Source organism: Sminthopsis crassicaudata, chromosome 2 (genome assembly GCF_048593235.1).
Source record: "Sminthopsis crassicaudata isolate SCR6 chromosome 2, ASM4859323v1, whole genome shotgun sequence".
In the NCBI taxonomy this organism is placed as follows: Eukaryota; Metazoa; Chordata; class Mammalia; order Dasyuromorphia; family Dasyuridae; genus Sminthopsis; species Sminthopsis crassicaudata.
The window spans coordinates 665,029,209-665,101,297 of record NC_133618.1 but is presented as its reverse complement, the minus strand read 5'-3'; the positions used below and the strand labels follow the sequence as shown (position 1 = coordinate 665,101,297).

Genomic DNA, 72,089 nt, shown 5'->3' with positions numbered 1-72,089 from the left:
ATTTCTCCAATTAGTTCTATCTTTATTTGCAAAAGTACATTTTATGATTGTGTTCATATAGTTTCTGTGTATATCTTGGCAAGTAGACTCCCAAACATTTTGTACTATCTGCAGTTATTTAAGGAGCTTACTTTCTGGAAGGGAGAGATAACAGATATGAAAGGGGAGGGCTACAAGAGATGTTTTGGTTTAGGAAGTTTACAGGAATCATAATGAATTATACCCATAGGGATGTAGAATGGCATTCTTTTGGGGGGACATATTGATTCTGGAAATGAGAGGTTGGTTAAGGAGCATGCATGACAGCAAAGTACTTAGTGAGTACATGGCAACAGAAGCATTGCTGAAGCTGGCTTAGGTAGAGTGGGTTATATAGGTCCATCAGTCAGTCAATAAACATTTATTAAGCATCTGTCATATACCAAGGCTGTGCTAAGTACTTAGGAGACAAAAGAAAGGCAAAAGAGGTTCTGGCAATCATGAGGGTTAATGGTAAAGACAACATACAAACAGCTATAGATAAATATGATCTATACAGGGTAAAATGGATATAATCAACAGAAGGAAGGCATTAAGTGGGAATGGGAAATGCTTCTAGTAGAAGGGATTTTAGCTAGGACTTGAATGAATCTGGGGAAAACGAGGTGGAAATGGGGAGAGAAAAAATGAAGATAGCCAAGTAAAATGCATGCAGCTTTGAAATGGGAGTGTTTTGTTTGCAGAACAGTAAGACCAAGATCACTGTATCTAAGAGGAGGGGTGGAAGGTTTAATAAGTCTGGAAAGGTAGTTCTGAACAACACACAGAAAATTTGGAATTTGATCTTGGAATGATAGGGAGCCACTGAAGTTTATGAATAGAGAAATCACATGGGCAGATCTGCAATTTAGGAAGATCACTTTGATAGCTAAGTGAAGCTCATCAACCCAACAGTGAGATATCAGATCAGGAGTTCCAGAGGTAAGAATTAAGTCCTCAGGGCAGCTAGGTGGCACAGTGGATAGAACACCAGCCCTGAATTCAGGAGGACCTGAGTTCAAATCTGGTCTCAGACACTTAACACTTCCTAGCTGTGTGACCCTGGGCAAGTCACTTAACTCCGGCCCCAGGGGAAAAAAAAAAATTAAGTCCTCCAGAACATCATCTCTTGTAAAAAGATAGCCTGCTAGTAAAGTACCACATGTCACCCTTCTGCAGCTTAGATTCTCAGAAAGTTGACTGGAACTCTAAGAGGTTAAATGGTTTCCCTAAGGTCACACAGATAATATGAATCAGAATCCATCTCTAATTAAAAAAAAAAAAAAAAAAAAGAAAGAAATTATTTGGCTTTTCAAGTGCAGCAAGTACTCTGATCTCATGTTCCCAGATCAAAGCCAGCTATACTTTTCCATTCGTTTTTAAGATAGCACCAAAGGGGATGGCTTCTCTTTTTCTGGCAACACTATTGGTTCAAGCCCTATCTTTTTAGTTCCATGATCAATACTCCAGTTTAATTTAACCAATCAACATCAGTAAGCCTATATTTTTAATCAATAAGCATGTACTTTTACTTTGGAGGTTTAAGAACAAGAATGACAAATAGTTCCCTCTCCCAACACCACAAAAAGTACACTCTTCCCTATACTACCTTATACCTGTACCCTATACCATTCTCTGAGGGAGAATAAGATCAGATCTATTGAAGTTTCTACATAACATTGGTATCACCAAGTTCAAAGGTAACATGAATGGATAGATCCCTGTCACCACTGGCCTGCATCTTGAAGGTAACTCTTTGGAGCCTTAGATCTGGGACTCAGATCTCCGGTGGTTTGATCTTCTGATCTCTTGATACACACAAGGTTCTAGTCTCCTCCAATCTCCTTCCCTTAAAACAAAGAACAAATTCCAAAGTAAAGAAGTGTCTACATGGACCACGGGTTAGTCTCATAGAGGAAGCACCGAAGGCCTCTCAAGACCCTCATATGATTATCTCTCTTCTCTCATTGAAAGACATTAGACAAAAAGAAGACCCTAAGGATGGGAAGAGAAGAAAGCTGGCTTGTATCTTTTGAATGCACCATCAGTTCCAGTTATGTACCTAAAGTCAATCCAAAAGCTTCCTACTTATAATATAGTGATCTCATCAGTGCCCATGGATTTATTTACTCTCTTTATAATGATGATTCTCAAATCTACTATCCTTCTCCATCCTCTGCTGACCTCCAATTCTTGCCGACTCAGAATATGAGAGAGACAAGTCCTCCACTACATGAGCATCTAAGATCTTATGGACAAATGTACCCCATGAACCAATATTAATACAATCAGCAAAATGAGACAAAGGATTCAAGGGAAGAGGACAGTTTAAGGTTGATTTGGTTTGCCAAAGGGTCAAGGTAGGGAAGAAAGGAGACAATTGTAATGGGAGACAATGAAGGGGCCAAGGGATTATAGGTCATGATATGGGCTAAGAGTAAGAGAAGGCAGAAGGAGAGGTAAAAAGCCAAAAGTTTATGTTCAGATAAGGCAATTTCAGAATTCTTGACTATGGAGATGGAATGTTTCTGGGTAATGGCAAGTTCAAGGGAGTGGAATAGCTTCCAGGAGGTGAGTATAGTGAGAAACTGAGTGGCTAAGGGGTTTTAAGAGAAAGTTAACATGTATGTTGAATTCTTCTGGAATGAGGGCAGGAGTTGAGGATTAAAGAAAAAATTCGACCTAGAAGCTGAATTCATTGATGAAGGAAAGGGAATGACCTAGAGGTGTATAGACAATGAGGACCAGGATTTTGATTGGATGGAAGATGTGGATTGTATGGAGGAGAGGCTGTTCTTCCTATATAGTTAATTTATATGGTTTATACTACTCAGAATTGTCCCCTGAATTAAATGAAAGCAAGTGGTACAGTGGATAAAGCACCAGCCACACCCGCGGTCTTTGAGTTCCAATCTGGCCTTAGCCACTTACTAGCTGTGGGATCTTGGGCAAGTCTTTTAATCTCAATTGCCTCCAAAGATAGGGAAAAGAATGTAAACTTGCTTTTTAAAGGGCCACCAGGGTGACGACTGATCCTTCAACTTAATACTTCTCCTACTTCAAGGCCCCAACTGTCTCTGGTACTTGCCTCTTACTTTCTATAATTTTGTTAGCAGGACCGAAGGGTGATTACCTAGTTTTGGGTAACTGGATCCAGTCCCACCCACTACATTTACCTTCTACCACATTGCACTATGAATCTTTTCTTTAGTTAACACAGGTTCTTTACTGTCCCATTTTTGCCTTTCTCACCTCTAGTGCCATTTTGTTCATTTTGCTCTTCCCTCCACGCCACTCCCTTTCTCTCATCCTTGGTGCCAATCCAATCCTATCTAACATTCAAGGCCTTAAGAGACCTCCTCCTATGGCTTCAACCCCCTGGATTTAAGGCAAATCTACTACTATATGTCCACCAAAAAAAGTCACTCGGGCTCTCAAAAACTCAGTTTCTTCATCTGAAAAAAATGAGAATAATTTTACTACTGACCACAGAGAGTTGATATATGGACAAATATTTGTAACTCTTAAAGTGCTGTACAAATATTAGTTCTTCAGCTAGATTGTACAATGATCAACAATGATAGAGTTAGCTCTTCTCAGCAATATAGTGATCCAAGAAAATTCCAATAGAATTGGGATGGAAAATGCCATCTAATTCCAGAGAAAGAATCATGGAACCTCAATATGGATTCAAGCATTCTATTTTTACCTCTTTTTATTTGTTTGTTTCTTTGCTTTTTCTTTCTCATGGTTTCTCCTTTTTGTTCTAATCTTTCTTTCACAGCATGACTAGTGTGTAAATATGTTTAAAATAATTGCACTACATGTCCTATATTATAATGGTTTGTGTCTTGGGAAGGAAGAAGGTAAGGAAGGGAGGGAGAAAAGAATTTGGAACTCAAAAACCTTACACAAATGAATATTGAAAATGATCTTTATGTATTATTAGAAAAATAAAATACTATTGAGAAAAAAAAAGAAAGAAAAAATGTTACTGGGGGCAGCTAGGTGGCACAGTGGATAGAGCACCAGCCTTGAATTCAGGAGGACCCGAGTTCAAATCTGGTCTCAGACACTTAACACTTCCTAACTGTGTGACCCTGGGCAAGTAACTCAACCCCAAACTCAGGGAAAAAAAAAGAGGAAAAAAAAAAAAAGAAAAAATGTTACTGGGTTGTTAGTTGAAAATATTGTCAAGCATAAGATGAAGATACAGTGTTGAAATTATTAATAAAATTTTGTCTAAAGAATCACTTTTATTTAAAAGCAAATATAAAATAAGGATATTTGCTGAAAAATTTGTCAGTTCTTATGGATGTACCTTTTTGGATCAACACATACAATCAACAGATATTTATGACTTTGCACAGACCTCTCTTATTTGAATTCTATTCACTTGCATGTCACAGGATCACCTACCTGATGTCATGGTCCTTTTTAAGAATGAGGATAAATAACAACAATTTAGCACCTACTGTGTACCAATGCTATTCTAGGAGCTGAGAGTACAAAGAAAAAAAGGTATCTCAGCGATCATAGATCCTTAGACTTTCAGAATTGAAAGGAAGCCCATTAGTGATATAGGCCAATCCATTTCTACAAAAGAGCTACCAGTAGCCCACCACCTTCTGCTTGAAGAGCTCCAATTAGTTCCTAAGAGAACCCTTTCCACTTGTGTGACTCTCTAATCTATTACACAGCCCTAACCCTTCTCTCTTCCAGGTTAGACATCCCCAATTCCATTTACATCCCCCAAGACAGTAGGGTCACTCAAATAGAAATAAGGGCCACAAAGCCATGCACAGGCCTTTGACCATTATCTATTAAGGCCATTGACCTTATCTAAGTTCTACTGTATTTTTTATTTATTTTGCTAAATATTTTCCAATTGTATCTTAATCTGATTCAAGGGCACTTGAGAATATTGCAGGCTAATGAGTTATATGTTGTTTTTGATACCTCTTTCCCTAGACTACATGAACCGAAAAACCTTTGAGCATCCTGATTGCCTTTCTCCAGATCCTGTTCGGTTCAGGGATTTGTCAAAACTAGTTCCTGAAATTTCAGGAAAGCTCATTAAAGTTTTCTACAGAAGAACTTGAGAACCAGCAAAGTTACAAATCAGAACTTGATGGAGAAAATATCAAAAATGCTGATAAGCTTTAAAAACCGTATCAAGTACACCTTCCTCCCTTGTCCCTCCCTCCCAGGAGATTTGATTGTTAAACATTTATCAGCACTCCCTTGTCAACGTGCTTCTTGAATTGTGGTACCCAGAACTAAACAAGACTAAGGCAAAGCATAACTGGACCATTTCCTTTTTCCTAAGAGTTCTGCCTTTTAAAATTCAGTTGAAGAGTGAATCCTCTCCCTCTCCCATTCCTCCCCCTTTTTTGCTGCCACGCCATACTCTGTTCATATTGACCTTGCAGTCCACTTAAACTTCTAGAAATTTTTCAAATGAACTGCCAGCTAACCATGCATTCTCCCATCTTGCATTTATGAAGGTGATTTCTGGAGTCTGAGTGAGACTTTACATTATGTATATTGAATTTCATTTTTCTTAATTTCGCTAAATGTCTTGGGTTATTATGCTTATTGATGGATTCATTGATTTCTGATGCTGACGCTTGTCCTTCGGTATATTGTCTGTCCCTCCCAGCTTTGTGTCATCTGTGAATTGAAGGAACAGTCTTCATAGATGTCATTAATAAAAATATTCAACAGCACAAGACTAAGCCTGGTTTCCTGGAGTGTTTCACTGAAGACCTTCTAAGTATCTAGGATCAGAGATTGAGACTTGGAAAGGGATGTTCATGGTTCAAGATCAAACATCACAGAATCACAGAAGGTGAGAACGGGAAGCCACTTCAGCAGCTGTCAAATCCAGTTCCTCTCCATATTTTACAAGGGAGAAAGCTGAGACCCAGGAACTTGAAATGATTTGCTGAAGATCACATAGATAGTAACTCTTGTTCATATAATTCAATTCCTTCCTTTTACAGATTAGGAAACTGAGGCTCGGGGATATGGCTTGATCAAGGTCATAAATGGTGTAATAAATCACAATAACAAGTTCTCAAATTCCAAATTTAATGCTCTTTATACAAGACCACACTACTTCCAACTCTCAATTCCCAAAACATATATCTACATGTTTATTCTATTACTTCTTCATGTACATGTCTGGCTTTATATCATTACTTAATTCTTTCCTCTATGTATGTTGATTTCTCCCCACATTGTCTCCTTTCCCCACCTCCATTTGGATTGTATCCCACTTGGTACCACATAGTAAGCACTCTGTGAACATCTTCTAAATGCTTACCTTGGAGAAATCAAGATGGTGCAATGGATGGAATACTGGCCTTGGAATCAAGAGGACCTGAATGTTCAAATCTGGCCTCAGATATTTAAGTGTTTAGTTGTGTGTCCTTGGATAAGTCATTTGACTCCATTTGACACACACCACACACTGCATGCATTGATTGTTAGCAGAGGGCATCATCATCACAGAAACCTGGAATCATAGAATTTAAGACCTGGAAAAAACCCTGGAAAGGCATCTAGTCCAACTCATCCATGGAAAGAATTCTACCATAACATACTCATCACGTGGACAGGAGCATGGCTATGAATTGTTTTATAAAACAAGAGAAGTGGAAAGACTTCCACACAATGCGGAGGCTGTTACATCTTTAGACTTTTTGAGGCGGGTTGGTGTGTAGTAAAGTATCCAACCCTTGGAGTTGGGAAACCCTCCTGCCTTTGACGAGAGTTCTGTCTGCTCCTGCAGAATCCTGGGTAAATCACCTTCCTTTTTTGATACTTATTTCACTCATCTAGAAAATAACCATGTTTGTAACATGTCCCTGCAGGGTCTTTCCTGATCCCACTCCTCCTATGTCTTCTTGTTAAGTAACTTTGCATTGACATGTTTATATCACCTGAGAGGCAATGAAGAAGAATGGATTGAGGAGCTAATCTCAGAGTCTGGAAAACCTGAGTTCACACCCATCCTTCTACTGACACATCCTGACAGACTGTGTCATTATGGGCAAGTCGCCACACCCTCCCAGACATCTTTCTCAATTTTTAAGTTACAGATGAATCACATGTTGACATAGGTGGAGGGAGTTTCTACACTAGGAATTCCCTATGCTGGTGAATCAATGGTCCAGGTCATAGATTGAGAACTGGAAAGGGCCTTAGAGAGTATTCAAACTAATTCCTCATTTGGCAGATGAAAAGACTAAGGTCCAGAGAAGTTAAGCCACTTGTCTAAGGTTACCCAGACAGTAAGTAATAGAAGCAGGATCGAGGGTCTTTGTTTTTTGTTTTTTTTGTTTTTTTTTTTTTTGCTTGTTTTAATTTTTATTTTCCCCAGTTACACATAAAAACTTTTTTTGTTATACACGTATATGTATTTTTAACATACATTTATATTTTAATACATTTTTACATACATACTTTTTTTTTTTCCTTCCATATTTCCTTAGAAATCATTTTGGAAGAGAAAAATCAGAACAAAAAGGGGAAAAACAACAAGAGAAAAAAAAAAACAAAAGAAAAAGGGAAAAAAAGTGAACATAGTATGTGTTTATTTACATTCAGTCTCCATAGTCTCCATAGTTCTTTCTGTGAATGCAGCTAGCGGTTTCCAACCAAAGTTTATTGGGACTGCCTTGGATCACTGAACTGCTGAGAAGAACCAAGTCCATCATAGTTGATCGTTGCACAATCTTGCTGTGGTTGAGCATGATGTTTTCCTGATACCGCTTGTTTTGCTCAGCATCAGTTCATGTAATCTTTCCCAGCCTTTCTAAAATCAGGTTGTTCATCATTTTTATAGAACAATTATATTCCATTACTTCATCTACCACAGCTTATTCAGCCATTCACCAATTAATGAGCATCTACTCATTTTCCAATTCTTTGCCACTACAAAAAGAGCTGCTACAAACATTTTTGCCCATTTCTCTCTTTAATGACTCTTTTTTGGGATGTAGACCTAGCAGTAGCACTGCTGGATCAAAGGATGAGCAGTTTTATAGTCCTTTGAGCATAACAATGGAGTATCTTTGAACTCACATTTACTGACATCAAACTCAGGGCTCTTTTCAGTCTATTATGCTGCAATGCCCCTCTTCCCACTGTGTGTGTGTATGTGTGTGTGTGTGTGTGTGTGTGTGTGTGTGTGTGTGTGTGTGTGTATGCTTGAGGCAGGGATTATTATATTTTGATCTTGTTATATCCAACATTGAGCACAGTAATTAGCACATAGTAGGGACATAGGGAATTTTTATATAGTACCTACTATGTGCTTTTACTAATATCTTCTTATAAATAAATATTTGTTAAATTGATTGTAAGGACACCTTGTACAGATTTAAATTTCCATTCTTTTTCTATCCCTGGCATCTGGTATATAATAGACAATCAATCATTGCTAACAACATCCCTTTGATCAAAGGGAAAGCATTTATTAATCAAAGACTATGTACGGAATGAGGCATTTAGGTGCTGCTGCAGTGGTTAGAGTACCAGGCCTAGAGTGAGAAAGAGTTCAAAGCTAGTCTCAGATACCTACTAGCTGGGTGACCCTGAACAAGTCACTTAGTCCTATTTACCTCAGTTTCTTTATCTAGAAAAAATGAGCTGGAGAAGCAAATGCAAACCACTCTAGTATATTTGCCAAGAAAACTCCAAATGTGGGCATGAGTTAGACATGACTAAAACAACTGACTAAGATCAACAAGATATGCCAGTTACTATTTAAGGACTGGGAACTTGAATACAAAAGTGAGTCTGTTTTCTCCTTCAGGGATTCAGGATGTTCCCAGATAAAAAGTGGGAGTAGCATAGCAGAGAGAACAGTAGATCCTAAGTCAGGAAGTCCTGAGTTCCAAACTTGCCTTCATCTCTTTGTGTGACCGGAGACAAGCTATAACCTCTCTGAACTTTAGGTTATTAAGTATAAAATGAAGGGATTGGACTCCCTTCCAGTTTTGATGTATGATTCTATGAAATAATCACCATATAATCACCATAAAGATAAAGTAATTTGGGAGTGACTTGCCACACTGTTTTATACCTCTCCAATGCTCTCAGTCAGTGGAACTCAAACTTTTTAAATAGGGGGCCAGTTCAGTGTCCCTCAGACTGTGGGAGGGCTGGACAATAGTAAAAACAAAAACTCACACTCTGTCTCCATCCCTCAGCCCATTTGCCATAACCAGGCAGGCCACATCAACGTCCTTACTGGCCGCATCTGGCCCGTGGGCTGTAGTTTGAGAACCCTGCAGTAATTCTGGGCTGAATTCTGGCTTCCTCACTAGATTGGGAGCCAGCCCCTGGAGGGGAGGTACTCTGGAGGTTTCCATTTGTCTTTCCTTTAAAACATCAGGCACTAGTTGCCTATTGCACTATTATAATATTGCATTATAGATATCTGTTTTGTATCACATCTTCGGATGATAAGGTAAACTACTATAACACAGAGATTGTGTCTCATGGAAACTACATCCCCCTTGGGGCTTTTCACGTCCTAGGTGCCAGACAAAGTGTGTTTCATTTTAATGTAATAATATGGATGATGGTGTGCTGGGAACTCTAATTTGCAAGAGGAGGGGATGTTTTATCTATACTTTGGATATCACTCACTGTACCTAGGCCACAATGCTTAGCCGGTAGTAGTAGTCTACTTATTCAGTTGTGTCTGTCTTCATGACCCCATGGACCAGAAAAAAGGTTTTCTTGGCAAAGACAATGGAATGGAGTAGTTTGTCATTTCCTTCTGAGCCTGTATTTGGAACTCCGGTGTTCTTGATTCCATGACCAATGTTCTAACCGCTGAGCCATCTAGCTGCTAGCACATAGTAGTAGGGACTTAAAATGTTGGATGTGGATATATTGTAGGGTATTTCATTTGTTGGATGTGGATATATTGTAGGATATTTCATTGTGTGGGTTTGAATTGTATTAATGTTTAGAAGATATACGGCCATTTCTGGGCACATTAAAGAGAGTTCAAGAGTCCAGATGACTAAGGTAGCCTGGAGCTTCTAATGACAGGAATCAGAGGACTGGCCTTGGAATGTCATCTGACACTTACTAACTGCTGTGACTTGAGGCACATCACTTCCGGCTTGGGAACCTCTGAGTCATCCATCCTCTAGAATGGAACCATCTCCAAAGCCTTCCTCAGCTCTCTTCAATTCTACGAATTCTCCATCTCAAAGGTTTTAAGATTCCCGGGCCTTGAGGCTCATTCAGTCTGCTCAAGGTGATGAACAAGGGATTCTTGTCCAGCTTGGAGCCAGCCAGTCAATAAGCATTTATTAAGGACCTAATAACCCTAACCTGGTTCCATGCTTCTAACCAGAATTACATTCTACAAAGTTCCATGATCCTTAGGGATTCTCCGTAATAACTTCCTTCAAATATTCTGCTGGGTAGATTGATTAAGAGGCAGCCAGATGTTGCTAACCACATGCTTCAAAACTTGCCTCTGAATGAGTGACCTTAGAAAAGTCCCTTAACTTCCCACTGTGCTAGGCCAGAAGTACCAAGCATATCATCCTCGGGGCCCATATTGCCCACCACACTCCGGAATACAGCCTGAACCAGATTAAAATGTGAGTGGGATATATTTAATAAAATAAATAAAACACAGCTAACATTAGATTTTAAAACCGAGTTATATGTGGGCTACAGGAACCCTTCTGGACAGATTAATGGCTTCTGTTTCTGAGTTGGAGACCATTGCTCTAGGTGGTTCTCTAAGATTAAAAGTGCTGGGAAAGTGCCAACCTGAACCTGGGAGTTTCCTTACCTGGGAACTCCTTATAACAATGAAATCACAGATCTAATCATTTTCTCTCTCTGTCTGTTTGTCTGTCTTTCCCTGTCTTTCCTCCCTCGCCCCTTCTCTCTTCCTCCTTTCTTCTCTCTTTCTCTCCATCTTTTTTCTCTATCACTGTCTGTCTCTGTGTGTCTTTCTGTCTCTGTGTCAATCTCTGTATCTTGCCTCTGTGTATCTCTGTCTCTTTCTACCTCTGTCTCTGTGTCTTCTCTATCTCTCTGTCTCTCAGCTCTTTCCCAGTCTCTCTCTTAGGGCAGCGAGGCGGCCTACATGAGAAAGAGCAGGACTTGAAGCTTGGTATGGAAGACAAATTCAGGTTCTCCCTCAGATATTTACTTAACCCGGGGACAAACTCAGCCTCAGTTTCATCATCTATAAAATGGAGATAAAAATAGAATCTCCCTCCCAGGGTTGTCGGGAAGATGAACTGAGATAATTATGTAAAACCTTAAAGTGTCAGAGAAACGCTGCTATTCATCGGCAGCCTCAAGGTTGGCCAAGGTTGATGACTGCGATCTCCTTTTTCTCAGTATTTCTGAAAGGGAGGGAGGGAGACAAGTCGTTAGTGGTGAAAAACCGGCTCCCAAGGTTAGAATAAAACAGGGTAGGAGATCCTCACTGAGTGACGGCAGCGCTGGGGACAGGGAGGTGTCAGCGCAGGGATACGAAGTAGCCAAGTCACATCTAAAGGGTTGTGCTGTGCTTATTGAGCGCGCCACAGCCGACCCACTGCGGGGTCGAAGTCTGGCAGATTTATGTCCTTGAGTTCTAATCCCGCCTTGGACACTTTTTTTTTTTTTTTTTAATTATAGCTTTTTATTTACCATATATATGCATGGGTAATTTTTCAGCATTGACAATTGACACACCTTTTGTTCCAACTTTTCCCCTCCTCCCCACCCCCTCCCCCAGATGGCAGGTTGACCAATACATGTTAAATATGTTAAAGTATAAGTTAAATACAATCTATTCGACGCTTTGGGGGGAGGGGAAATATGACCCTGAACAAGTCACAGCTTTGGTTGCCTCGGTTTCCTCATCTGTAAAATGAACTGGAGAAGAAATGGCAAACCAGTCCACCCTCTTGGCCGAAGAAACCCCCAGTGGGTCAAGGCATCGGCCCGGCTGACAACGTCTACGCTTTCCCGAGCGTGACCCAACTTGGAATACTTTGTATCTCTTTCGGATCCACGGGGTACGAGTCTGCACGTGTGTTTAAACTTTGTATCTCCTCGGCGTAAGCATGGTTTCCTCCCATTCGGATGAGGACTGGGCCGAGGGTTTGATGACTCTTTGGAGCCCCAGCTGCCCACACGGGCACGAACGGGCAGGTGGATCTGCGCCCCCGAGGCACTATCCACACCCATCCGGGCCAAGGGAGTCAGAGGACCCGGGGGAATCCCAGCCCTGCCAATTACTACCTCGCCTGGCCTTGGAGAAGCCCTTTCGCTCTCTGAACCTCAGTTTCCACATCTGTAAAATGGAAGGGTGGGACTAGAGGGCCTCTAAGATCCCTCGCAGCGCTAAGTCGATTTGCTTGGGTGACTCTGGTTCTGAGCGTGCGGGGCCTGCTAGCGGTGGGGGTGCTCCGGCTGGGTGGGTGGCGGAGGGGTTGGACTACAACCCCCAGACGGCGCCGCGGCGTCACGGGGCGGGGCTCCCGGGGGGCGGGGCGAGGGCAGGAGGGCGCAGGCTCCTTCCCAGAAGCGGAAACAAAAGAGCCCCCACCCGCCCGTCGCACACTCGGCTCTCGCTCGCTCGCTCCCCATCCCTCCCCGGGCCGCCCGCTCGCTCACACGCACGCAGGACGCACGCACGCTCGCTTCTTTGCTCGCACACGCAGGCACGCAGGGCTCGCCCGGAGCCGCGGGGGAGTCCGTGTCCGTCGGGAGGAGAACGAACGAACGGCCGCTCGCGGGGGGGTGTGCGCGCGCGCCTCATACTCACGCTCGGCGCTTGCACACGCACGCTGCCCTAGCCCCGCAGCCCAGCGGCCGCCTGAGGCAGGAGGAGCCCAACGCCCCCCGGACCCATGGCGCTGAAGCGGATCCAGAAGGTGAGTGTTTCCCCCCCACCCCCCCAGGGCCGCGGCTCCCGAGAGCCGGGCATCCCTGGGAGGTGGGACGGAGAGGGGACCCCTCCCGGCGCCGGAGATGCGCCCGCAAAGAGCCCGAGCGGGGCTCCGGCTGTTTAGGGAGAGCTTTTATTGTTGTTTATCTCTTCCCTCCTCCGGGCTGGGTTTGAATTAATGATTAGACCTCCCGATCCCACAGGGTGGGGCTTAAAATCTGGCTGCTCTCCCCGATGTCCGGGCCGGGGAGGGGGGGCATGGTGGAGAGCGCAGGCCTCCGGTGTCGCGGGCTCGCCGGATTCCTTTCTTCGCGGCGCCCGGGCTCCTCGTGGGCAGGGAAGGAGCCCCTTTTCTGGGGTCGGGAGGCCTCGGGGAGCCCGTTCCCCCACCTCCCTCCTGCCCGTGCTCTTTAGGTGTCCTCCCCTCCTCCTCCTTCCTCCCCCTCATCCCCCTTCCCCCACCGCCTTGGGGTCACCTCGCCGGCTGCAGCCTGATCAGCCCATCCCGTTTTGACCCTGAGGCACGGGGGAGGGTAACTGAAGGGGAAGGGGGAGGGAGACACGCAGGCTGAGCAGGCTAGTTCCTCCTGGCTGGCCTGAGAACTTTGCTGCAAAGTTTGGGCCTCTGCTTTACGGAGCCCCCCACACCAGAGGTGGCCCGGTCAAGGAGGCGGCGTCGTGCGCCCTCTTGGAGCCCAAGGACTCCGAGCACGATCTTTTGAGAGCGGACCGGCTCGCCGGGCGGGCTGGGATTTGATTTGTTTATCTGTGTGACCTTGGGCAAGTCATTTGGCCAAACGATTTCCTGCAGTGGTTAAAGAAAGGTTTGGGAGAATCCCCAGAGACCTGTAAAGCCCCTTCCCGTCCTCGGTCCCGGGATCTTTTGCCCTCTTGGCTAGATGGTTTGGCACAAAGTTCTCCACTAGGTATGTAGCTCTCTCCTCCGTAGCTTAACCTAGGGTCCATTGACACACTGGGAGTAGATTTCAGGGGCTTGTGAATTTCACGGGAAAACAATTCATCTTTTCCCCCCTAACCTTCTAAGTGAAATTGATCATTCTCTTTAGTTACTTAAACGCATGATTCTGAGAAGGGTCTGAGCTCCACCAGCCTGCCGTTAAGAAGCCCCGGACCCCCGAATCCCCATCTCTTCCAGCTCTAAATATCGGAGTCTTCCTTGCCTTCTTGTTTGCTTACTTACTCGGTGAAGCTATTTAGGGGTCCTTTCAGTAATAGAAAAGGGGATAGGACTGGATTGTCTTTAAGACCCTAGGACTCCTTTCAGTCCTCTGCCTGTGTGTGTGGCCTGCTGTACGGGCCGTGGTTCTTTACCCGAAGCGCAAACTACTTCGACATTTGCAACACAATTCGAGCGTTCTCATTGGCAGAGGCGCCAGGAAGGACTTCTGTCTTGGAAACTGTGGGTCTGGCTGAATCTGCCTCAAGACATTTACTAGGGTGGGAAGGAGCTTCAGGTTCCTCTTCCTTAAAATGGGGTTGCTGTTTGCCCCACCTCTCCCATCTGTCTTTCCTGCCTGTGTGAGTCTTTCTGTGATCTGTAAATCCTTCCTAAAGGATACACCCCAGCACTGGAGTCCTTCCTCTGCGTCATGTCATATTTCCCTGATAGCAGTGTGCATCTGTTGACCTCACCACATGACTGGCCTCCTTTTCTCTGGCATGGCAGCCCTGCTGGTATCTTGTATTCTGCTACTTGGACTGAAATCATCACCTTTGCAGCCTCCTACCTAACACCTCCCACCAGCTAGCCAGGTGTGCTTCTGCAACTGCTTTAAAGTTGGAGGAAGGAGGAGTGAGGGGAGGGGAAAAAGAAGGGAAGGAGAGGGAGAGAGAAACCCTTCTGTTGTCTCTTGAAGATGAGGACAGGAAAAAATCAAGTAGTATTTCCCACTCTTTCCTACTGATCCACCTTGCTTGCTGGGAAAATAAGTGTCTTTTGTCTTCAGTTACTGTCCATTGCTAGAGAAGACAGAAGAACTAATTTTCTTTGGCTGTTTAAAGGTCATGAACTCTATTTAATAAATAAAGCCATATCTTCCGTTTTCTGTAGTGATGGGACTGATGATAATGTTCCAGTCTTTATTTTTCTCATGTCTTAGCAGTGATGGTGCAATCACTAACATTCTTGAACCAAATGTAATATATTTTCAAAGTAAATCTCAAATTTTCATTTTCTTCCTTTGAGTGAGGATTTTTCATATGGTGTGTGTGTTTTCAGTATGTGAATGACCACAATATCTTGGACTCTGTTCTGAAAATGAGGAGCTGCTATTGAATTGCTTAATTTGGGAGTTTCTTGCACCCAGAGAAACCTTTTGCACTCAATACTGAACTCGGATTAATTCTATTTGTATCTGTTTATATAACATTTAAAATGTTTTTGAGTTGTTCTTCAGTCCTGTCCTGTCTAATTCTTCATGACCTCATTTGGGTTTTCTGAAAAAGATACTTAAGGTTGGACGTTTCCTTCTCCAGCTCATTTTACAGATGAGGAAAACAGGGTTAAGTGATTTGTTCAAGGTCACTCAGCTACTAAGTGGTAGAGCCTCAAAGTTTGAACTCTGCAAGAGGAGTCCTTGATTCCAAGCCTAGCATTCATTCTATCCATTGTGCCCTTTTATCCTCATTTTGCAAATAAGGAAATGGAATCTCAGTTTAAGTGATTTGCTTATGAGTTGCAAGCAGGAAATGGCATTTGAATCCAGGGCTTTCTTATGCTGAAATGCTGTGCTGAGATAAGAGTATTTTCTATTTTTTCTTTTTAAGTCTAAGAGTGTTAAATGACTTGACTAGGGTCCCCCAGTTATTACATGTTTGAGGCTCTATTTGCCTTTAGAACTTTTTGGCTCCAACTCGGAACTGTTTTCTGGTAGAGTTGTGGACTGGTCCTTTGCCATATACACTGTTTTCTGGTAGAGTTGTGGACTGGTCCTTTGCCATATACCCAAGCAGACATAACACAGATACTTAATTTTTTGTTTTTCTATACTTTCATGCCATATACTGTGAGTCACTTAACCTCTATTTGCCTCAGTTTCCTCATCTATAAAATGGGGATAATAATAGCACTTACCACCCTGAGTTGTGGGGATAAAATAAGATAATCGACGTAAGACATTCTACAGGCCTATAATTACTGTTGTTGTTACTATTATTACTCCAACTGGCAGTTCACTTTTCTTTAGTGCTTTAAGGTGTGCAAGGCACTCACCACTTGTTTTCTCTTGATGCTAGGGGACTTAATTTAGTTTTGGCGTGCTATGTTACTTTCCTATTCCTCCTAGAAAGGGCTATCCCAGAGTCATAGATTTTCTTAGGTTAAAGGGGGGAGATCTAAAATAGTTTGACCTTCTGTTATCTCTTTAAAGCCAGGGGCCCTCCGGAGCTGGCCTACCTTCAGTTCTGTCCATTGTATTGTTCTGGCCGGCACTACTTTTTAAATTCCTTATAAAGAATTTGAGCTAATGATTAGCCCACTTGCATGATGTGAAATCAGGAACAGACCTCTTGGTTTTCTGGTTCCTCTGTTGAAGAGTGAGATGAGGCTTGTTGTGCAAATATGGCAACCCTGGTAATTATTCCCCAGTGCCTCGATGTTCCCATAAGGAGCCCTAAAGATTGGCTTGTACATGAGCTGACTTGAGAGTCAATATTTAACGTGACAGTTTATGTTAATGCAGAAGGAATGTGTGTGATTGATCCCGGGCCTTCGAGCCTCCTTTGCTCCTCATGAAGTAATGTATGTGACAACTTTAGAAATAATCTCAAAAATCCTCTCCAGAAAGGGAGATCCACCTATGGAACTTGAAAATTGGCTCATAATTCATAGATGAGCAGCTGGATCTGGGTCCTAACAGTGCTTGCCCCGTGTTTACAAAGCACTTTCCTCAGGACCATGTTGTGGGGTAAGGGAGTAGAAAGGAAGCCACTGAGGCACAGAGAGCCAGCCACCAAGCATGGGCTTTGTAACTATGAGCCCAGTGCCATTTTCCCAGAATCCTTATTTATATACCTAAACACTTATTGGTCCCAATAGAAAGTTCTGTTGAAAAAAAGCCTTTTTAGTGAAAGAGATAGAGAAAAAAAACCTTTTTATAAGATGGTTGAATCTTTTTATAAAATATTGAACCTAATTTTAATAAATAATAGAGCTCTGTGTTGCTTTAAAAATATTGTATTCCCTAAAAAAAGGGACACAGGTTTTTCAAAGAGCTTGGTCCATCCCTGCCAAGGCAGTTACTTTTCAAGTCCAATTTATGAAAATGAATCTGCATCCCAAACAGCAGTAGCTTTGAACAATGGGCACTTGTATCAGTCCAGCAGGTATTTAAGAAATACATCTGTAATTGGGAAAATTTTCATCTTGGGGAAAAAAAAAATCCCAGATTCCTTCTAGAGAGGGGGCAGGGTAAAACTTAAAAATCTAACACAGTGTGAGGAAAAAAAAAAACCAAAACACCTCGTTTCTCTAAGAATTTCCTACGGATCCCTTTGTGGAGTCAGATCTTTTTAACAAGTCTGATTTTTTTCTTTTCTTCTCACCTTTTGCTTTTTTTTTCTCCCTCCTTTAAAAGTATAATGGTGTGAGGGAAACGAATATATTCAGAGGCAGGGCTCTTCAGTTCTTGTTTGTTGGGGGTTATTAATAGCATATACCTAAATAAGACTTTTGCTTAAAAAAGAAATCCTAAAACCAGGCCTGGAGGTATGCAAGGCTGCCTCCAGTCAGCCTTCTCTGACTAAAGTGAGTGTTCTGTTGAGAATAACAGAAAGTATCAGTTTAGTTCATCAGACAAAACTGCCCCTGCCCTCTGGGATCTTCTGCTCTCCTTCCAGGTTCTGACATCTTGAAGGAGGGCTGGGTAACTAAGCCATCAGCTTCCTCCAAAGGTCATGAACTGCCTCCTGTGTTGTCTCCTAGAGCTTGTGTACTTTTGCATACTAAATTTGCCAATTAAATATGTATGGGAGGAATAGCACTTGCATTGCATCAGACTGAGGGCCTGCTATTTTACCACCCTGAGGTTTGCCTTGGCTTCTCCCAGCCTTCATTGATTGAAAGTCTGTCAATGAGTCCTCCTGGAGGTCTAAGAATGGCCTGAGGAGGGGGCAGCCTAGCTGGCACAGTGGATAGAGCACCAGCCTTGAATTCAGGAGGACCCGAGTCTCAGACACTTAACACTTCCTAGCTGTGTGACCCTGGGCAAGTCACTTAACCCCAGCCTCAGGAAAAAAAAAAAAAGAAGAATGAACTGAGGAAGGCGGGGGTCAGGATCAGTACTGGATTGCCTTTGGCTCTAGAGGACCCTGGAAAACTTGGGGTTACCTCTTTGACTTTGGTGATGCTCGAATTGGCTTTTTCTAACTTAGCCCAGAATGGCTGCCTTCTCATCCCATTGGCTATCTCCTGGTTGACTCTTCCCCCTCCACCCCTCGAACTATTTCTTCACTTCTGATCTTATCCCCTAATCAGTTTTCATTCTAGAAGCCAGCTGAAACTTGTAGCCTGCCCAGCTATTTATGGCCAAAGGCCCCACCGCTTAGTGGAAGGCAGTTTGGTGGGAAGGAAAAGGGGGTGGAGAGTGTCCTTCTAAGCAACCCCCAGCAGGAAAAAGAATCTGCTTGTTTTTTCTAGGTAGGGCTGCCTTGAAATGTAGTTCCCTAGAGTTTAGTCAGTGGCGTGCTGCAGAATTGGGCGGGAAGGTGCTAAGATAGTTCTGGTGGCCAGAGCTTGCTTCCAGAATTGAAATGCTGACCTAGATTTAACCTATTTGCACTGTGATAAGGAATTTTTGTTTTTTTAAGGTGTTCTCTTCTGTGATGTTTGCACACTTCAGAAACTTGTGTTCCTGAAAACCTTCATGAATCATTCTAGGTTGGGGTTATTTTCTGGAAATAATTTAGGCTCAACCACCAGCACCACAGTGTCTTGAGAATCCTGTCTTGTAGGTTCTCCAGAGTTCTCTGGGAACTTGGCTGTGGACAGTGTTACAAAAGCTCATGATTTTTACTTTGTTATTTTGAAAGCTGGATGAGTAAACACAACGTGATACATTCTCATCCAGTTCTAGCCATGGCGATGCATCTGTTGATACAAAGTGTCATTGTTTATTGTTTTCCACTAAAAATGGAAGTGTTCGGTGGCCTTTGCCTACTCTCCTATCTCCAGATTTAGAGCTTTGTCAACTTTAGGAGAAACTTTAGGTAGAAATGAAAACATTTGGTAGGAATTCTTGAAGTGGATTGTAGTGTGGTTGGAGGCAGGTTATTGTAGCAGTGGAAAATAGCTTTAGAAGGCTATTTTCTTTAGAAAGCAACATTGAGTGAGATGATTTTTTTGGAAAGTCTGACATAAGTGTTATCAAATATGGCCTCAAACATTTTGTACTTGAGTGAATCATTTAACCCTCCGTGCCTCAGTTTCCTCATCTGTAAAATGAGCTGGCGAAGGAAATGACAAAACACATTAGTATCTTGGCTAAGAAAGCCTTAAATGAGGTTGAGAAGAGTCAGACACAACAAAAGAACAGTAGCAAAGTGGCTGTTGCTTTCCTATGCTTCCATCCTCAACAGAATTTTCTCTTGATATGAAGCAGAAGTAATAGATATAGATCTATAGTGATAGCATGCACCTCATAGGGATGATCTCTAGTCCATCTCTTCTTCTTCTTCTTCTTTTTTTTTTTGAGGCTGGGGTTAAGTGACAAGGTCACACAGCTAGGCAGTGTTAAGTGTCTGAGACCAGATTTGAGCTCGGGTCCTCCTGAATTCAAGACTGGTGTTCTATCCACTGCGCCACCTAGCTGCCCTTCAAGTCCATCTCTTCTGAGAGGTATATGTCCTCATTGAGCTCCTGCAGTGGAGATTGGTCATTTAAATTGTCTTTTTTTTTTCCCCCTGAGCCTAGAGTTAAGTGACTTGCCCAGGGTCACACAGCTAGGCAGTGTTAAGTGTCTGAGACCAGATTTGAACTCCGGTCCTCCAGAATTCAGGGCTAGTGCTCTATCCACTGCACCACCTAGCTGCCCCAGTCATTTAAATTCAACAGTCATGAATATTTTGTTGGAAATAGAAGATCGCCTCTCACTAACTCACTTGGGACATAAGTAGTAGAATTAGTGTCAAAGGATATGGAAAGTTTAGTTGGAACTTTTTTCACTTAGGTCTAGATTATTATTTCCGAGAAGGCCTGGCCAGTTTGTTATTAATCAAACTATCTATTCGGACAACGTCTTCAATTTTGACCTCTTTTAATAGATTTTTATTGATATCTTTTGTTTATATGTTCATCTGGATTTCCATTTTTATCCTATTTATTTCTTCTCCCAAAGAGCCACCCCTTGTAATAGACTTTAAGTACAATTATATTATTTATGAATACATTGGGAATGTGTACACAAAAATTAACATAACTCTGAGCCTCCACCTCACCTGCAACAAATTACAAGATGAATTAAAAAAAGATCACTGAGTCAACATTGAGTGAGATGATTTTTTTGGAAAGCATAACTTTAGGTGAAGTAAAAACAAGTGTTATCAATAAAAAATTCTTTTAAAAATAGTCAATACTTGCACATGTTAATCTATATTAGAATGCTTGCTGTCTAGGGGAGTAAGAGGGAGGGAGAAAAATTTGGAACACGAGGTTTTGCAAATATGAATTTGAAAACTTTGCATATATTTGGAAAAATAAAAAGCTATATTTAAAGAAGAAAAAAAAAACTAGTCAATACTAGTCCTTTACAAGGGGAAGTAATTGAAATATTGCTTATAATATCAGGGTTTTTTGATACATTGATCAGTCTGGCTAGATTTTCCCCTCTTCCTCTTTTTCGATTTACATTGGGAATGTGTAACATGACACTGAGCCTCCACCTCACCTGCAACAAATTACAAGATGAATTTTAAAAAGTCACTGAGTCAACATTGAGTGAGATGATTTTCTCTCTCTATATATATACTTTAAATTTTAAATATTAAATTTAAAAAAATAATGCATATTAATGTGTTGTAAAACATAAGAATGACAAAAATGAAAAACAAAAGTTGGAAAACATTTTATTTTTTTAGTGATACAAAAAACATTTTTTTATTGTTAGGCAGTATTGTTGAATATACTTTTTTTTTTTTTTTAACTGCATATGCCCTGGCATATAGACTAATCTTGTAAATAATTGTTAATAATTAATTTATTAATTTGATTTTTTTAAAAGTGACTACATTGCCCAGTCAGTGAATGTAATGGCTTTTTGGGTGTGTAACTCCATATACAAGATGCTAAACAAACTGAAAGAGTGAATTGCCTCTGATTTCACTGCAACAGAAAATTTTCAACATACGTGTGCTTTTTCTTTACCTCTGCCTGGTGGATTGACTCATTCTTTAATTTCCTGCTGATAACAGGATATTTTGGTTTTTTTATATGACTTTGAGAAAGAAGGAAGCCAGATTGACTGAACTGTCTCATTAGCTGAGAAAGGCAGGTCAGAGACCAGTTGGGAACAGCTTGGAGTTTATATTTGGTGTGAAAGGTAAAAAGACCTGTTGAAATCTATCAAGGAGGAAGAGATGTAGTTAGACCCAAGCTGATGGGTCATGTAGCCTAAGCAGAACAATTTCAGACAAAAGGTTCTGAGAACCTGACTTTTAGGATAGGACTTGGAGTGAAAAGAAAGGGGCACAGCATGTGAGAGAAGGTTGGGAAGACAGACAGCCCTGCTCGGCATCTGCTTCAGTATGTGGAGTAGGGTTGACTTAGGGTAGGAGCCTGAGTGACTAGAATAGATAGAAATTGGGAAATTTGGAAGAGGAGGGAAAGAACATAATAAAATCTACAATGCAGATAATAGCAACCCACCATACCTGATCTTCCTGGGTGATTCATTCTTTCCTTCCCCAAATGGAGAGGTTCGTAGGTGGGACTCCTTCTCACCACCCTGGAACCTCAAGGCCACACTTCAAGGGGCACTTTTCTGCAGCCACAAATGGTGTGGAGGATGGAGCTGTGTGTGGGTGTTCAGGTGTGCGTGCACAGGACAGTGATGGAGGCGGAGAGATTTTCCAAAGAGCTTCTTTGCTGTTGCTGCTGCCGTCTTGGGTGTCTGCTGTAATTGTTTTGTGAATGTACAGGGCAGAAAAGGGAAACTGGTAAGCTTGCACTAGAGTGGGGGGGTGAGCAAAGGGGATGTGTTTCAGACAAGTCTTCCTGCCCTCTGCTTGATCACCCTTTAAGGTCATCACTTGCTCTCCACTTTTTAAATTTTCCAGGTTGTTTTTTTTTTTTTTTCCTACAAATGATTATATTCTCCCCTCCCCAGTTGAATAATAATAATAAAAAAAAAGAAAACCCTTGCATAGTTCAGTTCTTGACCCGACCTGGGCCAAAATGGATGCCTCAGTTGGCCTTTGAAGGCCGTCGCTGTCCTGCCAGGAGGAGGAGATTCTGGTCTCTGATGTCGTCATTGTAGAGATTTCCCTGGTTCTGCTCACTTCTCCCTGCACCAGTTAGTTCCTTGACGTGTTCTTGGTTTCCTCTGAAACTGGCCATTTCATCACTTCTTGTGGTGCAATAATATTCTATTACACTCACAAGCCCGTAATTCGGTGAGCTCTTCTCCAATCCGTGGGCAGTTCCCAGTTTTTGGCTACTCTGAAAAGAGCTGCTATAAATATTTTTGTGCATATGGATCCTCTTCCTCTTATTAAAAACAGAATCTTTGGCGGGACATAAACAGGAACCATAATGGTCCAGAGGACTTGGAGCAGTAAGGAGGAGATTCTTATTACAGACCAGCAGCTATTGTGCAAATTTGAGTCTGAAAGGTCCCTGGTGGTTCTCCAGGACCCCACCTCCAGCATGTGCAGAAGCAGGCCTTGAGTTCAGGTCTCCCTGAGCTGGTTTGGCTCTTCCATTACATGTACTAGTTTTTAAAAACTTTTTGCCTTTAATAGTATTTTTACTTTTTCTACCTCCCTTCTTCTCCTTCCTCCCCAGTCTGATACAAATGAAACATATACTGTTATGTTAAACATTTCCACATTAATCATGTTGCTATGCATTCTCTCTTTAAAAGAGTAATAAGTTCATATAGGAAGTTACCAGATTATCCTTACCAACCACAGCCATGGCTCAGGGGATTCTGTCTTTTCCTCTGTTCTTTACTCCCCCTTCCCCTCCTCCTATGAAATTTCTCCTTTTTTCATAGTTGCATTAAATCTGAAAAAAGGAAGACCTGAATTCAAATATGGCCTCAGACGCTTTGTACCTGGGTGAGTCATTTAACCCTCTTTGCCTCAATTTCCTCATCTGTAAAATGAGCTGGCGAAGGAAATGGCAAAACACATTAGTATCTTGGCTAAGAAAGCTTTAAATGAGGTTGAGAAGAGTGAGACACAACAAAAGAACAGCAGGAAAAAAAACAAACCAAAAAATTAGTTATGGCTCTGGCAGGAGCAGCACCCACCATTGCTGACTTTTCCTTCTTCCTTCAACGTAGCACTTGTCTGTACTTTTTAGACACTGCCCTGGTTAAAATGGCTACATACTCCATCCAGGGAAAGACAATTTTGATAAGGGCCTTTTTTCTCTGAGGAGCACTTACCTGGTAGTATTCCAGGTCTGCCAACTTTTACTTTGATCACGACAGTGAAATTAGTGGGAAAACTCCAATATTTTGTGTTTGGAGAAGAGGCCAGGCAGCTGTTTGATTTGTAGAAATTCTGCCATGACTACTATTAAGGAAGTTCTATATTTGAAGCATTTCTGCCAGCTTTTTTTTTTCTTTTTTTTTTTGACTTTTTAAAAATCTTGAAATAGCTACTGTCCGCTGCATATAAGTGGATCAGAGTCTGAACTGAAAGTACAAGAAATGTTTATGTATGAGCAAGCCAACCATAGCTCATATGTCCCTGTAGTGGAAACACCCAGCAAGGAAATCCAGTAAGAATTGTTCCCTTGTTGTAGGAGTGGGAGGCTGTGAGGAGAGCTGTGGCTACAGCTAGCTGCCTGTTGGTCTGCTGATGGTTTTTGAAATGAGTCAATAGTGGGCGTTTTTGAGTTGCAGTTAAATGAGTACTCCAAACATCCCTATTGACTGGACACTAGGCCTTTACATTGCACGGAATATGGAGATTTAAGCAGTCAAAGAAATCTTGAAGCTACGAAATAATAAACTTATTTATTATTTAATCCACTTAATGATTTTCTTTCTTTCTTTTTTTGGTTAATTTGTACAATTTGGAATCGATATTTGTTGAATACCATCATATCTGAGCGACTGAAGGGGAATGATAGTTGAGTGAGACAATTTTGTAACATGCTAAGAAAATAAAAGTAATATGAACCTCCACAACCACCTTTAAACTGTTGCCAGTCTTCTGGGAGCTTGGCTTTTTCTTTGATCTCATGCCTCCTCAGTTCCCATTTATTCGATTACCGGCTTTGTATTAGTTTACCTTGTCTAGTTTTAGATTTTAAGTTCCTCAGGGGCAGAGACAATGTGTAGATTGGTTTAATGTAGAACACTAGGCATATTGTGTGACTCTTGTAAATAATGCTGTGTGTGCAGTTTCAAATTTGACCTGGGCCCTCTCTCTAGTATTTTTATGATGTGGGGTTGATACAGAGAGCCTTGGAAATGTTAAGGCTTTAAATGCTAAACCTCTAAAATAGACTGTTTTGTTTCTTTTTGATTTCCTGTCAGCCCTTGTAAACTGAACATCACCATACTGCTTTTTCCTTAACCATTTCTCGCTCTGTCTTAAAATTGTGGCCACAGTTCTTTCAATACCCTTAGAAAGGGTTTGGATAATGGTCAAATTAGTAGTGTTGATCCTTTTTGTGTGACATGCTTTTAAGTGTTCACGTGTAATTCCTGTTGGGTTTATATATATCTCCATGTACATGGTAACGCCTCTCCCCTGTCGCACTCCATTAGAAGGCGAGACTTCGCAGCTTTTTTTGTCCTTGTGTCCCCATCATTTAGCACGGTGGCTGGGGCAGAGTGAGAGCTTAGTGGTCCGTGATTGCTGATCATTTTGTTAAATTGGTAAAGTTCACTTGGGAGAAGAGATTTATTTAGAAAAAGTAAAAGTAAAACAGATCTCTTCCTCCTGATTGAAAGTCCTTAGAACCACAGTAATCAGCAATGTTTATGATTAAATTTATGAGATGCTGTATGTGCAGGGTTTTCCTAATGATTCATATGAAAAGATGGCAGCTTTGGGGGGGATTTTGCCTGAAAATTATGGACAACCAGTTAGGTATATTTTAGTTTAGTTCTTTAATTAGGTTTATTAACATTATATTAATCATAAATGTTATAGACATCATTCATTTTTGTAAAACTTTGTGTTTCAAGTTTTTCTCCCTTATTTCTCCCCTTTCCAAGACAGCAAGCAATCCGATATAGGTTAAACATGTGCAGTCCTTTTAAACTTATTCCATATTTGTCATATTATGCAAGAAAAATCAGACCAAAAGGGGAAAAGCCATGAAAAAGAAAAACCAAACAAACAAAGATGAAAATACAATGCTTTGACCCACATTCAGTCTCCATAGTTCAGAATTTTGAATGTGGATGACATTTTCTACCCCCAGTCTTTTGGAATTGTCTTGAATCACCGCATTGTTGAGAAGAGCCAAGTCCTTTCCAGTTGATCATCACATAATCTTGATGTTACTGTGTACAGTGTTCTTCTCGTGGTTCTACTCACTTCTCTCAACATTCATTTTTGGAAGATTTTGTATTCCAAATTTTTCTTCCTCTCTTCTTTGCCTCCTCCCAAGACAGCAGGCAATCTGATAGAGGTTATACATTTGCAACCAAGAAACATTACTGTTAATAAGTTACAATTAAGTTTACAATTAGATATATTTCAGTATTTGTAAAATAGCAGGACTATAGAGTAATGAAGTATCAATATATAGTCTTACATTACAGCGACATTTTGTGTTTTTTAAACCAATTACCAACTTGTCTCTTTTCTCTTTCTGTTCTCACCTCCAAGGGATATAAGGTGTCAAAGACTTAGTTTTTGCCTCCTTCTGTCTTAGTCATTTCCACTGCCATGCTACCTGTCCCCCTTAACCTTTCTCAAATTGGTCTGTCAGAACTCTAAATCTTCTCCTTAGTGAAATGCCCAGGTATATCTTGTATAAGGAACAATCTATTTAGATGTTAACATATATATGTGGTCTTTTAGGCTTGTGCCATTTAAGATCAAACCATAATAGCTTTCTTCTTTAAAAAAAAAAAAAATTGGAAATGTGACCTAGTTTAAATAAATATATATAATTTGACCAAACTATTGAAACTGGCCCTGTTGTTTCTCTGTCATGAGTAGCAGTGATATGTTTAAGAAGTTTTTTCTTGTTTTCATTTTTATATACAATTTTCTTAATGAAGTTTTATTTTTATTTTTGTGTACAACTTTTCTTAACGAAGTTTGTGAATAAGAGGAAAATAGAAAGCATCACTTCTGTGTTTCCAGCGATGGCTTTTGTAACAGAGAATGGACCTGTCCAAAAAGATAGGGTCATAAGTTAAAGAGGACTAAGGTAGGAAGTGAAACTCTTTTAAGAATTTAACTTATAGATTTTGTGTTGTTCTCTGTCTCTCATAACTTCAGTGTTAATGTCTTTTATACTAACTTTTATCATTGATTTTTTGAATCCCCAAAAGATCAGAGAAAGCAAAAAGAACTCAAATGGACAAAACAATTTTCAGCAGATTTTTTTGGTGGCTAAGAATGGGAAACCAAAAAGGGATGCCTCTCATTTGAAAGTGGTTGAACAAATGATGATACCAAAGGGTAGAAACAACTAGGTAGCTCAGTGGATAGAGCAGTGAGACTGAGTTCGAATCCAACCAGGTGTCACCCTGGGCAAGACACCTAACCTGTCTGCCTCACATGCAAATTGGGGATAATATTTATAACTCCCTTCCAGAATTGTGAGGATAAGATTAGATATTAGATAATATAATATTATAAAGCACTTAAAATCCAATGTAAGTCGTAACTGTTATTGCAATGGAACACTATTGTGAGGTAAGAAATGTGTTTAGAGAAACTAGGGAACATAAGTAGAGCAAACTGAGGAGAACCCAGAGAGCACCATGTGTAGTAATATTCTCATTTTGAAAGATTTTAAGGCCATTAGGTGGCACAGGGGTTATTGTGGTGTTGAGTGCATATTAGAGTTCTAGTTCTGCCCCACCTGCTTACCTATATCTTCTGTGGGCCCTGAGCACGGTCATTTTAGCTCCCTTACCTGAATATGGATAATAAGGGCTCCCACCTCACCAGGTTGTATAAGAATCAAATGAGTTATTGTGATTTGTTTTGCCAATTTTAAAGCACTACATTTATGTTAGATATTATTTAAGATTTCTTAATCAAGGTAATGACCAACCAGGACGATGGGTGTTACCCCTCTCTTGACATTACATGCTGAAGTTCCAGGATTGACTGATTTTTCTTGAAAACCAAGAAAAAGCAGTATGTCAAAAATCCAGAGTATTTAAATATATATATTCAGAAGTCACCCTCTCCTTTCCTCATGATATCCATTTGACATTTTTTGTTGGTGCTTAAATGAAGCTCCAAATGCTATTTAAAAGCAAGTCTAGATTTGAGGAATCCTTGCAATGGTTGTGGTCCACAGCTTGGGCCTTAGAATCCTTGACCCAAAGCTGGAAAAGAACTTCCCCTCTCCCCAACCATCCCCCTCCAGTCCAACTTTCTCATTTTACAGATGAAGAAACTGAGGCCCAAGAAGTTTAGATGACTTACCCCAAAAGATGGTAAGTGGAAGGGAACCATTGGTATAGTTTATCTTATCTGAAGTTACATAAGGAGATAACTGATTTTTATTTCTGCTGTTTCCAAATTGAATTTGGCTTTTTTCCAGATTCTAAAATCTGTATGTTGAAGCTTGTAATTGCCAATCTTCTTGAAACGAGAGGGTCCATTTTATAACTTGGCTTTTAAAATGTTTTTCCTTCTTGAGAATGCATCATTAGATATAGTCATTCTTTAAATTGCCATAAAATAACTGAGTGAGTTCTGTCTTAGAATATGGTTTGCCAAGTATAACTTGGAACATTCAATAGAGAGTTTTTAGAAAAGAGAAGAAAGGTTATGGTGAAAAGAACATCAGATTCTGCGTCAGAAGCCTCAGTTTTAAGACCTAGAGCTCTGCTCCTTTTTATCTCCTTCTGTGTCCTTGAACAAGTGAGTCAACTCCCCCCTCCCCCCTTCCTTATCTGTGAAATGGGTGCATAGGGGATGATACTGCAACAATTGGACTAGGGTCTGATTTTACTTATTTTAAACATAATTATTGTAAACAGACTGATTTTACCCTTCTTTCCCTAATCACTAGCTACCAATAAAAATAAGATCCAAGAAGGACCATCCCTCCCTGCAAAAATGAACGCAGTAGCTTCTGCTGACTTTGATAAAGATTTTTTGAAATGCAAGATCTGGGGCAGGTGATTCAGAACATGCCCCAAAGACTCCAGAAATCTGATGTGGAAAGGCTTCCCTCCCCACGGCTGAATGCTGGATTTCTGTGACCATAGAATGTGGAGAGAGGTGAATAGGAATGAGAGTTTTTCAGGTGAATACCCCAGCCTCAAATGCTTATTCTATCTTATCTTTGGCCTCCAGTTTGAGATCACATGAGCACAAGTCATGTGTTCAGATGGCAGCTTTTTATTTGGATTGCAGAAGAAACTATTTTTAGGATTGTACATTTGTTGGGGAAAAACTACCATCCCTATCCAGAGCATGTTTGACAACGAAGAAGGTACAAATCATTGTCACAATCCCACTTTTGAAGGAACCTCAGATAACACAAAGTTAGCTTTCATCTTAGTCTTTTCATTTATATAGTTATAGTTTTACTACGTTTATTGCTTTCCTCATTCTGCTTTCTTCCTTCATTCTATATCAGGTCAGCTAAACCTTAGTTTCTCTGAATGATTCCTATTTGTTGTTTCTGATCGCATCATGATATTTCATTATATTCATGTAAATAAGTATACAAAGGATAAATAAATACTTTTCTTTCCAATTCTTCATTAGTACCAAAAAAAAAAAAAAAAAAAAAAAGGCTACAGTGAAGATGTAGTTAGTTTAACTTCTACCTTTTAATTTACACATAAATACCCCTAGAGATGCCCACCTCACTGACCTTTTGAGGCAGCCCTTTCTAGTTTGGAACAACTCTTGTTGAAAAGCTTTTCCCAGCAAGCTGGATGTAACCTGTAACTTCTTGGTTTATATCCCTCCAAGACATCAATACTCCATCCTTCCAAGCTTACTTTAGCCTTTCATCAGGCTAAATGACCCCTCCTTTCTTCAGTTGATATTCACGGGACCTCCATCCTGATTGCCTTGCTCTGGGTGGTTAGTGTGTTTTCTAAGTTGTAGTCCATAACCTAAACACAGCACTCCAAAGATGGCATATAGTAGTAAGTGTACAGCCCTCCTCCTTGTGGAGATCCTAATCTTTCCGGTCATGCAGTGTAGGAGCTTGGTTGGTAGACTGATCTGCCAGCTGGAGGGATACTGAGTTTACAACCGTGCTCAAATGAGAGGGCTGGCTTGGATTCCATGACCTGTGAGACCTCTCCCAGCTCCAGATCTGCGGCCAGATGATCCCCTAGCATTTGGAGGCCCTTTTCACATGACTAATTCATTGTCTGGGTCTGTGAATGCCATCATGGGCCTGTTCAATTTGAGGCTGTTTTTTTTTTTTTTTTTTTTTTTTTTTTTTTTTTAAACCAACTGGAAGATTTTACATTTAACTCTACAAAGTTTAATATTAGATTCAGCTCACATAGTTCCAGTCTGTTGAGCTATTTCTGGTTCTCAGTTCTGTCATCTTAGGTTTTAGCTGTCCCTCCCAGCTTTGGGGATGCATCTTATCTCTTTCCATCTAAGCCAGCGATCTAAATGTTGAACTAGATAGAGCTGACTTCCCTGGAGGCCTCTCTCCAGGCTGATTTCTATCCCATTGACAATACTTTTATGATTTGGCTAGGTGACTATTTATAACCTCTACTGTACTATCCTGCCCAGTTCCCATCCTTCCATGTTACATACAAGGCTCTTGGGGGAGAATTTTTCAGATGCCTTACTGACATTCACATAGACTGCATTTATAACCCCTTCCTTCTCCTAGTGGTTACTTAAATACCTTATAAAATTTTGTCAGTTAGAGCTTCTTTGGGCCCATAGTTTGAAGAATCTGCCCATTTGTTGTTGGGGGTTTTTCCCTAGAAATTAATATAACTTTTGGCCCCTCTATTGCCTTTTTTTCCTTGATGTTTTTTAATTTTATATGTTCATTTACAAATCTATAGATCTTGTTCCCCTAATCACTCATATTATCTTCTCTTGTAAGAGGAAAAACAATCAACAATCACAAGGAACTTGTGGCCTATGTCTGACCCTACATACAATATTTCACATCCATCCATCCTCTTCCCACCTTTACTGTGAAGGAGGGAGGTGTATTTTCTCCATTTTTCTCAAGGACCACTAAAATTACACAAAGTTAAGTTTCACCTTAGTCTTCTTTTCATTTAGATGGTTATAGTTTACTACATTTATTGCTTTCCTCATTCTTCTTCCTTCATTCTGTATCACAGCAGCTAAACCTTAGTTTCTTTGAATGCTTCCTATTTGTTGTTTCTCATTGCATCATGATATTTCATTATGTTCCTGCAAATAAGTATACAAATGATAAGTAAAGACTTTTCTTTCCAGTTCTTTGTTAGTAAAAAAAAAAAAAAAAAAGCTACAGTGAAGATGTAGTTAGTTTAACTTCTACCTTTTTATTTACACATCTTTAACCTCCTTGGATTATATTTGCCTACTAGTGGAATTTCTGAGTCAAAGGTATAGACATTTTAGTAACTTATTCAGCAAAAATCCAGATTGCTTTCCAGACTGCTCTTGCCAATTCCCTGCCCCAACAACAGTAATAGTATTACTATCATGCCTTTTGTCCAGTGACCCTTTGGATTTGTCTACTTCCATCTTTTCAACTTTGTTCATCTGTTTGCTAGGAGATGAAATCTCAGCAATGTCTTGTTTTGTTTGATAGTTTTTCACAGCAGACTCTCATGATTGTCAATAGTTTGTGATCCTCCATTGAGAACTGTATCAATCCTTCAGCCAGTTTTCCGTTGCCTATTTGTGCTTTTGTATCTCTTGAATGTTCTGCTTTTGTCAGAGATGCTTGATTTTTCCTATTTCACAGTTTCCCTTTTTATCCTAACTGCATTTCTTTTATTCATGCAAAAGTTTTCAATTTTCATATTGAGCAGTTTTTTTCAGAGATGACTAGGAGTGGCTTAGCCGTCCCAGTTTATTTCCATGTTCTATTGTGTAGCTTAGTGGAGCCTCGTGGCTCATCATAATTAAGGACGGGCAGGTATTCTGGTACCTGATTTCTCTCCCCCTACTAGTAATGAGTCTTTTATTCAAAACAAACAAATGAAGATTTAATAATCATAGAATTCCAGAATCTGAGTTGGAAGGGGCCTTGGAGACCATTGAGTCCAACTTGCCACCTGAACAAGAGTGTTCTCTGTAACAAACATAATGAGGAATGGACATTCAGCCTTTACTTGCAAATCTCTGCTAAGGGGGGGGGGGGAACCTCTCTTGCCCAGGACAGTCTCAACTTTGGGTGACTCCAATCTTTGACAAGTTTTTCCTTCCTTCAGGTTCCAATCGACTTCTTTGCACCTTCCATCTTTTGCTTCCCGTTCGGTTCTTTGGGGGTTTCAGAACAACAAAGTGATTTCTTTTCCCCATAATAGTTATAGGCTTGAAACAGCTGCCATACCACCCTTCCCTCCAAGTTGTATTTTCTTAAAGCCTCTTCAATAGCTCCAGTTCCCAGCATCTTGAAGAAAGAATCTCCCCATGTAAAGTGAGAAGGAAAATGGGGCCATCAGAAATCAGGGAAGAGGATTTTATTATTGAAGCCTTTGTCCAAGATAATAGAGTTGATAGTGCCAGTGCTTTTCTGCCCTGGTTCCAAAAGAACTGCATGGCAGCTTGAGAAGGGGCTTTAGGATCTATTTAGTTCAGCCTGAACTTGAATGAGAATCCCCGCCACAATCTACCTGACAAATAGCCAGCCGATTATCACTTAAAGATGTTCACTGAAGGAGAAGTAGCTACTTCCTGATGCAGCCAGTTCCATTTTTGGAAGGTTTTTATTGTTAAGATATTTTTGCTCCTGGCAGCAAGGTGGTACAATGACCTGGAAGAAGGAGGACCCCAGTTTTTGACATTTACCAGCTGCGTGGTTCTGAGCAAGTCACTATCCCAATTGCCTCATCCAGGAAAAAAGAAAGAAAGATATTTCTGTTTCTATCAAGTCTTAAGTTTCCTCATTCAGTTTCCATTACTTTTAGTAAACAAGTATAATCCTCCTTTCTTGTGACAGACTTTCAGCTACTTCTAGGATGGGGAAATTTTTGTTTTGGTTGTTTATTTGTTTTGTTTTGTTTTGTTTTTTTTTGCCAAGGGCCATTTGTATATTTATAACATCATTTCCAGGACATGCAAAATTTAGAGAACTCAAGCTTCGTGGCCTTAGCAGATGATTTCCTGGGTTTTATAAGGCCTGCAGGCCAGCTGTTTCCTACCCCCAAACTCCCAGAAGCCAATTATTATGTATATATCCCCCTTCATGCTAAATGTTCCTGGTTCCTTGGAGTCATTCCTTCAGGTCATGATTTTAAGAGTTGTCCTTTTGCTCTCCTAGATTATCAATATCCTTTGTAACATGTGACACCCCAGACAGAACATGTTGCACCAGCACAGAATACAAATGGAACTGAACTCTTCCTGGGCCTGGATACTGGGCCTTTCAGGGCAGTTTAAGATTCCATTCGCTTTCTTGGATTAGGTAGGACCTTGCTGACTCAACTTGAGCCTGCAGTCTACTGATACCCCCAGATCTTTTTCATATTAGTTGAAATAGAGCCTCCCCTTGGGCATTTTATGTTCACAAAGCTGATTTTCACAAATCCAAGCAAATGACCTCACTCTTCACTTGCATCTTACTTGATTTGCCCCAAAGTTTGAACCTGTCACAATCTTTCTAAGTTTTGACTTCATCCTATGGGGTAGCTATTTCTTCCAGCTTTGTGTCTGTTACCCTGCAGTCTCTGGCTTTTTCTCCATCATGTTATTATTTCATCCATCTGAAGCAGTGATCCTTTATCGGCTTTGATCCTTCTCCTATCTCAGAACATTGCTTTAAAAAGCCCTTTTTGTTGTTCTTAGAATTCTCCACAAGCCTCTGCTCCTTCTGTGCGCTTCAGGCTTTCTAATATCTCTTATATCCTGGTATCTTATAGAAAACCTCCCACTCTTTTGTGTTCATTCTCAGTGACCGGCTTTTGCTTTTTTGCTTTTTTTTAAAATGTCTTTTAAACACTTGAGTTGGTTGATGTGTATCCTTGTCAGCCTTTTTAAACAAGTTCCCTTTTTTTCTAATCAGAATAAGATAATGATTTTTTCCTTCAAGAAGTTTACAATCCAGTGGAGAAGAGATAGATTTAAATAACTCCAAGATCAAATAGAACAGAAAACCTTTCAATTTCTGAGTTCAAAGCAGAGGAAGAAAGTCCTTGTTGCACTGGGAGGGATGGGCAAGGCAGCTGCCATGTTAGCTAAGCTTTCAAGAACTATCGAAATGTCAGCTCTGAGTATGCTCTTAGAACAGCAAAGGGAAGAAGTGAAGTCGTTATGGAGGGATTAGAATGAGAGGTGGGGGTATGGAGTGAAAGTTCAATGACTTGGGTTCCAGTCCTGGAGCTGCCGCTTGCTTTTTGTGAGATCTTGTTGCCCACAACCTCTTTGTGCCTCAGTTTTCTGATTTGTAAAATGAGCAGTTTCGACTAGATGACTTCGGGAGTCCCCTCCAATTGTATATCAGTGATCCCAGGAAAGCTAGGTTAAGATATTTGGATTTTCTTCAGTAGGTAATGGAAAGCAGTGGCCATTTTAACAAGGGTAGAATGGCATCTGTGTACTAGGAAAAGAAGTTTGATCGAGGTTGGAAACATTGATTTGTGTGTTCTCACTGGTGAAAGGACAATGGATTAGGAGACAGTGCTGGGTTCTAGATGGGGGCCGAGCATGGCAGCTAGAAGAAGTGACAGGAGGAGGGTGGATGTGAGAGAGATTCAAGAGCTAGAACTGAGAGAACTGCCAACCAGGGAGAAGTAGCCAAAAGATGACAGGTTTTGTGCTGATAGGGGAAATTAAGATGGCAGAAGGATGGGAGAGGAGAATGAATTTGGGGGAGGGGGGAAGAGACACTTAATGAATTTTAAGTACTAATGATACCACTTAGAGATGGAGATCTGGAGACCAGCAGGGAATGAGATTTGCTTGAAATAGGTTGGGGTTTTGGAGTCAGAAGTTTGAACAGTTCTTTCAGTCAAACAGAAGGCAAAGTAGTTAAAGGAAAAGTCAGAATAGAAGGAAAAGCAGGAGAGGTCGATGTTTTGGAGGAGAAAATATCAGAAAGGAGATCTGTGGGACATGGGCAACAATTCTATGTGTTATAGAAAGACTGGGCCAAGTGTAGACAAAACCACTGGCCCGTGGGTTTGGGGCCATGAACTGGCACCTGTGCAGCAACCTTGGATATATTTCGTCTTTCCAACTTGTTTTCCTCTGCTCTGAATGATTTGTAAAGCCCCTCTTTCAGCTCTTAACACACTCTCTTCTTCTTCCTCTTTCTCTCTCTCTGTAAAAAAGTAAAAATTAAGTAAAAGAGGGCATTCTTTGCCTCATTTCTTACCTAGCTTTAATCACTGCCAAATGGGTGTTTTTTCAGTCAAACTGAGACCTGAGAAAGAGCTTAACTTCAAAGGACCAAGGTCTCCCACTGAATCCGGGGCCATCTGCAGTGATCTCCTTCTGGCCACTGGACCTGGATGGCTCAGGAGGAGAGAGTGAGGCTGGTGACTTTTGAACAGCCTCTTTCATCGCAATCCATTCACTTACAAGTCATGACATCATCTTCCTCGTGTTACAGTCTTCTTCAAAAATGGAAGGACAAACAACAACTATATTTTTCTTTTTACAGCAAATACAGTTTTATTGATGACAAAGACTTCTCCACAAGTATTTCAGAAATTATAAATGAATCAGCAAAGTAATATTAACTAGAGAAGTTGTTGCTGGCACTTACATAATATTACTTTTAAGTTTTTGTGCCTTAGGTTCCTAGGAACAGTATGTAGATACGAACATGACAATCATATTTAAAGAACTTCAAAGCTGCTTCAATTCTGACAGTGATAATTTCCAAACATAAAGCAAACCATTCAGTGTGTCAAAGCTTGCAGAATCAAGAACTAGGCTGTAAAATGAACAGTGTCAGAGGAAACTGGGAAAAGAGGATTAGTTTATGTTCCTTTTTTTTTTTTTTTTTTTTTTTTTTTAAAGCTATTCTTTTAATCTTTCAGCAATAGAAGTTAGGATTCAGAAAATAGGAAATTTAAACCTTTAGGAAAGACAGCCATGTTCTACTGATGGGATCCACAACTACTACAGTAATTGTACTAATTTTTAAAAAAGATTTTCACGTTGTGCTCTGACTTTTTGAACTGTGGTTGTATAGTTGTCAAGAAAGAAGAACATTAAAACAGCTTTTCTTGTCACTTCAAGAAACAGGGTACTCCACAGAACCGGAGGGATTGAGGAATTTAGTTAACATTTCAACCAGCTAAAAAGGCCACTTTGTTCTTTTCACAATCAAGATAAATACAGATCCTCCAACTTCCCTCTCTTGCCCAAGACATAGACAATCTGCATCGATTATGAGATACGATTCATGGATCTTGAAAGAGGCCTTGTGGCCCTGGGATAGCCTGTCTTGTGAATTAAGACATCACAGTCGAAGCCTGGCTTTACCATTAGCTATATGTAGGACAGTGACTACTAACCCAAAATAATTAAAATAGAGCCAAGAGCAGATAGCAGTTTATTTCATTCCTTTGGGGAAAGGGCGTCGCCTTCGCTGGTATAGTCTAGTGAAGGAAGGCAAAGCACAGCAGGGTTTTTTAATACCCTGAACTTGGGCCCCAGCTGTCCCTGACTTAGGACTAGGGCTCACAATTTGTCACGGGAAGCCAATCCACCCTCAGAGTTCAAGAACAGGGGGACTATAGATTACACAGTGGTTTGTGGGAGATTAAGTGAGGGTACAAGCAGGGGGTGAGGGGTTCTGTAGCCTAAATTATGGTAGGGAAGGGTGGGGGTCAATTTTCTGAGAAAGCTTCGAATCCATCCCGTTTAGCTATCATGATCTCAAGGATGTGACCTTGGAGGGGCCTGTGCGAGCTGGACTAGGTGAGATCTCCAGCTGACACCCTTCGGTGTATATCTCTGATGGAGAAATCATTTAACTGATGACCGTCATTCATTGGAGTCTTTGAGAAGAACACTTTTAGTAGAATCATGGGCATTTTCCAGCCAGTTTGGGAAGTGAATAAGTGGGTGGTGAGGAAGTCAGAGCCAGATTGTTAGGTCAAAACTGGTTTGCTGAAGTTGGTTAGGCGCTTATTGCTCAGTGCCAGGCATCTGGGGTCAAAGAAAAATGAAAAGCGAGTCTTCCCCCAAGGAGTTTCCATTCTAATAGTGGAGACCAGTGCCTAGGAGGTGAATGGTAGATTTTACAGGAAAGACAGTAGTCTCTGGGGAGGGGAGCTCTCCAGGAAAAGCTTCCTGGAGGAGATGGTGCTGCAGCTAAGTCTTAAAGGAAGCCAGGATTCCTAAGAGTTAGAGATGGGATGGGACAGCATGTGGAGCTTCAGGTGTGGTAAACAACTATGGGCTGGTCTGGCTACACTGACTGTATCATGTGAATGGATTTAGAGGAGGGGGACAGAAAGGTTTCTATTTGGATTTTGAGGCATTCGGGAGCTATTGAAGTTTATTGATTGCAAGAGTGACTTGGCAGTGCATTGGATTACCTGCCATGGGGAGAGACATAAAGCAGACCATTTCCTGTTGTTGCCGGAGTTGAGGTGAGAAGTAAGGAGGGCCTGCAGTAGGGAGGGGACTGTGTAAGTGGAGAGAAGGGAAGACACTTTTTTAGAGAAAGAACTGGCCAGATTTAGAAGCTAATTGGATATAGGGGGAGGGAAGAGGAGGCCTACAAGGTTCTTGTTAACCTGGGTGCCTAGAAGGGTGCTGGTGGGGCCCATGGAGAAGTTCTGAAAAGCTGAGGTTTGGAAGTGGGAGAAACTGTACTTTTGGACACATTGAGTTTGAGCCACCTAAGCTGAGTTGTAGTTTCAGTGCCCACTAGGTGGCTGGTGATGCTGGGCTGGAGTTCAGGAGAGTTGGCTAAATCGATCTGGGAATCATCGGAAAGATAATAATTGAACCCATGGGAGTTGATGAGATCACCAAATGAGACAGTATAGAAAGAAAAGAGACCAGAGCCTTAGGGGACGGACAGTCACCCATAATTAGTGTGTGTGACATGCGGAAAGATCCAGCAAGGGAATCTGAGGAGGAGTAGTCAGACAGGCAGGAGGAGAACCCAGAGATCCAAGAGGAGAAGGACAAGTGGACATGCTCTGGGAGGCTCCAAAGGTTGAGGACGGAGATTTTGGGGCAGGGAGAGTGAGCAGAGGGCTTGATGGGATCAGACATGGGGGCAGGAGAGCCTCAGAAGATTATGTGAGCCAAGGATCATACTTAGCATGTCCACACCCAGGCCATTTGACCATCTTTTCTCTACCTTTTCCAGGATGTGTACAAAGCCTTGTCATTGCAGGAGATGTGACTAGTGTCTTCTGTAAGAAAGCTCTGCATCCAGTATTGTTCCCTAAAGTTTTGTTTTTTAGTATTGAATATTTATTTTATTTATTTTTTTGCTGAGGCAATTGGAACATTGAATTTTTTTTTAAATAAAATATTTCTTTTGCCAATGGGGGAAGGTTAAAAATAAGCTTGATTTTATGTATTTTGAAAATTTCCCTCAAACTCCTGTTAATCTCCAAATCTTTTGTATATTCCCCAGGCAACTTGGACTAACATTTCTGGTTTGTACAACCAAGAAGTTTGGGAAATGCTGCCATGCTAGAATTCTCTGCCCCAACCAAATCATTGGCTCTTTGTTTCTTCTGATTTTGGCTCTAGGCTAGTTATTCTTCCAGTCTGGCTTGCCTTTCCTTATCTTCTCTCTTTAGATTCTAGGATTCCTTATGGCCCAATTTAAATCCCACACATACACGTCGTTCACCCTCTCTAAGTCCCTAAAGTATGATTATTTCACATACTCAGTGACATGTACAATTCCTGTGCTATGGCTTTCCCCTCCATCTTTCTCTCTTTCTAGACCATGTTTTATCCCTTTGTATCCCTAGCGCTAATCCTGAGCCCGCATTGATGAATAAATATTTATTGTTAAGGATACAGGGGTATTCATAAGCAAGAATATCATCTTAATTTGCTCAAAAAGGGGCAATCATTTCCTGAAGGGACCTTCCAATGGTGGACTTCTTGTAGATGGCTTTGGCCAAGTCGTCATTTTAGTTGAATTAAAAATCCTGTCTAGAAGAATGATTGTGAATGTTTCCTTGGGGGGAAAAAAGGAGAAAATTAATTTTCAAATATTTCTACTTTGTCACAGGAATTAAGTGATCTGCAGCGTGACCCTCCTGCCCACTGCTCAGCAGGACCTGTGGGAGATGACTGTAAGCTTTGCTCTATTGCTCGCTTTTTGCTTCTCTTAGTATTGAAGGTCTGAACACTTGCTGATGACTCAAACAATCCTTTGTCTGTTTCAGTGTTCCACTGGCAAGCAACTATTATGGGACCTGTAAGTATATGCTTCCTCTGGATAAACCTTAACCCTCGGAGCCAACCTGCTCTCTTTGTAGGAGCTATTCTCTCAGACTCGTGTCCCCTTCCTCTACCCCCCCATGTAAGAGGAAGTGGCCAGATTTGATCCCCGCTCTCCCCTCCTCATACCAGATTAATCCTACGGGGCTTGTTGGATTTCTTAGTAAATAATCTGATAACATTGCTCTGATTTGTTTGATTCTGCAAATTACTGATCTGATCAAGAAGTGTTATCATTGCACCGCAATTATTAGCCAGCACTGGGTTTTCTCTTTCTTTTTTAATCTTTTCACCCTAAAAAAAAAGTTCATCTTCTTGATGGAAAGAGTATAATCCTTCGTATTCCACACATTTTATTAGCTTAGAAATGAAAGTTAACCCAGTAATAGAATTTCCCAGCTAGCCTTGGCACTTTGCAATGAGCCATTTTATTTCTTCCTGTCCTGACTGAAGGCTGGGTGACTGCCTCATATACAATGCTTCTGGTCAACATTAGTTGACCCCAAAGTTCGCAGCTGTTTCATAATAGACTTCTTTTCATCATTATTGCTCTTCATCAAGAAGATTCTTTGACCTTTACTGGGCCTTTTCTGTTTCAAAGTAATAAAACCTGAACAGTTTAAATCTGCTTGGGGGGAGGTCGGGATGGGGATGGCTGCTCTAGTGCCAGCTCTGTTGGCTGTGTTCCTCTCCCCATGAGCTAAATCTGATTAGTTGTGAGTAATTAAAACTTTATTTTGCTCTAAAATCCCGATTACTTAAAAGAAATGTCAAGACTGAACCCAGAATGAGTTTCCAATTAAGCATAGAATCATAAGTGCTGGAGCTAGAAAGGACCAGAAAGTATAGTAGTAAGAGCTGTGGCCTTGGGGCTTCTGGTCCTGGCGCTTGGGTTGACCGTAAGCAGCTCAATTCTTTTCTCCTCCTCAGTCTCTTTGTTTGTAAAGCTGGAGGACTTCTCTACATCATTTAGCCCCCTCCCATTATTTCCAGACATTGGAGAATGAGAGTGATGCACTGATGATACCCAGAGTTCTTATCTAGTCAGTGGAAGAAAGAACTGAGAATCTCTGAGCCTCGACTTCCAGCCAGTGTTCCACCCCTCACTGTACCCACACTGCCTCCCTGAAATGCCAACTTAGAGTGAATGTTTCTTTCCTTTTTTTAAAGGGAGTAACAAAATATATTTTCTAAGTGAAGTCTTTCAATAATGAACAGATCATTTCTATGTGTTATTTGTTGCCTATTTAGAACAATAAGAATAATGGAATTTTGAGGTCCTTCAATATGTGCTGCATGAACAGTATGAACAGTTCATAATTTGCTAAATTTAGGGGTGTCACATGCAGTACCAGGTGTCAATTAGGGCTCTTGACTGGGCAGCACCTGGAACATCGTCAGCAGAGAGAGGTCACTGAAACTTAATTTTGTGAAAACATTTTTTATTTTTTTACAACATTATCCCTTGTACTCCCTTCTGTTCCAAACTTTTCCCCTCCTCTCCATCCCCTCCCCTAGATGGCAGGCATTCCCATACATATTAAATATCTTATACACAGAACCGAATTTTGTTGTTGTTGTTATTGTAAAGGAAGAATTGTATTCAGAAGGTAAAAATAATCAGAAAAAAAAATGCTCACAGTTTACACTCATTTCCCAGTGTTCCTTCTCTGGGTGTAGTTGTTTCTGTCCATCATTGATCAATTAGAATTGGATTAGCTCTTCTCTATGTTGAAGATTTCCACTTCCATCAGAATCCATCCTCATTCAGTATCATTGTTGAAGTGTATAATGATCTCCTAGTTCTGCTCATTTCACTCAGCATCAGTTGATGTAAGTCTCTCCAGGCCTCTCTGTATTTCTCCTGTTGGTCATTTCTTACAGAGCAATAATATTCCATAACCTTCATATACCACAATTTACCCAACCATTCTCCAATTGATGGACATCCATTCATCTTCCAGCTTCTAGCCACTATGAAAAGGGCTGCCACAAACATTTTGGTACATACAAGTCCCTCTCCGCTCTTTAGTATTTCTTTGGGATATAAGCCCAGGAGTAGCACTGCTGCATCAAAGGATATGCACATTTTGACAACTTTTTGGGCATAATTCCAGATTGCTCTCCAGAATGGTTGGATTCTGTGAAACCATTTTTTAAAATTAATTACTCTTGATGAACTAGAACAAAGATGTATATCCTGGTGGATATGCATTGGGAGTATCCCCATTTAAACAGCATAACCGATAGTCCTGTTGATTACTGCAGCATTAATATCAGACTCAGTGATTTTAATAATGGGCCCTAAATGGAAGGGTTGTATGTTAATAAATCCTGTGTTAGCTTATTCTTTTTTTAAAAAAATTATTATTATTATTATTATTATTATTATCACATTGCAAATGCTGGTAAAAGCACATTAAAAGGCTGGGTCAAATATTAAAGCCCACTCTGTAGAACTGATAGGAAAACTGATGATATATCAATCCTAAAGGGGGATGCCATTTTACTGTTTGGCAAGGAGGCTGCACTGAGCCAGCACCCATCTTGTGGGTCTGGAAAGAGACTCCTTTTATTGATAAGTTTTATTTGAACCCCCTCGCCCCGCTCTGAAGCTGTAGTCTGATAGGTTTGTTTTGTTACCGAGCCAAGGTTGGGTGTTTAGATGACATGACAGGATCCATTTCACTTTAGCCTTTTCTGGTAGGAAGAGTGCTAATTGTGGAATTCAGAGACTCGGGTTCAAGTTTCCCCTTGGCCTCTAGCAGTTTTTCCAGGAGCAGGTCCCTTTCCTGCCTCTGAATCATCTTTCTAATTTTTAAAATGGGGGGGGATCTTGTTAGTCCATCGTACCATATCCCATTCTGGGGATAGATGGAAGATTCTTCTGTCCTCCATCCCTTCCCCATTAAACACCAGTGCTGTCTTGTAAAGACAAAAGGAAAAGATTTATTCTTATTAGTCTTTTTTTCTCCAGTTGATTACCATTGCAGAACATTATTTCCCCCTGCCCCCACCCCTCACAGCCCATTTCTGTGGGTATCAACACAGATCTCTTCTCACTGCTGGATCTGTTTGTGTTACCATGTGTGTTTAGAAAATCTTCCTCTATACCTGGGGGAAAAAAAGGTACCTTGTAAGGAGTGTAGAGTGGGACTGAGCCATTTTCACAGAGTCAGAGTCAATGGGGGAAATACTCAACAATTTGTGATAACTGTGAAGGAGTGGGAGGTCCCAAAGTGATGTACATCTCTTCTTCTTGCAGCCCGACAGCGCGTATCAAGGTGGAGTCTTCTTTCTCACTGTACATTTCCCAACAGACTATCCTTTTAAGCCACCAAAGGTAGATGTGTATTTCAATGAATAATCCTTTTTCTCCTGGTCTGGGAATTTTAAATCTCATTCATTTTGTCAGCAACAGCATGAGAGTCAACACACATCAGTGTTATTGCCTGGCTTCGTTGGAAGCTATATCTGGGTTTGATTTATTGATTCACCTGTCCCGGAATGTATTTAAGAAGCTTTGTGACTCCATGATAGTGCCAAGAACTCTGAAATCTGGGATAAGATGCAGACTCTGAGATTACTACTAGCTATGTGACCTTGGATAAGTCATTTCCCCCTTTTTTTTGGGGGGGAGGTTGAGGCAATTGGGGTTTTAGTGACTTGGCCAAGGTCACACAGCTACTAAGATTGGCGTTGAACTGGTCTTGTTGACTCTAGGACCAGAGCTCTATTCCTTGTGGCATCTAGCTGCCCCAAGCTTTAAATTCTAAGCTTCAGTTCCTGATTCTTGGGGCTGATTACCTCATAGAATTAGTGCATATAGAGACATGAGCTGTACTTTCTTATTTGATGTTTGTATCATGGAGTGATTGTGGAGGTTCTTTGAGCCAGTTACCTGACTTTAGAAGTCTTGAATGATGATGTATAATTACATTTAATTTTAATAATGATTTAATATTAAGATAATGTGTATTTACATAATATATAAATACATGTAGGGCCAGGGATTTCCCTCTTCTCATTTTTCCATGAATTTTGTCTTTTGACTTAGGTATAATCATTGAATCATGAGTTCATATTTAAAGAGGGGTGATGGGAAGAGTCCTTTTGGATTTCACTGAAAGGATTTAACTTCAGAACTGTGGAGGGAAGAGTTTCCACATTGGAAGTTTCCTATCTCCACTCAGGAAATCCGTTTCTGACTCCCTCCTCTTCTCCCAAAAACTCTAAGCCCCAAAGCTCTGGCCATTAGCCTTTTTAGCTCCTATTGTATACACAGTTAATATTGATCAGTTTAAGGCTTGGAAAAAAAGAAATGGGAGAAGAAGATGGAAAGAGGGAGAATTGGGTGTTAACAGCCTTTCCCTGGGTTACACTTAGTCCGATGGGGTACTGAAACATTTTTCTACTAAGATTACTCAGATAAAAAAAAAATCTTATCCCCACGTGAGCTGATTGGTACTTTGGTGTTCCTTGTTCATGGTTGTATTTTTTACTCACTGGGTTTTTATTTTTCTTTAGATTGCTTTCACAACAAAAATCTACCACCCAAACATAAATAGCAATGGAAGTATTTGTCTTGACATCTTGAGGTCACAGTGGTCACCAGCTCTGACTGTATCAAAAGGTAACTTCATTTATACATTAATAATGTTGGGAAAAGTCAGCAGGCAAACTGAGAGCTAGATGGGAATTACAAAGTGGCGGATGAGTGAATCTAGTGACCAAAGCCTCTGTTCCCATTCTCTGGTGACTTGCTTCTCTTCAGTTCTGAGGACTTGGCCAGGGAGGTGGCTAGGATGCTCTAAATAAGAAACCAGGGCACTTTTTACAGTGGGATGGGATGGGGTGAGGGGGAGAAATCACCCTGACTACAAACAGCCTTGGGAAGAAGACTTGTTTTTTTCTAGTTTGGTGTCTCCTCGTTTTTTTAAAAAGAGATGATATGAAGAGGCTGCCCTGAGTCAGCCAGTCCTCAGGCCTGATTTTAGTGTGAAGTACTGGTGTTATTAAAGTGAGAAGCCAGTTCCAGACTGATCATAAAAAGAAGTATGTTCAGATGGGACCGACTGAAAAACCAAGCTTGTGTAGAATGAATTTCCAAGTCACTTTTCCAGAGGATAAAAAAAAATTTGTCTTTTCACATTCAGGGAGATGTAGACAAAATGATTGTAATTAAAACTTCTGGTCTTAATTTTTAAAACAGCAGCAAAGGCAGTTACTGACTTAAACAACATCATAACAGATGCTGTAGATGTACCTAGACACTAAGAGATTATTTGTTCCTTTCTCAGTTTACTGGATGTACAGGCCCAAGCCACAAAACAGTGAATCGGCCATTGTTGTTTACCTGGCCAGGCCCTACTCTGACATTGTTTACCTGGGCAGTTATTCCTCCTTCACCTCCTTATAGTGTTTAGGCTTACATTGTGTAGGCGGAGGATATTTTTTTCATGAGTTACTTGGCATTAATAAATGCTCATTTCACCAGTCAATTACTTCTTTGTTGGGTATGTCCAAATTGTAAAATTGTTCTCTGGGTTCTCTCAGTGGAATGGTGTTTCTGGCCCTCTCCGAGCTGTGGCCTCTTGAGGTCGGGCTTAACAGACAGGAGTCCTTGTCTTCCGAAACTCAGGTTAGCCTGATTGATAATGGAGGCCATTCTCTTTGGTTGGAAAGACCAGCTCCTAAAACTCCAGAAAAGCCAAAGAAATTGTTACCCTAGTAGCATTCAGGTAAAGATCCCAGAATCCTCTCTTCGTGGGAGTGTTATTTTCGAGTTGTTACTTGACAATAACATTTCTATCAAAGCGATGGAATCTGTGATGGATTAATTAGACATGCCCAGCTAGCTAGCTAGTGCAGAACGGCAAATTTTCTCATCTGAAATGTTCAAGTGTTTGTGGCTGTCCTTATTTCAAAAACAAGCACCACCTTATGATACGAATACTGTGTACTTTATTTATCAAAGATTGATTGACATTAACACCCCATTTCTTGGATTGGTGGTGAGATGCATCTCATTTTACATAAATAGCTGAGTGCGAACACTTACACAAGAGATGGCGGCCTGCCAAGAGGCTGTCTTCTGACACTGCTGGCTTTATTTCAAGAATATTGAGCATCATTGGCCTCTGGAAACTTTGTCCTTTGGATTTCAAAATGAAAGTGTTGTTTCTGCCATTCTCGGTTATTTTTTGAGGTGCCCTTGAGGCAAAGGGAGACTTTTTCTGCCACTAGAGACAAGTGGAGAAGAGGAAGCCCTATCTCCTCTCTCTACCCCCTCCCCACTGCCTTTTAATATTAATATATCATTGTATTTGTTTAAATATTTGATTTTTTTTCTGAATCCTAAAACTTGCTCTAGCCCATTATACATAAATGTGATGGAAGCAGAGCTTCCCTGAGGTCTAAATTTATATATGAGGGAACTATTCTTTATGATATCCCAGAAGAATTATTTCATTAGTTTAGTTAGTGTACATGGCTGAGTTCTGCTAGGTGGAGGGAAAACTGTCATGGGCTTCTTCTAGCACACCAGCCTTTATTTGCCACTTTTCCTTCCAAGTGATCCCACCCTGTCATGTATCACCACCTGTTTGGGGTATATAAAAAGAGGAAATGGAAGAAGGGAAGATGGAGTGTGAGGGAGGTATTTCATAGCTGTTTCATTTACTTAGAAAGGAAGGAGTGTGATTAGTGTTGCCAGAAGTAGAAATGGCACCCTCCCTCCCTAAAGGAAGCCAATAATGTAGTGCTATATCATTAAAGCCTTGGCAAGATGTTAGTTATTGACGCTGGGTTTCACAAACTGCATGCTCTACCCACACGAGAGGCAATGAAGGGTTGACCAGTGCTATTCTCCTGTGAGACTGTGGGTGGGCCAGATGGCAGACAGATTGCCCACCAGAGTTTGGACTGATAACTCTTAATTTGATTGGCTGGGATGCAGACTTGGCATTCAAATAATACACTTAGAATATGAGTCTCATCATCTTTACAAGATCTAGAGTTCAGGGTTCAAGTCAGCAAGTATTTAGTAAGTGCTTCTTGGATACAAGCAACAGCTAGCACCACAGTCTGCTGGGTGTTAGCCCCAATGAGATGTGGTGCTGGCACTAATATATGTGGTTCTGGATAGGTCTAGTATACAAACTCTGTGTTGGCAGAGGGAGTTTTCCACGTGAGGAAATCAGAGTTCTCTGGGTACCAGCTGCTGTTTTGGCCTAGGTAACACCAAAGTATATCCCAAAGTGCTAGAGATAGAGAAATGAAATGTGACATAGCCCCTGCCTTGAAGTCAGTAGAAATAATCATTTGAAGAAAATGTTTATATTCCCTTTGCTATTTGGGGAGATTATAGGCAATATTCAGTTACTTTCAAGATAGTGTGTCTCATTCCTAAACAAATTGAATTCTCAGTATAATGTAAAACTTTGGTGGCTGGAATCATTTAGAGAGGCAAGGTTGCATATTGTTTAGAGAAATGGACTGAAAAATCGGTAGAAGAAATCCCAGCTCGACCACACACTATCTCTGAAACCCAGGAAGAGCCACGTGATCTGAACTTCAAGAAAAGGAGAATGAAAATAATGTCTGCCTTCCAGAGTTATAGTTTTGCTCCACTGAGATATGGTCTCTAAAGCTCTTAAAAAGCCTCCGAGATAATGTCACCTCTTCTCGTTAGTCATCCGGGTGCCATCTAGTTGACTGGAATTCTGGTATAGCAAATCCTGGGATGAGTGACTGTTGTTTCTATTCTTCATGTTCATCATCATCATCATCATCAACATCAAGCTTTATTACGGAGATTTTATGGAACATTTAAAAATCTAAACGAGCACTTGTTCAGTCAACATATAGATGAGACCTTAGGTGATACTGGTTCATATGTGTTTGTCCAGTAGCTTGGCACTGTGTGAATGTGTGATCCAAGATCTGTACAACTGTTTGAAACAACAGCCGGCTGATGTCCTATTCTCCTTTCTTTCTAGTTTTGTTGTCCATATGTTCACTACTTTGTGATCCAAATCCGGATGACCCCTTAGTACCAGATATTGCACAGATATATAAATCAGACAAGGAAAAGTAAGTATGTGTGGCCATTTGCTTTGGATTGGGTACGTTTCTGTTCATGTACCAAATAAAAGAAACAAGATTTTATAGATGTATTTAAATGATTTCAATTACACTCAGGCTTGAATCTGCTTCTCCATTCCTTTTTTTGTTTTCTCAGGTACTCTTGTCTTCTTCTCTGTGTCTAATGTCTGGTCTGTTCTTTTTTTCCTCCAATATATATTTTATTTATGTCATTAAATATTTCCTGATTACATGTAAAGTAATGTTAGTGTTTGTTTTTTAAAATTATGAGTTCTAATTTCCCTCTTCTGTCCCTCCATGGGAAAGCAAGCAGTTTGCTATCAGTTATATGTATTTGTATTGGTCTGCTCCTAATGGGCCTTGTGGTAGGGGGGAAGAAAAGCAGGAGGTTTGGTTCTAGAAGACCTGACTTCCAGCTCTGCCTTGGAGGCCAGTTTTCCTTATTCCGGAAAAGGAGCAGGACAGTCCTTTCTAGCTCTTAAATCTATAATCTTATGATCCCCTTTTTCTGGCCTCCCTTTATTCTTTTTGAAATAGTTTTTGTTAATGTCTCCCATTTTTTTTGCATTATCATAGTTATATCCCTGGGATTCTTCTCCCTTTCCCTTTTAAAGAGAGCTGTCACATAGAAACATAGTATTTTCCTTCCATTTACTTGCAATTTAAGAAAGGTTCAAGTCAACAAGCAGTTACTTGAGTGGGGTCTTTCTTTAAGGTGTTACATGTTGAAAAATTTTTGGACTATACTTTTGTTATCCATTTCCCAGAAAGAAACATTAAATCCATATGAATCTAGACCTTTAAATAAACAAGCAAAACCCCCAGACATTAACCTTCTGTTTTGAAGTTGTTTGATTTTGGTATTTTATTTTCAGGGATTCACATACTCCCTAATCTAAAAGAGACAAACCCTCATGTGTTTAATCTAATAGATAAGTTTTCTCCTTAGAATGTGGGTTCTTTATTCTCTTTTAATTGGTACTTTCACTTCATCCAGAGTTACGGTAAGTTAGTGGAGAAAATCATCTTGCTTTGGAAAAAGTCGAATTTTCAATTTTGTGACTTCAGATACATTGTAGCTCCATGGGTCAAATGATATGACTTTGCCATTGAACCTTGGTTAGATTTTTGCGGGGTTCCACTTAAAGACTTTACACACTAAAACCTTAGAACAGATATACACATGGTCCTGTATTTTTACCATAACTCTTTTGTCTGCCCACAGATATAACAGACATGCGAGAGAATGGACTCAGAAATATGCAATGTAAATTGGAAGCTTTTTTCCTATATCCCAGAGTACTGTAAATTCTAGGTTTTTTCAATATTAGAAGTAAATCGAGCACCGTTTACTGTTCCAGTGTACCCTGAAACCCTTTGATTTTTACCCATTTGAAATGTGTTTCTGGAGCAAGACAAAACAAACTTCCAAAAATAACCTTAAGACTGTGATGAGAGTATTTATCCTTTTGTATGCTTTGCAAAAGACATTTATTATGGTTTTTAAGATACTTGGACATCTGCATCTTCAGCCTACAAGATCCACAGTGCAGTTGTAAAGCAACCAAATTATTTTTTGCTGATACTAGATGTTTTTACATGAGATACTGTATGTGTTTGTCGAAGATGTCGTCAGTTTTATAAATCTGTATTCAGATTTCATTCTTTGTTAGCTCACTATATAATTTGTATTTTTTTACTGTATAGACTAAATATATTTTATTTACCATGTAAGTCAACTCATTAGACGTTCTCTTCCTGTGCACAGTATTGACAAAATACAACTGCTAGTAATGAAACGAATGAACGCTTTGCCTCCTTCTCTTGCTTAGGATATTCCGTAGACTGATTGCAGATTCTTAAAACCTAACATGATCTTTTACACTGTAATTCTCAGTATGCTGATTATGGAGAAACACTTGTTTTGATTTTGTTGCATACTTGACTTAATTTTATTGCAATGTGAACTAATTGCACTGCTAAGTAGGACGATGTGTAACTTTTTATTTGTTGCTATTCACATTTGATTTTTTTCGTACGTACGGGCAATATAATATTCTCACGGACCTTTTACAGATCTTACTGTAGCTTTTTCCATATAAATAAAATGCTTTTTCTACTACTTGTCATGCCTGTTTTTACAACAAGACTCATTACTAGGTCTATGAGAAAGGATCTGAATATTGTATATAGTTTTGCATGCAAATTGTTGATGAGGAGTACTCCAAATTTTGAAAATAAGGTCTGCCTTATTCAGAGTTCATGTATTTAATTTTCATTTGTTATTATTACATTTCCTGTATAAATCTTGTCTGACATGAAATTAGCATCCCTTAACAGGAAATCATTGTACTAACAAATAATTCCTGTAACTCTTGCTGTAGAGCAGAATTCAGAATATTGTGGGTCTGTCATGATCCTGGTGTTGAGGCGCTTTTGTTTGTTTATCAAAGAACCAGAAGGAATCTCTTAGGGAAGTGATTTCCCCGTTACGGTAGGCCTGTGGGATGGACCCTGAGGATAACACTTGTAGACATGAGGCCTAGTTTAATGAATTAGTCAAACCTAATCTATGTCTACAGGTGCATGTTTTAAAAAATCAAGTTTGTTCAGTAGGTCTAATTTTCATTTTATCCTCAATATTTAACATAGAATTACTAATATAGTATTTTAGAAATGGATTCTCAATTTTGAATTAAACCGATTTTTTACTATAGAAGTTTTAAGAAGACACTAAAATCATGCATGTTTGAGTCTATTTTTGTGAGTAGCTTGCTTCCGAGCCCCAAATTGACTTGTGTCAAACTTGCATTCTTGCATAATGAAACCTTTGAAGAAAAGACATTTTCTAATCATTTGACTTTACAAGCTAGTACCGACTTCCATTTGTCTAGTGAGTGACGGTTTTGGAAGCCCTGCATCCATGCTCTCATTCGGTCCTCATGACGAAGCCCATGAGGGGAAGCAGGCCGAGCGGGAGCCAACGCTCCCCTTGGACAGAGATACTTGCACACGGTCACACAGGAAGGGAGTGATAGAGCCAGAATTTGAACCCGAGACTTCTGATTCTAGGGCCAGTGCTATTCCCCTACACCAAGGTGCTATTATTATTATTGTTATTATTATTATTATTATTGGTGTTGTTTTCTTTTTTCACCGCCTATGTCTTTAACACCGTCATTTTTCCTGTAGTATTGCAGTGGTTCTCTAAATGTACACCTCTTTGTGATGGGTTTATGACAATAATTTAAATCGGTTGGCTATCTTCTGGATAGAAAGTTACAGCACAAATAAGCTTATGAAAAAAAAATAGAGATGTCATGTGTTTTATAAATGTATGTAAAATATTTAAATGAATTGTGAAATGGAAACTTAAAATGTGATTGTTTTAAAAAAAAATCACCTCATCCTTTGAGTATTCATGGTCGAGTCATCTGAAAGATACTTTATATTCTGGGCTACTTTCTCACTGAATTTGAAATGGGGTTGAGGTAGCTAGAACGAAGCTCTTGGTCTCACTGGGGTTGATAATTAATCTACTTTGGTAGTAAAAGACTTTGTTGGCTGGAATATCCTTATAGCTTTTGTTTTGTGACATTCATTTATGGAAGTATCATTTTTTTCTTGCATTTAAAGTTTCTGAAACTTGAAAAAAAAGTGTTTTCTTTTGCCTTACTTAATTGAGTCCTCTTTCCTTTGTTTTACTAGTTCTGCTTCATACAGGAAAAAAATCACCAACCTGTCTCAAAAATGAGACAGATAAAAAGATGCTCACCACCAGCAGGGGCATAATGATGGGGGTCATATAATTGGTCTTCCAAACAGTAGCTTTTAAAGCCCAAGAACACCATTTGTGATTGGATGGAACAGAAGGGAAATGATCTTTGAAGGCTCTTTAAAACATTATGGTTTTGGCTCCCACTTCTGGAGATTCTAGAGTCCGGAGTCTTTTTAAATTAAAATTCCATTTTTCCCTAATTACATATAAAAACAAATGTAGACTCTCAAGTCTTGATCCTCTTGGTATTAAGTTGGAAATTATCTTGGCATGGAGAGAAGAAAATTGGTCCCATTGCTACGGATGTGATATCAAAAATCTAGGCTACTGCCTAGATCATTTTTTATTTACAAATGCAATTAAGAATCTATTACTTTATTTAGTTCTTCCCATAATACAAGCTAGATTTTCTGGGTTTTGGTTTTTTATAATTCTGGTACAAATGTTTCCTCACAGAGTATCTGATGGGGAAAAATGAAATTTGTCAGAATTCCACTACTTACCACCACTATTGAGAACCTACAGTGATAAGGTGATGATATAAATATACAGAAAGTGAGCTTCAAATGAATTTATCCCCTTTCTTATAACTCAGCTAATCATGAAAAAAAAAATTCTTTACATTTTACCAGTTTTCTCTTCATGCTTGGTCAATCCTTGGCTTTTAACAGGAAGACTGGTCTTCATTTCGTATTTTAAAATGCAGGAGATACTGAGAAATGAGTTTTCCCTGTGGACCGTGACAGTCCATAGCCAATTTGGACTTGATTCAAAAAGTAAGTCTAATTCTTTACAGTTTTTGAGCTTGGAGCAAAACCACTAGTTGTGCTATTTGTAGGAAGTTAAATTTGAACATTCCCAAATCTGGATGGTCAGCTCTTTGATTTTTGCCGTGATACAATCTGAATATATTTCCTGTTCTCCAAAGTTAATTTACAAATATTCCAGAAAGTCCTAGTTATCTTAAAAATAAAGTCATATCATTTAAATTATACACACACACACACTCTTCAAGGAATTTACAATTTAATATAACAAAATTAATATTAATATTTGTAATATTAATATTAAACCACAACTCTAAATTAATATATATTTTTTTTTTTAATGTGTGTGTGTGTGTACATGTATACATAAAGGGAGAGGCTGCTGGGTAGCACATTGGAAAGAGTGCCAGGTCTAGTCAGGACTTTTCATGAACTCCAATCCAGCTTTAGACAATTAATAGCTATGTATCCCTGGGCAAGTCACTTAACCCTGTTTGCCTCAGGTTCCTCATCTATAAAATGAACTGGAAAAGGAAATGGCAAATCCCTCCATTATCTCTGCCAAGAAAATTCCAAATGTGGTCACAAAAAGTTAGTCTGGAATGACTAAACAATATATATAAAACAAGTTTGCTTTTTGAACTTTTAAATTACAATCTTAATAACCATAAATATAAATAACAGTTACCCTAACACAGTCTAGACATTTTAAAGCCTTTTTTCTTTTAATAAGACTTGCTGGTGTCAATTATTTTCTCATTAGTTATTTTTTAATATGCTCCCATGTTTTTCCATCCCCTTGCTATCTCCTCCCCAAGAATTGAACTCTGCCTTAGAGAACAAACAAAATAACACCTATTCAACAAGCGTATGAAACATTCTGCCCCTGTACTCCCTCACATCAAGGTTTTTCAGTTCTGGGAAGAAGATTGCATGCTATGCTTGTGTAACAAAGTAGAATTAACCAAATAAACCACAACAAACAACCACATTTGTTCTTTGTCCACTTCAAGCCTGCCCAAAGGTCTGTGACCTTTGGATTTCCCCTTGTGATGTGTGCAGTTCTGTTTTCTGTGTGTTCTTACTGTACTTCCTTTTGTATGTATATCTTTCTGTGTTTCCTTTTGTTCTTTATTTTCATTTTTTTTTCCTAAGGAGATATGTGAATCTTGAAACATCAAAGAATCGAAGTTGCAGATGATCCAAAGGACAACAAATGCTGAGTGGGGACAACAAATGCTGAGTGGGTAAGAGGTTCACCCATGTTCCAATGATGATCTATGCCTAAGAAGTGCTATGAGGGACATTGTACAAGAAAATGTCTGATTGGAATAGGCCAGTTCTGCAAGTAGTGAGGGGGACAACATGTGAACAGTCCATGTCCTGTTCTTGAACCTATGAAATCTAAAAGCAAAAACATCCTAGCTAAATCTCTGAAGCATATGATCTATGGGAAAACAGGAAGGAGAATATCAAACAATAAGAAAGTATAGATGAGTTTTAGGGAATATTGTGAAGGGAACTGAGTTTTTTTTAACAGTGCCTTAGGATTTTATCATATTAACATAATTTGACTATTTCTCAGTGGTCGGACAAGATTTTTTAAAAAGTTATTATAGATCAGCCCAGTATAGATATTTTTGTGCAGTTGCTGTCCATCCCCTACTCTCCCTTTCATGATATCTCTATGACTAAAGTGATGGAATCACTGGGTTGAAGGGCAGGATATTTTTCATATTGCTTTCCAAAAACATTTGTGCCAAGTTTTTCTACTTTAAAAAAATCAAGGTAAGAGAATATCTATTTCCATTTGCTGTTATACAAATTTTGTTATATAAAATTACAAATTTTACACACACACACCCCTCACCATAAATATATGTTCTGATTTTGGCTTCAATCTGAATTTCCAAGAAAACAGGAAAAGAATTTGGAGGAAAAAGAGAATTGCAAGTTCGTGCCACTAAGGGAAAGGTAAGTTTTTTCAGTTGTGGTTTCAGTTGATCTGGCTTGCTTGGCTCAGGAAACTCCCTGTACCAACACAGATCTGCAGGTTATAAGTCTTAACCTTAGTTCGGGGCAGGGAGGAGGAGCACAGACAGCAAGTGATTTGTCCAGGGTCTACAGCCACTGTGTCAGAGGCAGACCTTGACCCCACACCTCAGCCCCTATATGCTTCCTCTGCTTCCTGGAAAGCTATATTTTGTGTTCCCTGTGATGATGAGGGTAAAAATATGTTTTATATTCCACGTTTGCCATTTTGACAACATAACATTCATATGCCATGATCTGCCCATCCATCTTTGATCCATACAGAGACAATGCATAATTTTATACATATAGGGTCATTTCTCCCCCCTCCCCTTTAAATATCTTTAGAATTATAATTTTCTTAGTGAGCACCTGAGTAATAGATATAGATCAGTATAGTAACTTCATGTTGCCAGATTGTTCTCCAAAATGTTTGTATTCACAATTCTACCTATAATTTAAAAAAAAAAAAAATGGAGAGGGGGGGAGGCGTTGAGGTTGTGTCAAGCAAATGTCTGAGGCCCCATTTGAACTCTGAACCTCCTGACTCCAGGATCAGTGCTCATTGTGTCCTTCCTTACCTGCTCTTCTGCTATAATTTGTCTTTATTCCTCTCATTGTTTTATTTTTCCCTTTTTGGATTTTCTTGCCAATTTGATGGATATAAGAGTTATCTCAGAAGTTTGCATTCCACTGTTTTATTCTTTTTAAAAATTGTATTTCTTCCTTTAGAACTTGACTCCATCTCTTACCATCTAGCCATTGCCATTATTCTTGGGAAAAGACAATGAGGCAAAATGAATAAAAGCTACCTTTGAGGCAGGAAGTCCTCACTCTGGTAGAGGGGGTTTCAGTGTGAATCCAGCTCCCTACATTGATAAAGTCACAAGTCTGGAGCCCCTTCCTCCAAGTAAAGATTACTTTTTTTTTTTTAAGGTTTTTTCTCTTCCTCAAGCACTTTTTCCTTTTTTCCTTTTTTTTTTCCTTTCTTTTTTTCTTTTTTTCCTGAGGCAATTGGGGTTAAGTGCTTCAGCTAGGAAGTATTAAGTATCTGAGGTCATATTTGAACTCATGGCCTGAATTCAATGCTGGTGCTCTATACACTGTGCCACCTATTAAAATATTTCAAGAGCTTATTCTCAAATATCCAATTGATCTGCTTTAGCTAGATGATACAGTGGGTAGAACACTGGACCAGGAGGCAGAAAGCCCTGAGTTCAAATGTAGCCTTAAGACACTAGCTATGTGACCCTGGATAAATCATTTCACTCTGTTTCCTCATTTGTAAAGGGAGCTGGAGACAAATGGCAAGCAAATCCTCCAGTCTCTGCCAAAGAAACCCCAAGTGAGGTCATGAAGAGTAAGACATGACTGAACCAGCATCAAATGCTCTCATTCAGGCAAGTCCTTAAGTTTTACTGCTCTGACAAGCCTATGTCCTCAGTGAGCCATCTTTCTGTTTGTAAAAATGTTACCTACTCATCCAAGTGGATGTTTCATCCAAGCCTCAGGATGCACTTAAGTGTTTACAGGTCTTAAAAGACTTGCGCTATGGGCCTGGGCACAGTGTGCCATCTGATAACTAACTACCTCTGCTAAGTTCCTAGAGAAAGATCATGTCAGGATGATGTTTGTTTTTTGGCCAGAGCATTTCTCATCTCTTGAAGACTGTGTGTGTGTGTGTGTGTGTGTGTGTGTGTGTGTGTGTGTGTGTCCCCATCTGTCTGTCTTTCCAGTCTAAACTTCTTGAGGACAAGCACTTTCATTTTTTGGTTTTAAATCTCCAGCACTTAACCACAAGTCCGTTCTTGGTCACTTCCTTGCTTATTGACACTGGATCGGTGACAGTAGGTGAATAAAAAAAAAAATCCAACATATTCTAATCTGGCTGGGGCTACAAATTCTAAAGTAAAGATCATCCCTGGCCTCAAAGAATTCACATTCTAATGAGGATGTTAGCCTGGGAAAGGCACTTTTGTCTGGAACCTCAGTTAAATAGATTGACGTTGACCCAAGAATAATGACCATACTTTAATCTTGCCTAGTTTGTGATTCTATAATTGGAGGTGAGAAGAAATTAAGGACTTTTAGCTATGAAGGAGATGGTAGCAGGTTGTGGAAGAGGTGCCTGGAAGTGGATTAAAGTGAAGCTTAATAGGTATTGTCCTGAAATAGAGGTCTAAAGAGCAGTCATCTCTGAGCAAAATATTTCCACCACTCCCACTCCCTGGTTGAAGTTCTTCCAAAAGATATGGTCTTCCCCTTGGGCCGTGAGGCAGTTGGCTAGGCTAAGAGGCATTTGCAGCAGGAGGAAAAACATTTATGACAAGTATCTTGCCAACATTGTAATCCAGTGTAATTGTAATATACTTTTTCTAGGAATGTATCACATTAGAATACTGGTTCCATCAACGCATAATGTGAAACAGCATGAGAATAAACTATAAAATGAGTGGGACCAATTTGGAAATATGTGTAATTTCCTTTTAAACCAAGCATTTAGGCCCTTTGGAATATTCATGATTTAATATCTAATTCTTGGAAAAAACTGATTTTGTTTTGATCTTTCTTGTGTCTTCCCTGGTGGGGAAGTGAAAGTTGCCTTTTCTTTCTCTTTTTTTTTTTTTTAAATTTATTTTATTTTTTAATATTTTTAATTTTTATTTTTATATATTTTGTTTTATATATTATATACAAAGAGCTTTAAAAGCAAAAATAAAATTTTTATTTATATATTTACATAATCATAAACATTTTGTTTTTATATTTATAACAATAAATATATATTTAATAAATATATTCAGATTTATGTTTATAAATATTTGTTTATTTTTATTTTGTATATATTTTATATATTCATATATATAAAGAGCTTTAAATAAAATCTATAATTTTTATTGAAATTATAAAAAATATAATTATAAATATATAAAAACAAAAATATATTTTTTAAAGCTCTTTTTTCCTTTTTTTTTTTTTTCCCTTAAGGTCATATCCTTTTTTAAAAAAAACTTAATGTCTTTTCAGACATTCTCATGGTGGTTGTTTTTTTGCCTTGGAGAGTGTAGATATTCTAGATTCTAGATATCTAGAATAGTATATCTTCCTTTCATGCAGAGATATCAGCAACTTATCTGTAACTTAGTTTGAGAGTGTTGGTTGTGGAAGTGAGAAATTAAGTAAAATTAACTCCAGGTTTTAGCTAGCTTGTGGTAGAGGTTGAATTTGATCCCAGGGCTTCCTGATTCCAGATTTCCTAGCCCTACTCTTGTATCAGGCTGTCTCTTCATAAGCTTATTTGCTTTATGTAGTTCATCTGATCCTTTTAAAACCCTATTGGGGGGGCAGCGAGGTGGCGCAGTGGATAGAGCACCAGCCCTGAATTCAGGAGGACCCTAGTTCAAATCTGGTCTCAGACACTTAACACTTCCTAGCTGTGTGACCCTGGGCAAGTCACTTAACCCCAGCCTCCCCCCCCCAAAAAAAAACCCTATTAGGTGAGGGGACTGAGGTGCCCAAATGTTAATGAGTTCTATTCTTGGCATTGCTAGGAAGGTGGGAGATCAGCCTGGGTCTTCTGATTCAAAAACTACCAGTGTTCTGCAGAAATGTTGAGAAATAGAGATGGGGACTGGAGAGGAGAGACAGAGCGGGAGGAAGGGAGACTAGGGGGGAGGAAAGGAAGGAGAGAGGAGGGGAGGAAGGAGGGAAAGTATGAGTATGTACATCCATCTAAGGGGTATGATTTGTTTCTGAAGAAAGACAGGTTTCGAGACTCCATGGTGTAGAAAGAGCAATCAATATATAGGGGTCAAGAAGCTGTAACAAAACCTGTGGCACAGCTGCTGGGGAGTTCCAGTGGAAGGCCATCTGAAACACTGCCAATCCCAATGCCCCACCTTTGCGTAATGAAGAAGGGGAGGGCAAGGCTAGAATAGTAAAGCTGGGCAGCTGGTGGTTCTGTGGAGAGAGTGCTAGACCTTGCGTCAGGAAGGCTTGAATTCAAATCCAGACACTTATTAGCTGTGTGACTGGACAAATTACATGACCAAGGTAATGAAGCACCTTCTTCACAGTGTTGTTGTAAGGATCAAATAAGATTTTATTTGTAAAGCATTTAGCTCAGTGCCTGGATATAGAAGGGGCTATAGAATGCTTATTCTCTCTGCCCTTCCCATGTCACTGGTTAAGCTTGTTCTTTTCCCTCATGGAAAACTGGAACAGAGTTAGAGTTCTAGCTTTTATCCACATCAGGGGTGAACATGGACCCATTGATCCAACTTTGTGATACATCAGCAAAGGAAGGCACTTTTGAAAGCTGCATTTAATTCTTGCCAATCGTTACATCAAGGCAATATAGTGATTTACAAGAAAAGTCCCTTGGTGCTTGGAAGAATTGATAGCTTCTGCAAGTGATTCTATGCTCTGGGAGACTACAGTGAATAGCAATCAATTTCTCTCATTACGAGTACATATGAATGATGTTTGTGTTGACCCAAACTTTTTATGCACAGGTGAAATGACAGTCCTGTGCAACTAAACTCACCCCAAAGTATTTGGTGACTGACCTTTCTAAGAACACTTGTATGCAGGAGCTTGCTATAGATGTTTAACAATTAGATGTTTAAAAAAAAAAAAAAAAAAAAAAAAAAAGGAGCAGCTAGGTGGCGCAGTAAATACAGCACCAGCCTTGAATTCAGGAGGACTTGAGTGCAAATTTGATCTCAGACACTTAACACTTCCTAGCTGTGTGACCCTGGGCAGGTCACTTAACCCCAGCCTCAGGGGGAAGGAAAAAAAAAAAAAAGATGTAAAAAAAAAGTTTATGAATAGCACGTTTTTTAGTTTCTTCTGAATGGATAATATTTTCTTAATGACATTTTTTTTTTCCCCTGAGGCAATTGGGGTTAAGTGACTTGCCCAGGATCACACAGCTAGGAAGTGTTAAGTGTCTGAGTCAAATTTGAACTCAGGTCCTCCTGACTTCAGGGCTGGTGCTCTATCCACTTCACCACCTAGCTGCCTGCTTCATGACATTCTTGTCTAGATGATCAATCAAACAATAAATCAAGTCCTGGTTTGCTGATTTCCAAGGTGAAAATGATCACATTGAAAATTTAATAATTCAGACAGTTCCAGCTTGCTTCCAGCAGAAACTAAGATAAGACTGGCTCAAATTCTTATTCCAGATTTTGGAATTATCAATTTTCATCCCTATTGAGCTTTTCCAAAGTCCTCTTAGTGAGTTAAGGAAATTCACAGTTTCTTTAGCATGAAATATTATTTTTAATTCATATGTTAAGTGCATAATTTGAGGAGGTAGCTGGGTGGCACCATGGTGTAGAATCAAGATCTGAGTTCAAATTTGCCTCAGTCACTAGCTGGGTGACTTTGGGTAAGTGACTTAATACTATTTTCCTTAGTTTCCTCATTTGTAAAATGAGTTGGGAGTAGGAAATGTCATACCATTCCATCATCTTTGCCAAGAAATCCCAAATGAGATCACAAAGGATCATTACATCTGAAAACAACACAAAAAAAACAAGAAAAAGTTTTCCGAATGGCTTGCTGGGAAGTCAAAATATAAGCCCATAAAACAAGCAAGCCAAGATAAAAGACATTTGATTATTACTGGAAAGAATGTGGAATTTAGAGTCCAAAGAGCTGAGTTCCAGTTCTGACTCATCACTTAACTATTTCTGTGGCCTTGGACAAATCACTTGAGCTCTAGACCTCAGTTTCCTCAATTATAAAATGGGGATAATAATAATAGCACCCACTTATAGGGTTGTTGTGAAGATCAGATGTGATAACATGAAAAGCACATTATAAGCCTCCAGATGCTATAGAAAGGCTAGCTATTATTATGGTTATTATTGCCATATCTGTGTGCTTGAACTAGTGACTTTACCTCCCTGGGCCTCAGCTCTTCCTCTGTAAAATGATAGGGTTGCAAGAGATGATCTCAGAAGGCCCTTCCAGCAGTAATTTTGGGATTTGCTGATTGGGGTGAGTCAGGGAAGGCTTCACGGAGGCAGTGTGGTATTTGGATTGCTGACTCAAAATAATAGCTCACATAAAATAATACCTCACATTTACCTAGAGATGAAAGGTTTACAAAGAGCTTCTTGTATATTATTTTGTTTGATCCTCACAATGACCTGTGACACATTTTTCTCTGGCCATCTCCCATGTCAGTAATCTCTTACTAGTAACCTCCCTAGCTTCCTGTAAATCTGAACTAAAATCCTGCCTTCTATAGGAAGTCTTTTCTAAACCCTTTTAATTCTAGTGCCTTCAATTATTTCCTACTCACTGTGTCACTTGTTTGTGCATAATTGTTTGCATATTATCACTCCAGATTGATGATGATAATAATAAGTAGCTGGCATTTATATAGCACCTCTTATGTTCCAGGCACTGTACTTTACAAATATTATCTCATCGGATTCTCATAACAACCATGGAGATAAATGCTATTATAAGCCTCGGATTACAGATGAGAAAACTGAGACAATCAGATTAAATATCTTCCCCCAGGTTGATATATTATGTGCCTGAGACTGGTTTTGAACTCAGGTCTTTTTGCCTCTTGGTTCAATTCTCTATCCCCTGTGCCATCTAATTGCCCATAGATGATTGGGAAGTCCTCCAGAAAAATGACCATTTTTGCCCTTCTTTCTGCCCTCAGTGACTAGCACAGTGCCTGGCGCGTAGTAGGTGTTTAACAAATGTTTATTGTTAAGTATTATCATTATTCCCATATAACAGGGTAAGTGAGTTGCCCACATGGTCACAAAGCTACTACATATTTAAGGCTGGATTGGAATCGGGATCTCCTCAGTTCCATATTTTGCTCTTTCCAGTTCACTATACTAACTGTACTGGCTGGGAAAGGAGCAGATACCCCAGAAAAGGGAAATAGCATGAGATGAGAATCATGGGAAATAGCATGAGATGAGAATCATGGTATGAGCCCACTATGATGGTGGAGAAGAATGTCCTAATTAGAAACAAGATTGTATTGGGAGTAGTGAGAGCAAAGGTTGATCTGGTAAGATAGAACCACCTGATGAACTGTCAACCTAGACCATCCATAGGCTCATAGTCAATAACCGATAGTGATTTATCGTGATGAAATAAGAATCATTTGGAAGTGGATATCTTCAACAAACAGAAGATCTAATTCAGTTCCAATTGATCAATGATGGACAGAATCAGCTACACCCAGAGAAGGAACACTGGGAAATGAGTGTAAACTGTTTGCATTGTTTTTCTTCCCAGGTTATTTATACCTTCTGAATCCAATTCTTTCTGTGCGACAAGAAATTCGGTTCTGCACACATACATTGTATCTAGGATATACTATAACACATTGAATGTGTATAAGACTGCTTGCCATCTAAGGGAGGGGGTGGAGGGAAAGAGAGGAAAATTCGGAAATAAGAATCAGTCTAGTGGGGCATGCAAGGTAACTGGGAGGGAAGGAGATCTAAGTTGCCCAAATACTTGCCCCAGTGCCTTTGGGTATCTGGGAACCCATACCCATGTAATTGTATTGGAAACAGGAGATAAGCCGAAGGAAAAATGCTGACACTTGGCTACTGATTCTGGATAGATAGCGAAGTAGAGTTGAAATGATAAGCTGGTGGAGTGCCAGTGATGAGACCATTTGAATTTACCATACTAAGAAGAAAGATGAGCCTAAGTATAAGAAGCATACATAACACTCAGCGTAGGAGGCAGTCAGCATGGGTTAGAAAAGAAAGTCACGGGTTCAAGGGAGCTGTTTTTCTTAAGTTTCTTAAGGAGTAATTCTCTTTTGCATTCTAAAAGATGATTTTGTAACATTTGGATGCTCTTGCAAGCTTTGGGTAAATGTTTTGCCTAGACACATGCCAGCTGATGTCACAGATCCATCTGTCTGATCGTTCCAGAGCACTGGGGATTTGTTAAGGAGCTGAGATTGTCTGATGGTCAGAATTCTCAGCATGTGATGTCTTTTGAAAGAACTTTTTTTCTTTGTCAGACTTTTATTATTTACTGGGATTGGCAACATCATTCATATTTAAAAGTTGTTTTCCCACTATTTTTCTATTTTAATATGTCATTAGATTGTGACCTCCTTGAGGGCAGAGAGTATTTGTGCAAACAACTCTACCCTGTACATTGTATACGCAATACCCGGTATATAGTAAGCATTTAATAAATGCTCTTTTGGACTTGACTTGCATATGAAATATCTGATTTAGTAGAATGTAAGCTTCCTTAGAGCCGATGATTTTTTTATCATGAAGAATTTAGCTTTCCTGCACCCAACACTGAGCTTTACACATAGTAGGAACTTAAATGCTTGTTGAATTAAATGATTAACTCAACACACTGAATTGAAATATTCATGTTCATTGAACTAAATCTGATAGATGGTGTTATGATGTGATAGAAATGACCTCTGATTTGCAGTCAGAGGGGCCAGGGTTTGATCTCTGATCTTAGATTTGCCAGCCATGTGACCTTGGAACCCTTTCATATGCTCTAGCTCTCAGTTGTACTATGCGGTTTGGACCAAACAATCTTAGGTCCTTTCCAAAATATATCCTATAGTTCCAACATTGTTCTACATCCCACTCAGGTCTACATTCAGAACTCGACTCTGGCTGGAAAGTCAGTAAGCCCGATACGTTTTCATACCTTTCCACAAAATTAGAGCTAACCTTTTGTCTGTCCTAGCTTTCTGCTGACTCATAGAATTGGCTTGAAATCTTTAAAAGGCTATATTTATTTTGTATAATGCTGCTCCAGCTGTATCTAAAAATACCCACAACGTGCTTCTCATTAGGATTGCATGGAAGCTTTGCTTAAGTTGAGAAATAATTCATAAGCTAATTTAGACTTCTGGGAACTATTAGCTGTCTATAACCTACTTTTTTTTTTTTTTTTAACCATAATCATTTTGAAAAACAATCCCCTGGCCATAAAATTCATTCAATAGGAACCAAGGCCATGAAATGACTTAGAGATCCCTTCCCAAAAATAAATAAAACCTCAAACCCCCAACTATTTTGGTGTGTCTTGCTCTAGGAAAACTCAATATATGAAAATCAACTTACACAAGAAATAAACTGAAATGATTTTTATGAAGGATTTTACTTAATGATGAAGGATTCATGAATATATGACCATGAGGTGGTTGTTTTTGGTGTGAAGTGAATCATATAAATATTTAGCACTGTAATACATATTTATATAATGAGTCACTTCACACCAAAAAGACAGTCCTTACCCTCAAGGAGCTTACACTCTAATAAAGGAGACAATTTACAGACATACCTATATATGAAGTTATGGATAAGTAGGAAATAATTAACAAAAATGGCAGCAGAATGAAGAGTGGTGGGGGAAGACTTTCTGTAGGACCTGGCTGGGGTTTTGATGGCATCTTAAAGGAAGTCGGGCAGGTCAGTATTTGTAGTAAAGGGGGAAGAACATTTCTGGTATGGGGGAAGGACAGCCAGAGAGAAGGCTGGGAGCTGAAAGGCAGCCAGGAGAGTAGTATCATTGGGTCAAAGCATGCATGTTGGGAGTAAGGTATAAGAAGACTGGGAAGGTAAAAGAAGGCTAGGTTATAAAGGGCTTAGAATGCTGAGCAGAGCATTTTTGATTTGATCCTAGAACTAAGAAGGAGCCATTGAAGTTTATTAAGTAAGGGGTGCTATGTTTAAACCTGTACTTTAGGAAAATCACTTCAGTGGCTGAACAGAGGATGGATTAGAGATGGGGAGACTTGATGTAGACATGAGGTGATGAGGGTCTGCGCCAGGGAGATGGCAATATCAGAGAGAAGGGGATGTATTCCCGAGATGTAAAGGTGAAATTGACAAGCTTTGCCACCATATTGGATATGGGGGAGGGAGAGGGAGATATAATGAGAAAGCCAGGATGGCTCTGAGACTGTGAGTCCGAGAGACTCTGAAGATGGTGATATCCCCTGTAGGCAAAGATGGAGGGACTAGGAGAGGAGGAAGAGTTTGGAGAGAAAGATAATGAATTTTGTTCTGAACATGGTAAGTTCAAGATAAACCTCCTACTATTAAAACCAAAAAAGTATTATCTGATGACGAGAGCTCTGTACCTGTGTTTTTGAGTAATATGTATAGCATTTAGGGTCACTCTTACTACATGTATGCGGATTTCCTCCAGACAAGCTCCTTATTCCTACTCAAAAGCCATAGCAATTAAGATGCATCTACATGGAGTTCTTCCATGACGCTGTTCCGTGACTCTCTGTCTCCTTGGAACATTTCACTGGCTGTACCTCATATCTAGAATATTCTCCCTCTTGCCCTCAACTTCCTTCAAGTCTCAGCTAAAATTCCACCTTCTGCAAGAGCCGTCTGTGGTCCCCCTTAATGGTGGGGCCATCCCTGTGTTGGTCATCTCCAAATGATTCCCTCTGTGCTTCATTTGTATAAAGATGTTTGCACATCATCTTCCCATTAGACTATGAACTCCTTGAGAGCAGAGATTATCTTTTGCACAATCCTGGCACATAGAAGGGACTTAATGAATGCATGCTTACTGAACATAAGTTTATTTGTAATAAGGAGGCAGAGGAGGGTGGCCACTAGGTGACACAATGGTTCTGGAATTGGGAAAACCTGAAGTGTAATAAGTATCAGACATTTAGTATTGTGCAATCCCAAGCCTGATACTTGTCCTGCTTCCTCATTTTCTACATCTATAAAATAGGGATTACAATAATAGCACTTATCTCATGGTGTTGTTATGAGGACCAAAGATACAAAAAGCCTTGGCAAACCTTAAAATGCAAGTTGTTATTACTGCTCATCACCTTCTTTGTCTTCCTTCTCTTTCTCTTCCTTCCATCTTTCTTTTCCTCCTCCTTCTTTTCCTCTTCCTCCTTTCCTTCCCTTCTTCCTCTTTTCCTCTTCTTCTCCTTACTCCTCTTTCCTCTTCTACTCTTTTTCTTCCTCCTCTTTCCTCCCCCTCATCCTATCCCTTCTTCTTCCTCCTTGCCTCCTCCTCCTTCCTCTCCCTTCTTCCACTTCCTCTTCTTTTCATCGTTCTCCTTTTCCTCTTCTTCCTTCCATCCTTCTCCTTTATCCTCTTTTCCTTTTCCTTCTTTTCTTCCTCCTCCTTTACTCTTCTTCCTCTTCATTTCCTCTTCCCCCTTCCCTCTTCTCCTCCTCTTTTTTATCCTTGTCCTTCTTCCTTCCTTTCTCCTCCTTTTCTCCTCCTTTGTTTTTCTTCCTTTTCATTTTTCCTCACTCCTCCTCTTCTTCTTCCTCTTTTCTTCTTCCTCTTTTCTTCCTCCTCCTTCTTCTTCCTCCCTTCAAACTCTTCCTTATTCTTCCTCCTTTCCTCCTCCTCCTTTCTCCTTTTCCCCCATAATCCAAAGATTATCTAATAAATCATTCCTCACCAATCCCTGACTCTGGACCATACTTTTCTATAAGTACACACAGCTCCAAGATCAATGTGGGGGGCACGTGATTGAGGGACATCATAGAGAAGCACACTTGTAGGTAATGTATGCAGAGCACATGCTGGGTACTCACAGAGGTGGCCAGTTATAAAAGAGCTGGGACAGCGCCCCAGTTGCCCTGCAGTGGGGCTGCCGCTATCTCCTGAGGCCCATGGGTCTTTGCCAAGCTTGATTCTCTGCTTCTCTAGAATCACAAAGAGCCAGGAGGGACAAGGCAGGCCCTTTGTCCCAGGCCTGCTTCCTTGGGCTGCAGCTGTACCCCAAGTGAACCTCGCCCTCCCTCCTCCAGCTCCTCCTCTTCACCCAGGTGCAAAATTGCCAGTTGCTGCTTGGCTCTCATGTTGTTATTATCCCAGCTCCCAGTGATAGATACAGATTATAAAAGCCACAGGAAGGAAGTAGAGGATGACCATGTCAGGGTGGGGATATCTGGCAGGGCCTTTCAGGTGTGATCTCAAAGCCCCTGTGGGTGTGCTCCAGCAGGTAGGGGTAAACAATGTGGCCAGGGGTACAGAAACAAGCATGGGGTCAGATGGTCCCTCTCCCCTCAGGTGCCACCTTCCATTATCCCTCTTAATTATCTGTACCTTCTTCCTCTTCAAGTATCTGATTATTGCTTTGTGTATATGTTCTTAGAGTAATAGACATGGAACTGAAAGAGACCCTTGAAGCAATGGAGTTCATCCTACTTATTTTACAGATCAGGAAACTGAGGGACAAAATGATTAAGTGATTTGCTGATCTGCAGCAGGATTGGAAACCAGTTCTTCCCAAGTATGGGGACACACTCTTGTATTCCCTGCTCCTGGGAAGGTTGAGCCTGGGAAGTGAGAGACATATTAGGGCTAAAACACGTTGCTGATTGGGGATATGTACCAAGTCTGGAGCCAGCACCGTGATGTCCTGGAGGCCCACTAGGGAGCTAACGGATAGAGCTGGGCAAAGCTTCTGTGGCAATCGGCTACAGTGGGATTGGGCCCAGGAGTGCACTTCCAATCTGTCTCAAAAATACATGAAACTAGGTCTTCTTGACTCCTGGCCAACTATCACAACACAATTTTCGCTCATCTGTAAAATGAAGGAGTTAAATTTGAGCAAGGTGGCACAGTGGATAAAGTACAGGGTCTGGAGTCAGGAAGACCTGAATTCAAATTTGGCTTCAGATTCTTCCTAGCTGTGTGATCCTGAGCCACTCACCCTATTTGCCTCAATGGCCTCATCTATAAAATGAACTAGAGAAGGAAAAGGCAAACCAAGAAAACCTTCAATGGGATCACAAAGAGTCAGACATGATTGAAAATGATTGAAAGAAACTTGATTCTCCAGAGGTCTATGGACCTATTTGTAAAAATATTCAAAAAGTGTGTTTCAATATGATTGATTTTCTTTTGTAATGCTATGTATCTTATTTTAAACATTTAAAAACCCAGTTCTGATGAACTCTTGGACTAGAAAGCCTCTGAAGTTCCTTCTAGCTTTCTCTCTGTGAGCAGCACAGAGACATTAAGTCAAACAGGCAGGGAGAGTCAGTATTTGAACACAAGTCTCACAGCTCCAAAGGTAGCCCTTTTGTTGTTATACCATATTCCTTCCTAATTTGGACCCAGAGGTTCTCGGAATCTACTGGTAGCAAGTCCTGTACCGTGTTCACCACACTAGGCTGCCTTTCCCCAGAAGAATTGAGTACTGAAATGTGAAATGATTCTAGTTCCAAATATAATTAACTCATCAGCCAAAGATTATTCCCCTATTGCTCTAAGGCTAGAATAACTTAAGACCAATAACTTTTGTCTCAGTTAATAATTACCAGATGGGATGTGTCTTGGCCTTTCTGAAACAAAAGAGATCTCTTACAATCACTATCAGAAGCAGAAAATATAGGAAGCTTGTCTAGCAAAGTAAATTGTGACAGCCATTTAACTTTCCATCTAGAATGATTTGAATGAATGCTTAGAGAAAGGCATTGATCTCTCCCTAATTATGAAATAGAGGAGTTTAATTAATTTTTAATGTATCAAGAGCGGTTCTTTGATATCAGGGGGGAATGCAGGCTTTAATCCAATCTGACCCAGCCGGCAATGATTAAACTGATTATCATACTAAGTTCTGGGAAGGTAAAAACAAAATAATAATTTAAATGAACGCTTCTATTCTCAAAGAGCTTATATTCTACTAAATGTATGGTATTTTAAAGAAATGGAAAATGGGATATTTTCCCACTGATTCTGTAGATAATCTAAGGAAAACCCCAACAATGCCAAAAAAAAAAAAAAAAGCTTACAAATATTGTAGCTATTCACATGGAAGAGCTATGTACCCAACAAGGTAGAAATGACAACATTTTTGAGAATACAGGTAAAACCCCACAATGCTCAGTTCTGGGGAAAGGGGAACTTCCAAATTGTTTTATCCTTCTGGTTCTTTGTAAAAAATACCATCTTCTGCTATTTTCTTAGTAGGACCCTATAGGAAGCTTAGCGAATTACCCTTTATCTCTAGGAAAATTAGCAAAAATTGGTTCTGAAAAAGGTGTGCCTGGTTCTAGCCATGGATTAGGTTTTCTTTGTTGGTTTACTTTTCTTTATTTTTTTCCCCTTTTGGTAAGGAATAAAAAGGGCACTTTAAGAAACATTAGGAATCATGTTGGAAAACAACTTGCAATAATAGTATGTGAGAAAAGTTGTTAAAATAGTCATAATATTTAATCTAATGATCTCCTTCCTAGGTCTATACCTAAGGAAATCAAAGAAAGGTCTAATAATATATACAATAATCTCCATAGCAGAATTTCTTTGTGTGTGTGTGTGTGTGTGTGATCAGAAAAAAACTAAATGGGAAACAGTTCAATCATTTATTTATTTATTTATTTTCTTTTTCTGAGGTTGGAGTTAAGTGACTTGCCCAGGGTCACACAGCTAGGAAGTATTAAGTGTCTGAGATCAAATTTGAACTCGGGTCCTCCTGAATTCAAGGCTGGTGCTCTATCCACTGTGCCACCTAGCTGCCCCTATTATTTATTTATTAAGTACTTAATATGGGCCAGACATTGTGGTAGGTGCTGGGGATATAAAGACAAAAGAATTTATCCTCCTAAGCGTTTATATTTTATAAGAAACAAAATGAGTATCTATCAGGTTGGAAATGCTTGAGAAAATTATGGTAAATCAAAGTAACAAAAATACTATTTTACCATAAGAAATGATTAGATTGTAGGTGCTTTGAGATCAGGAACTGTCTTTTGTCTCTTTGTATTCCCAGCTTTTAGCTCAGCAAACCATCAGTCACATTTAAATTGCTTTGGCTTCCTCCTCTTCCTCTCCCTCTGTAATTTTTGATTGCTTTAATAGTTCATAAAGTATCTTAGAATTTGGGAGCTAGATTTTTCCCCCTATTTATTTGATCATTCCCTCCCCCCCCCACCAAAAAAAAAAAAAAAACATAAAAAAAAAAAAAACAGGACAATTTGGAGTGGCAAGGAACTGGAAATTGAGTGCATACCCATCAGTTTGGAGAATGGTTGAAAAAATTATGGCATATGAATGTAATGGGATATAATTCTATAAGAAAGGATTAGCAGGATGATTTTAGAAAGGCCTGGACTTATATGAACTGATGCTGAGTGAAGTAAGTAGAACCAAGAGAAACATTGTACATAGCAAACAGCCAAAATTATGTGATGGTCAACTCTGATGGATGTGGCTCTTTTCAGCAATGAGATAATTCAGGCCAAACTCCAATAGACTTCTGATGGAGAAGAGCCATCTGCATTCAGAGAAAGAAGATCACAACATAATATTTTCATCTTTTTGTTGTTGTTGGCTTGCTTGTTTTTTCTTTCTCATTTTTTCCCCCTTGTGATCAGATTTTTCTTTTGCAGCATGATAAAACGTGGAAATATGTTTAGAAGAATTGCACATGTTTGACCTATATTGGATTACTTTCTGTCTAGGGGAGAGGGGAGATGGAGTGTGAGGGAGAAAAATTTGGAACATAAAAGTTTAGCAAGGGTAAATGTTGAAAACTATTTTTGCATGTATTTTATTTTTATTTTTTTAATTTTATTTTGTTTTTTATTAATTTTTATAACATTTTCTTTGACAGTACATATGCATAGGCAATTTTTTTTTTTTTTAACATTAACCCTTGTACTCCCTTCTGTTCCAAGTTTTTCCCCTCCTTCCCTCCACCCTCTCCCCTAGATGGCAGCCATTCCCATACATATTAAATATCTTATAGTATATCCTAGGTACAATATATATGTGCAGAACCGAATTTTGTTGTTGTTGTTGTTGCAAAGGAAGGATTGTATTCATAAGGTAAAAATAATCTGGGAAGAGAAACAAAACAAAACAAAACAACAATTTGCATGTATTTTTAAAAATAAAAAGCTATTATAAAAAATGTTGGTTAAATTATTTGAGGTGTGATAGTCGAGTTGTCTCCTCTAGTAGACCGGGGAACTCACTGAATACAGGCATTTGTTGTACAGGATTCTTACACAGGACCAATTTAATAACCTGTGGTTAACTATATTTTCTGCTAAGGCATGAAAATTACTTTATTATTTAGGATATTTTTTTGAGATTGTTAAAATGGAAACATCTCCATAAAGAACTGATGATTTGATCTGAGGATATTTGTATATCTTTACAAACTTTAGCACAAGGTGGTGGATATTGAGTCAATGATATCACAAACACAGACAATGTGTCAAAATGTTATGCTGGTATCATTACAGTTAAAGTGGGTTTGAAAGTTGGATTTTTAATGCAACACTGTTATAGGGGCAGTTAATGATTCCACAAGTGTAACATCAGAAATGTTTCAAGTCAGCTGGAAGATGATCATCCTTATACCTGACACTCTTAAAGGGTTTTTATAGTTGAAGATCTTTTATACATTATTTCATTTGATATTTCCTTTTTTATAATAATATGTCAAATGCAATTGATAGTATACATTTTTCACAGCAACTCTTTGAAGTAGGTAAAACAGAAACCATCCTCCTCACTTTTACCTAAGAGGAAACTGAGTCTCCAAGAATTAAAAGCAATTTGCCTAAGGTCTCATGGTTGGGATTGATAGAAGACAAGAACTAAGGTCCTTTTAGTCCAAGTCCTTGGTTCTTCCCAGTGTATTCCCAGTCAGTTTTTGTGACTGATGATAGGGCAACATTATACAAGAAAAGCAAATTCTTTAGTATGAAAAGAAAAATTTCAAAACATTCACCTTCATTGTCGATGAGAGGGCTAATCTTGGAGTCAGAAAAAGCACCTCAAATTCCGCCTTTAATGAAGTTTACTTAGTTGTGTGACTTTGGGCAAATTTGAACCCTTTGGTAATCAGTTTCTTCATCTGTAAAATAAGGACAATAACGGTTGTGGTGGTGATAGTGATGATTGTGTGGTATGCAACTCACCCAATATATCTCAGAGATCTCTCAGGGTACAAGGAAAAAGTTTAATCTGTTCTCATGAGAAGGAGCAGTCACTCTCACCATATGGAGGTGTGAAAGTGAAGGCTCTGAGTGCAGACAGAAGGGGCCATGTATAGGTTCCTTGATGCAACATTAGCCCCCTCATTGACTGAGAATGTGATCTTACATTCTCAGCATGAAAACTACCCCAAATGGGAAAACAACACATAGATTCAAATTTAAACAAAAACATTCCTTTACTGACCCTGAGACATGCTTTCAAAGTGTGAGAGATAAGGGCTGAGTCAGTCTGCTCTACACTCTCCCAAACTTGCTCCCATCGCCATACCCTGGTAACTATTTGCTAATGAGGAAAGGCAGGGGATAATAGGAACCTGATCCCACAGCTTAGTCAATTTATAATTTGCCTTTTGAAGAAATATCAGATTTTCCATTCATGATGATGATGATGGTAGTGCAGAGGAGGTGTTAACCATAGAATTTAATGCACACAGTTCACTTCACAAATGGGACTGGGAATAGAAAGGCCTATGGCCTACTCTCAGATAATATAATAATAGCTTGTATTTATATTTTTGTTGTTTAAACATTTTCAGTTGCATTCTACTTTTCAAAATCCCATTTTTTTTTTTTTTTGCAGAAATACTGGGATGATTTGCTATTTCCTTTTTCAGCTCATTTTACAGATAAGGAAACTGGGGCAAACAGTGAAGTTGTTTAGAGTAACATAGCTAGTGTTTGAGGTTGTATTTAAATTCAGGAAAATGAGTCTTTCTGAGTTCAACTGGGTGCTCTAACCACTTTATGTCTTTTTTGTTGATGTTGTTGAGGCAACTGGGGTAAAGTGACTTGCCCAGGGTCACACAGATAGGAAGTGTTAAGTGTATAAGACCAGAGTTTTTTTTTTTTTGTTTGTTTTTTTTTTTTAACAATAAGGACAAGTTTCCAGTGGAACTCATAAGTAATCAGGAAGAAGTCATTAAAGGGAAGAATCCAAAAAGTGGGAAGTATGCTACTGATTGATGGACTAACCTAAAAGGAATTTAGCAAAAATATACTCAGTGAGCAGTTATTGGCTTTCTGTTGGGATAAGTAAAGGTGGAGTTTCTAAAGACCTGGAGTGAGTCTATAATCAAAAATCCACTTAAACAAAAGACCTGCTTGAGAATAAAAGTCTCACTTAAGACTGAGATGATCAGTGCCATTCCTGCTTGCTCCACGGAGTTTTATAATCCTACCTGCCAGTGCTTCAGGCTTTCTCTAATAATGTCCACCTAGCTACCCAGGATCTTATCACCTTCTTTTCCCCACTGCCTCCTAAATGTTGCTCTGTCTGTAATGATTTTAATTTCTGCTTGTCTCTGATCTTTTCCCTTGTATACAACCATATTCAAATCTCCTAATCATCAAAGATTTTCTTTGATCCAAATGTCTAATCATGTTATTAGCCTGTCACCTTCTGTTTTTTTAATTATATAATTATATTAAGGAATTATTATTATTTTTAATAATAAAAATATTTATCTCCTATCTTTTCCTCCCCATTAGAAAGAATAAACTTGTTACAAATGTTTTCCTTCACA

General features: G+C 39.7%; 1 protein-coding gene and 1 long non-coding RNA gene across 3 annotated transcripts in view; one reads left to right on the top strand and one right to left on the bottom strand.

Annotated features, from left to right (window-relative positions):
* Positions 1-12,584: 12,584 nt before the first annotated feature.
* Positions 12,585-49,109, top strand: UBE2D1 (ubiquitin conjugating enzyme E2 D1). 2 transcript variants are annotated; one of them, XM_074297062.1, is made up of 7 exons: positions 12,585-12,938; positions 38,670-38,733; positions 38,827-38,858; positions 42,147-42,224; positions 43,409-43,514; positions 46,882-46,975; positions 48,213-49,109. In XM_074297062.1, the coding sequence occupies exons 1-7, from the start codon at positions 12,915-12,917 to the stop codon at positions 48,256-48,258; spliced, it is 444 nt and encodes a 147-aa protein (XP_074153163.1). In that variant the 5' UTR covers positions 12,585-12,914; the 3' UTR covers positions 48,259-49,109. The 2 variants fall into 2 exon arrangements, with proteins under 2 accessions (XP_074153163.1, XP_074153165.1); XM_074297064.1 differs by lacking the exon at positions 12,585-12,938 and adding an exon at positions 27,734-27,777.
* A 22,371-nt stretch (positions 49,110-71,480) lies between these two features.
* LOC141559030 (uncharacterized) overlaps positions 71,481-72,089 on the bottom strand; it is a 5,017-nt gene continuing 4,408 nt past the window's right edge. Inside the window, exon 3 of the long non-coding RNA XR_012487202.1 lies at positions 71,481-72,089. This exon is cut by the window's right edge and continues 990 nt beyond it. This is a non-coding gene — a long non-coding RNA (uncharacterized LOC141559030).

Excerpts from the sequence above, each read along its gene's own strand:
- UBE2D1 (XM_074297062.1), top strand. The coding sequence starts at position 12,915 with ATGGCGCTGAAGCGGATCCAGAAG. Across the intron at positions 12,939-38,669 it reads CGCTGAAGCGGATCCAGAAG|GAATTAAGTGATCTGCAGCG; the intron begins GTGAGTGTTTCC and ends ACTTTGTCACAG. Across the intron at positions 43,515-46,881 it reads AGCTCTGACTGTATCAAAAG|TTTTGTTGTCCATATGTTCA; the intron begins GTAACTTCATTT and ends CTTTCTTTCTAG.